The sequence below is a fragment of the Hetaerina americana genome, unplaced genomic scaffold (genome assembly GCF_022747635.1).
Source record: "Hetaerina americana unplaced genomic scaffold, ioHetAmer1.1.p SCAF_15, whole genome shotgun sequence".
Lineage (NCBI taxonomy): Eukaryota > Metazoa > Arthropoda > Insecta > Odonata > Calopterygidae > Hetaerina > Hetaerina americana.
Genome location: NW_027286625.1, coordinates 4,934,941 through 5,007,029, shown reverse-complemented (window position 1 = coordinate 5,007,029; position 72,089 = coordinate 4,934,941). Strand labels below are relative to the sequence as shown.

The 72,089-nt window shown below is 40.0% G+C and overlaps 1 protein-coding gene across 1 annotated transcript; it reads right to left on the bottom strand.

Annotated features, from left to right (window-relative positions):
• Positions 1–51,284: 51,284 nt before the first annotated feature.
• Positions 51,285–52,661, bottom strand: LOC139686876 (PR domain zinc finger protein 8-like). Its single transcript, XM_071583952.1, has 3 exons — positions 52,118–52,661; positions 51,963–52,052; positions 51,285–51,820 (listed from the first exon to the last, which is right to left on the bottom strand). The coding sequence occupies exons 1-3, from the start codon at positions 52,659–52,661 to the stop codon at positions 51,285–51,287; spliced, it is 1,170 nt and encodes a 389-aa protein (XP_071440053.1).
• Positions 52,662–72,089: the final 19,428 nt, after the last annotated feature.

The window sequence follows — 72,089 nt, the reverse complement described above, 5'->3', positions numbered from 1 at the left end:
AATAAAATGCCGGTACATAAAACTGGAGAAGTCACGGAAGTTCATAAACGAAAGACTGCAGCAGTCGTCGTTAAATATGTATTATAACGCTAAGTAATACCTTAGTATTCTCACGTCATGTCTAGTTATAACGTGCGCATTTGGAATATTGCATTTGGCCGAGGTTCTCCTCGGTAGATGCTAGTTTTGTTAGAACATATTTGGAGCACATTTAATGGATAAGGCTAAATGGCAGACTTACGCCAGTAGGCCCATTTCTCAAAGCAACTTTCAATTCATAAATCCTCTGCATACTGTGTGTAAATTTGGCATAAAATTTCAAATTCATATGATATGTGATTTAGACAAGGAACAAGTGCTGAAATATTTAGTATCACCAGGAAATTCAGCGTGTGTAAATTACAAAGGGTTGTAAACTGTATTGCATCTTAGAGAAACAAACTCAAATTTTCTCAAACTAGAAAGAATGGACTCCCGTATTTTCTGAAGTGGCACGTTAGTTATTTTGTAGCCATGCACTTCTCTTCATACGGCATTTAAGTCGAGATTCAGATTACTAGCACTGAATGTAATCACACTGATAGCGGTTCGAGTCACTGTTTTTACCTCTGTAGACGAGAATATCCCTGTATACCACCTTGGATTACCTCGTGTACTTCAATTAAGAGTAATAAACATTACTGAATAAGTAAACTTTATATTTGTTCACACTAAACTTTATTGCACTACAACCGGTTTCGAAGCATAGGCGACATCATCAAGTATATATTTCCCCTGTAATTACATATACATGTTGATGTCGCCTATGCCGTGAAACCGGTAGCAGTGTATTAAAGTTTGGTGTGAATATATAAAAAGTTTACTCGTTCACTGATCATGAATTTTCAATAAATAGAGTCTGAAACCATTTAGTTTAGTAATAAATATATTGATATTACGTTTTCAACTATGCAGTATTCGACAACTAACTGTGGTGGGGGTGTTAGGACACCAACCAGCCATTCATGCATAAATATGAGCTTATGCACAAATATGTATGGATATAGGTGTGCTCATATTCTGTAGAGCACGAACACTTAACACACACACGTTTACATGACTATATGATACAATAATATATGTGTATGACTAAACTTCTATTTTTAGCGAACAATATCAGTGTACTTTGGTTCGATATTGCTGCGTATCGTGCGAGAGAAGAACGAGTACTTGCACCTATCCCTAATTGTTTATTCCGATTATCCATTGCACCGATAAAATTTATATTTAGTAAATTGGAACGAATTTATTTTTGAATATTTATTCATGCAAAACTTTTGTATCTTTTCAATTATCGACAAATAATTACATTTGATTTCCAAGTGCGAACGGAAGAGACAGAGACGTGTTAGAGAGCAACTAAATCCAAATGAAAGGAACTTGAAATAGGGCAACGAAGTGGAAGGTTCACGGCTCATTTGATCCGGCGTTACGCAATGCCTGACCTTAAATATGTCTTTATCACGCGTCATTATGAATAACTAGAGCTGGTAAGTGGGTTAACTGTATGTTTACAAGGGCGTGCAGCGCTCATCATCATCACGTTTTATATTTTGGAGGAAGCCGACTTCCTCTTTCTTCCTGCCTTCTGCTAAGTTGTTTAGTCTGCGGCTTCGTGTTTTTTTCTCTTCCTCCTCCCGACTAGACGTTGACTTCATCTGGAATGGCATAATTCCATATGTGACCCGGGGACGAATCCAAAGGCTCCTCCTCCTTCTACAGATTCCGTTTTCGAGACATGCATTCCGTGACCATAAAGAAGCATCCGTGGAAGATAATACGAGGAGAAATAAAGTCGTAAAAAAATGGATGACTTTTGACGTTAAAATACGAGAAAAAGATGAAACTTTCGGTGGAGTCTTCTGGAAGAGGACTCAGAGTGGAGATGGAATGACCGAGAGACGGACCACACCACACGCAAACAAAAAACGGGTTTACTACATATGGTGCAAACGAAATATATTCCTTTGCGATAAAACTTTCATTACCTCAATCATATTTGAAAAAGCGAACGAGGAGGAAAAAAGGATGAGATTAAACGGATGGCCTCATGCTGGACTCCAAACAAAGTAACAGATATGGGAAAAGAGATATGACCAAAACCTCTGAGGAGAAGGAATCGTTTGTGAACTTTCACAAAGGCGTGTTTATTGCAGACAAGCCTGGAAATACATGGCGGATTAGAATGGAAGTTCGCGTGAATGTCAAATATGTCAATACAAATATTTGGTAGAGCTCAAAACATAAAGAAATGCATCGTTTTTCTCACGTCGCTCGTCCGCAATTGTGGTACTCCATTTCTACTTACAGATATATTCATTTAATACAAGGCGCTCTCTGCAATCTTTAAAAATAGGGATGAATTAAGTGCTGCAGTAAACGTAACAATGGGTTGGAAGTGAGTCAAACAATTTTCCTCGCCTACTCTCAGGAAAATGCATTCATATATGCTTGTATGTATGGCTTTGTAATTCTGCATTCGACATGCGTTAGTCTCCGTCTACATTAATGTAAAATTTATCTTAGATAAAGCATTTTTCGTCTGACAGCAACCGGAATGAATAATTTCATGAAGGCACCGAGGTAGAAGAAGGCTAATAGGACCTTCACGGGAGACTAGGAGGGTAGAAATTGCAATTCGGTTTGACCTGAGGGGATAAGCGAACGATGAATGAATGAGACAATGGTACTGCCTTTTCGCAGGGGAGAAAGTAAACTGAAATAGGCCGTAAGGTTGTGCAGAAAGATAGTTGATTTTATTGTGCGGCGAAACTGTGACTCATCCAAGTTATGACTCGCATATAAACTCGTATCCGTATAAAGACATAACGTACGTATGTGGCCGAGCAGCGCCCCAAATTAATGGCAGGAAACGATTACTATTTGACGGGGAAGAAATATTATACCAATTTGATTATACTTCGAAATATTGTATATCCAAAAATGTCACCCAATTGTTGACCACGCCAACACAGCGACATAGTATATAAAGATGTCTTAAAATGACGAAAAGCGTCAAGTACCTAACATTCCTGGATGAAAATAAGCAACTAAGACAAAAAATATTAAAGTAGTAGTTTTTATGGGAGGCCATCGATAGCTAAGGTCATTTACGCTATTGGCGATCAATGGGAAAGGAAAGTTGGAGGGAAACCCAACGTCGGTATTAGCCTACTCTTGTCGAAAGGCGCCAAGGGGTCCGCAGTTTAACGTCCCATCCGACGGACGTCGTACTCACTCAAAGTGCTCTCCAAAAAGCACCTCAATAAGTGATCCGGATTCCAATGAAAAATATTTGTTGTCTCATGATGATTTGAATACGGGTCCTCTCATTGGGAAACCTGTACGTTAGCCACCGCACCATTTCGATCCCCAAAAAAATACTCAAGGAAGAGATAGTCTACTTTAATATGGATAGGGGTTTAAAAAACTCTTTAATATAGAAACTCTCTGAAATAAACTACTCAAGAGGGAGAGGTCTTTGACAAAAAACACGAGAAGTCTAAAGGGACATGGCTAATGACTTAGGGTGCGAGCCATGGGATGAGATCAGAGTAGGGGTCATGTAAGGGTTACTGGTTGGATGGTGCGGCATTCCCACCCATGTCTCGCGGGCAGGGAGAGGTAAAGGGGAGAGGAATGGGCATATGTGCTCTGCGGTCGGAGGAGCAAGCCGCAGTTGATAAGTAGCAAATCTGCTCGGGATACTCCACCAAGCCCCTCCCCCCCCAAAATGTCCCTCTCCCACCCTCGTCAGCCCTGAAATCTATATGCTCCCCTCCCTCCCAACTCCCCCTGACGCCCCCCTCTCCTCTGTCGTATTTTTTGCGCCATTCCTTCTCTCTTTCTCTGGGGGTTGGATGGTAGAGAAATGCGTATCATTCCTCTTCCCTCCACGTCATCTGCGGTCTCTTGTTCACCCATTCGGCCTTCCTTTTCCATCCGACCTCTCCGGTCTACCCCTCTATTCCCTTGGGAAAAGGGTTCCCCTGACCCCTTCTGCCAGAGATTCACTCCCTTAGGCATCCGCACCCCACTTGGGGTCTCATTCTGGTATCTCACGTTTCACCTAAATAAGACAAAAAGGAATTAAAAATTGTTGGTGAATTGCATGACGTCTATCCATAGGTAAAGTTTTCAGTCTAAGGTTTTGTAAGTTGAAAGTTAATTTAATAGCCAATCAGATATAGCGTGAGGGAATGAGCTCGCGTTTATCTCCCATAGGAATACATACGAGGGTCATCCGGAAAGTAGTACCCGTTCGTGCTGCATGAAGTGCTGACGACGCGAGTAGCCGCTGGACGAGGTCAGATAGCTTCAGTGGCTTGTCTGCCTTCTCTGAGCCAAGTTGCGTGACGCTAGCATTGCCTGTGTTGTTTCTGTGATTGTTTACAATGTTTAAAAAAATTGAGAACGCCGCCAGTTGTGAAGTGAGGGCAGTGATTAAATTCCTCAATGCAAGAAACGTTCGCCCATGTGATATTCATCGCCAATTAAAGGAGGTGTATGGAGACAATGTAATGGACGAGTCGTCTGTTCGGCGGTGGTGTCGCAACTTCAACATGGGGAGGGGGAACACACACGACGATGAGCGTTCGGGGAGACCGTCTGTCATTACAGACCAACTGGTGAGCTCAGTTGACGAATTCGTGAGGAACGATCGGCGCGTCACAATTGATGACATCTGTGAGCATTTTCCCAATGTTTCTCGAACAATTGTTCATGAAATTGTTAAACACCATCTGCATTATGCAAAAATTTGTGCAAGATGGGTCCCTCGCGTATCTCAATGAGCTGGCGGCGAAGGACTATGCAGCAGGAATACAGAAACTTGTCACACGTTATGACAAATGCCTTAATTTGCTTGGAGATTATGTTGAGAAGTAGTTTAAAGTATCCTCTTTCAAATAAAATTTTTTATGTTTGTTAATATTTACTTTTGTGTCTTTATTTCACGAACGGGGACTACTTTCCGGATGACCCTCGTAGATTGTGCAGGTGTGGTGAAAAAAATAAATTGTAAAATTGTTGGAAATTTTCAAAAAATGTCTGCCCGAAATGAATATACTTGATATCAGGCACCATAATAAAAAGTGTTTAAGCTAATATTTTCTTCAGTCTCAATAATTACTTAAGGCAAAATAACATCCACTTCGATATACAAACTACTTAGTGTAAATCTTGCGAGAATTCCAATTATTTGGTAAATCATCGTGCATGAATGAACTCTTTGCGCTGAAATGATTCAGGTTAATATTTATGTTGATATATTTTTTCATTTTCCCTCGAGGAATACTGATAATTAAGCAACAAATAACTTTGCATTATAGGATTACCATTCTTTCTAATTACCGTGGATCAAATTCAAACTATTCAACTCACATAGTAATGTCTATTTGGAAAACATTTGGCTTCAAATGGAAATTGATGGCAGGGAACTCATCGCTACTACTATCGTATTAGTGCGATTAAAAAGTAATGCTCGAAACGAGCCAACTTTAAACCATGACGACGAACTCATTGCTACATAAAAATTTTGACTCTGAAGCGACCAGTATTGATTAAGTCATTAATTTTGCTTACCTTATTCTTAGTTTACATTTCCCAGAGTTGTGCATAAATAAATTCGCACTTCGATGAAATTTTCGAATTTATGCTGAAAGATGTGGCAACTGACACGGTCTGTAATTAAAACATATTTTTTCCAGGGGTGAACTAGACTTTATTAATTGTCTTACGCGACAATCGACTTCGTTTCACATGGATTTCTTTCAATAAAATTTGTGGTGTGAAGGGCAGAAAAAAAGGCGCAGTTGCGAGAAAGGCACGCAGATTCATCTTCTCTGCCACTGGTACAGGTCTCCGACCAAGATAGCTCCTCCTCCTCCTCATCGAGTTTATTTACCCCTCTCCTCTTATCTCAGTTTTTCATTCATTTGAATTGGACTTATTTCCCGAATTCCGAGATTGGTGCTGAATTTCTAACGAAACTTATGTCGGACATCTCCTCAGCGTGTACAATATCGGCGACTCTTTGGCTGTGGTCCAAAGAAAGGGCATAGGAACCAACACACCACCGCCACTTTTATAACTCCGACCTTCTTCCTCCTCTCCCCTCCCCCCCTCATTCCCCCACCCAAATATCTTACTTCTTCTTCTTCCGCTTCTTTTGTCAGGATTTTTTTTTTCGGGAATACTTCTCCGATCTTTTTACTGCCGTTTCTTCTGCTGAAACATTCCACCTCTGCATCGAATTACTCCGACACAAAAGGCTCCCTCGCTCGAATAACTTGGGAGGAAGTTATTATGTCTCTCTCCAAAGTAGAAAGATTTTCGTTTCCCCCGGTCTAGTTTAAATCCGATTACTTTGGTATCAATTCTGTCAAGTTGTTAAAGTTTTTCACAATTTATTTCACGCTCACCAAATATTTTTCATACATAAACTATAAGGTCAGTCGCAAGCTTGGATATGGTATGTCAAAATTATAAAACGGTAGGAGAGATCATGTTAATAAAATTAGTGATTGAGTTTAGGACAAATGAAATTAAGTTATCATTTTTTCCCACGAATGATAAAGGATCACATGTAACGTTATCCGACCACGCTACGGGGGAAAGTGTTTCGGTTTAAAAGTAGTCTGGTGTGTAATCACCCCCTGTCACATACCCTTTGCGGTGGCTTGCAGGGCACTTTGTAAATAAAAATAAAAACTTAGAAAAATATAGGCACTTACAGTTAATATTTTTTGAATTTTCAGTGGCACGACAACCTTTATTTACGAGGCATGTCCAAAAAGCAACGTACGTTTTAAAATAAAATGTGAAACTAGTAATAAAGCAAAGTTTTATTATATGAATATGAGGGGCATATTCTTAAACTATTTTTCTAAATAGTCGCCCTTCAAATTGAGGCATTTACATAACAATACACAATATTTACAATTCCGTCTCTGAAGAAAAGTGCCACCTTACATTATAGCCACTTGTTTGCTCCAGCATGCAATTCTGCGTCAATGTGAAATCGCTGTGCTGTAAGGCACGTCTACCGAGGGATCCACAATCGTAAATCAGCGATTTTCACGAATTTTTTCGTTGATTTTCACCGTCACTTCATTTGTATCAAGGCTAGACCGTTCACTCGATCCACGTCGTGATGCGGCCATTTATAAACTAATTGCACCACAGTCACACTCCACCTTCACTCATTATTACGTCTCTGTACAATTCAAACCATTGCCATTGAGTTTAAATTAGCTTGTGGTTTTAAGCCAATAAAAGTCTAATCACAGATCACACAACTCGGAAGATATTCTATAGCTTCACACATTTTAACAGTTCGCAGTGAGCGAATTAGAAAAATCACAGCCTGCACACTACAACAGCAGGATGCGTACTGATCTTAGGGACGTTTAGACACCAAGATGATGACCCTTGTCCTACCAAATGCCACTCTAGGCCGAAACGTAAGCTACTTTCCAGTCAACCCTCGAACCACTCCCGTGACTGACCTTATATTCACTTTTGTAAATATTTTTCGTGGATATACATATCAATGTAAATGAGAAAGGCATGTCTGGTTTTAGAATTTGATCTAGTTTTACGTTGGGGTAGTAGTAGTATTTAGGGGAGGTCGACCGACAGCTGAAGTCATTTGCGCCATAGAGGATGGACAGGAAAGGATGAAGGGTGGAGAGAAACCCGGCGTCGGCATAAGCCTTCTCTTTACGAAAGGCGCTTAGGGGTCCGCAGCTTAACGTCCCATCCAACGGACGGCGTACTCACTCAAAGTACCCTCCACAAAGCAACTCAAGTAGGGATCGAGATACCTCTGAAAAATATTCAACATCGGCGGGATTTGAACCCGGGCATTCGGGGTGGGAGGTCAGTACGATAGCTAGCGCACCATCTCGATCCCCTTTACGTTGGGGTTTTGAGTTTCAGTTATCCTCGTAATGGTTAGTTTTATACAATAATTAAATACATGCTATAGATGTCTTACATTAATTTTCTTTCAAATATAATGCCGATTATTTGCTCGAAGAAACTACACCATCGTGGCGTTATTCTTAGACAAAATGCAAACGCCAATAGATATGCGCGCAAAAGATTTAAAAAAAAATGCAACTCTGATGAAGGTACCACCTAAATATTTCGCCATAAATGACTATTTTTTTTCTTCCTCTTATATGTATCTATAATTGCGTATGCATTTTGTCCATGTATTTTAATAGTTACTGACCAAGACATCCCGAGAGAGAACCGCAATGCAAAACTAATGAAATAAATCGTTTCCCCAGGAACGTTCTCCGCGTCGCGAAGAACACTTCAGGGGATCCTTCACTCCTGATATCCCTGGATCGGATCCCCTCCTCCCTGGTCCTTCCAAAAGCTTTCGGAACACCAGCTTCCCTCCCTCCCTCCCCCAATCCGGCTCCACAAGGAATCAATCGTCATCAGTCACGCCGCCCGCCCCACGACGGCCGCCGATTCGACGCGGATCGCGAGAGCAAGTCGGGTGCCCGCTCTCGGATGGTGTTCGGGAGGGAGAGAGATACTTATCGGCTTTAAGGGTGACCCGCCCTTCCGTCCCGAGGGTGGAGAATGCTGGGTAGCAGCGGGGGTGCGCGAGTGAGTCTCTTTTTCCTCTGCTCTTCCCATCCCATTTTCTCTCCGCACACCAACCCCCTCCAGGTCTCCTCCTCTCTTTCTCTCCCCCTTCCTCACTGGGGTTCTCTCCCCCCTCTCGCGGTTCCCTCTCTCCCTTATCTCCCCCGTCGGTCGGGGGGTAGTTGGAAGGGGAGAGTGGGAACCAGGGGGGGGGGGAAGGTGGGAGATCGGACACAAATCATCGCGTATCTCCGACTCATACATACATATATGTTTTACCGCCCTGCCGGAGTGAAAAACGATTAGCCGATATTTCCCGCCGTGCCTTTCGTGGGCACCTCCCTCCCTGCTCCCACACCACCGCAGTTCCCGCATGCTCCTCTAGCCTCCTCTCTCCCCTCCGCCTCCGCTTGCCGTCGTCCCACTCTCTCTCTCTGCCGAATCCGAGTTCCTTCTGTTGCCTTCCACTCTCTTCTCCCTTCTCTACTTCTCACTACTTCCTCCTTCCGAGGCCTGAGAGCAAAGGGGATGGGAAGCTCTTTATCTCCGTTCTCCTTTGCATACAACCCATCCGCGTCGAAATAAGGCTTCATGTGATTAGCATTCGCGTTATTTTTGCTTCACGTTCCCGGAAGGCTAAGGTCATCCATATATAGTCTTTGATGATGAAAGGCAAGGTCACTCAAGATGACGCTACGCGTCAAAACCTAGGTTGTCAATAACTAATACGAGGAATTTAATCGTTTAAGTACTCGTATGTGTAACATATCGTACATGGAAACATCAAGTGTTTCACTTAGTCATTAACCGCTTGCAGGATGTACCACTGGTACCTCCCTCAAATATGTGTGGCCATCTTACCCTGCCAGTCACTACTGAGGGGTGTGGCAGAGGTTGCGAACCTTTGAAGTACACATTGATTTATTTTACATAAATAAATGGGATCCTTTGAAATTTAGGAAATTCAATGTTATAAAATGAAATCGTGATTCTACGCGAACCAAAACCTCGGCCTTGAACGGTTAGTACCACCCACAAAGTCCTATGCTTCAAAAACAAACGTTTAAAAGTACATATGAATCGGAAACGTCATTATCGCAACAATTGTGTAAACAGAAGTGAATTAAATACATTATAACTTGCCAAAAACGGAATCGCAGGGGATTACGTGATTTTTCAACAATATGGAGGTTTAACATCTTCGACAGTTTGAGACAGTGAGAAGTGGAAGTTGTTCAGAAAATTAAAAAGAAGAAAGTATGTATTTAAATTAAATAATATAACTTTACAAGCATAAGAGTCCAAAATATCGAGTAATTTAAAATAGGATTTTGACGGAAGTGTTGCTATTAAAACGTTAAACAAACACCAAGTTTGAAATTGAAAATATTTCGATGCTAAATTTTATTTCCGCCCTTATCGGTTCATTGGCAACTGATTCATATATGTTTTGAACGCTACGCTGAATGCTCCCCGCGTGCAATTTTCGATCTCCGTATTTTAGAGGGGTACATTTGAGAATAAAGTAATCAATACGTGTTTAGACTGCTATATTTTAGACTCCGTCTGAGACAGGTTTTACTGCATATAAAAAGATGATTTAACAGCCTTTATAGATATTTTATGACACTGGTAAATAGCATTATCTAGAAGTAATGCGGATCATGAAAGACTAGGGATTTGAGTCACCAATTATACGTGTATACAAATATGACTCAAATGATTAGGAGAATATGGATGAGAGTTGAATAACGAAGGAGATGCGAATGAGAGGAGACTTAAATGGTAATAGAGAGACAATAGTAGAACGAAAATGTCACGGTTGACAGTGGTCGGAGGGATTCTCAAAACGAGAAATGTTAGGAAATACAAGAACAGAGGGACAAAAGTACGTGAATATGACAGGGGCAATAGAAGAATGCGATAACATGGCAGAGCAGAGTGAGTTAGTAAAATGGAGTAATTATCTTGTGATAAAATAAATATTTTTTAACAAAGCCTATCTCAAAAGGGAGTGGGGTTAAATGCGCGAATGTGAGTACGCAGGATTGATGTAATGGCAACACAAGCGACTATGGGTTCCAAAAATGAACTGACAAATTTCAAGGTCAAACAGTCAGTGATATCTTGCATTCATAGATGATTTTACACTTCGCTTGAGTCCCTATACTGGCAAATGAGCCGTGATTTCTGAGCTTGATTTCACGTTAAATGGACTAACATAATATGAGTGCGGAATTCTTAGCGCGGTCAGAGAGAAAAAACATTACGAATACCTTTGTTACCACACTCAATTAAAATTGGACGTTTAAAAAAATGTCCGACTACAGTATTTCTCTATAAAACTCAGTTTTTTGTCTCCAGCTTAGATGCAGTTGGCTGAATAAAATTGTGCATATATTTGGTATATTTTAAAAATGAATTTATCCACTGGATATGGTGATAAGATAAGACCGGAGGACCGAAGTGTGCTCTTAAGTGACCCCTCTGGGCACAAGCTGTGCGACATTTCGGGTACTATATATTCTTGTGAAACCACTGGCGATTGCATGGAAGGATTCATCCTCTCCTTCTATCGTCATAAGAGAATTTCACACGTCATATTTGGCTTAGTACGAGATCAGCTCTACCACCTATCAAATAAAGATTCTGGTTGATTACAATGGTTTTTATATACATAAAGTTTTCTATTTGCTGACGTCAGCTTATATTCTCTAATGTCACCCTGAGAACCGTTTAGCGATGGTAAAGTGAATTTAATATTACTGCAAAAACAGTCCTAAAGAAAATATAAAACTTTGTAAATTACATAATGTAATATTTAAACTACTCGTTGATGTAGTCAAAGCTTAATTTTGACTTCAATTTTTTTAGCATCTCATTGAAAGGAGAAAGGTTTGAATCCCAAGAAAGTTGCGATGCTATTCATATTTTATACCTATGTATATATAACTATTATGCCAAATCATGCATATAATATATACATAGATGATTTCGTCGAAATAACAAGGAGTGTTGAAGCTTTATCAAAAGCTTACTTCTATTTCTTCCGATGAAGACGGAGCTGAATTCCGTCGAAATGATCAAGAAATAACGTGTGAGTGATTTTTTTATGTGTTCTTATATTGTTTGTTGCTATCCAAGTTTGTTATATATATAAACAATATACATATGATTTTTACATAATTATTTATTTATAATTTAAGCATATGCATACTATATTATTTGAGATGTCTTATACATTAAGGTAAACCTGAAAAGCATACGTAACTTGGATATCAAATCAAAATATGAAAGATAGAGGCAAACTTTTAGAAAGTATCCAAACAAATGAAACGCGTTGGTACCGTCATGAATATGTGACGTAAGTGAAGAGAAATATGGAGGAAAAATCGAAAAAATTCAATGGAAAAGAAGAATTTTTTCCCTCCGGTGGTTAAGCTTCAATGATCATCTGGGAAACACAATTTATTTGCTCTTTTATCTTCATCTATTAAAAATATCGTTTTCCACTATCTAGCGTTCGGCTTAAAAGTTTAAAACTGCCTTCCACCTAATGTAGTCCGTTCATTCACTGATGCTTTTTCGATGAATGATTTTCCATTATAATGGCCGTTAATATGACGTAATTTCTTAACGATTTTCGACGAGGAAACTTTTTATCTGTAATATATTCGAAGTGGGATCTCTCGCCTTCAGATTTTATGCCCTCCCTTTTAAAAGATTTTCGATGAAGTTGTAAGGTTCCCATATCAGTTACACTTAATTGGTTTTTCATTTTTTTTTGCTATCGAATGGAATCAGTTAATTCCAGCATTTTTACTCACACTTTAAAGTCCACTAATATCTAGAGTATTTGGACGTGTTCCGTTAACCTGAACCTCGCCTATCACTTATGTTTTAACATTTAGTTTAATGTATCATTCCCGGTTTTAAAAATTTTCTCTCCAAAATATGAGCTTCCTAGGCGAATAACATTCGAACTGAACTGCAGTACTTGGTACACATAAGTGAGACTGACGGTTTTTTTACCTACAAGTATGATTACTTGTGTATTTACTATAAGTAATGCCCCAAAATTCTCAGAAAAATGAGGTAGCCATAGTAACTCACATTAACGTATACTTTTTTAACTGTTTTTGTGACCATTTGCAAGCTTACAGGCCGGAATCAAGACAGTCCATTCATTACATTCGCATTATTTGCTCATACAAGATCTCAAATGAGATGGACAAATACTTGAAATTCCATAAAATTGCCGTTTAGGGAATGGATATTGAGAAAAATATTAATCCTTCCATTAGGTTCTTTATTTTTAATGCGAGTAATTTTTCATTGAGCTTCAACATTTTTTCGAGTATGCATTTGTTAGACCGGGGATTCAAATTTATACCATAATTGAAATATACGAGTAAGTACATAACGCAAAAACAAAGAGACCTGCGTTACGACTTCGATGACTAAATTATCCATACATTCCACAAAGTCATAACTTTTAATCCCACGCCCTTCAGAAATACATTTTTACCCTTCGACTCCCATCCCTGGTATTAATGCCTCCCGGGGAAGAAAATGAATGCCTTCCTCTTGAATGGAAAGAAACGGAAGTTCGGCGTACGATTTCGAGCCAAGGATTAGGGGAGGAGTGGTATGGGGGAAGTTTCGGGAGGGTGGGTGGGAATGAAGGAGTGAGATGGGGTCGGCCGCAAGGAGAATCCCAGCTCCATGCCACATCTTTTCGGGCGTCCGCGAAAAAAGTGCCAATTCCTATCTGGCACCCCGCACCGACTCGATCGCCTTTCCGAAATGCCTCCTTTCCATTTCTCACAACTTTCCTATCTACATCATTGCCACCAAATTACTGATAAAAATCGTTTCCGAGTCCATTACAAGTATGATCTTACTGCGGCTTTAATATTGACACCGGGGTGCGAATTCGATTCTTTCGTATTCAAACGCAGGTATTGGTGATGAGGATAAATACTGAGTAAAGATATAAAATGTCATTTATTATTTACGCACCATACCGACAGAGCTCAAAAAACAAAAAAATGGTGAAACAATCACCATATCATCCACGGTGTATTAGGAGTAGTTCCTCAATATTTTTCTCACATTTTGTGGCCGCTATCTTCTATGCCTTCCGTGAGATCTTTAAACTTTCATTAGATTTGAATACTGTTTGAAATGGTAATTATGTGAGTTTGTTTACTTAATTTTATCAAAAATAGCCTTCATTCCGTGTTTTATGCTATTTCACTTTTTTAATTAGGATAATTTAAAATTGAAAAAGTGTAAATACAGTTTTAAGTCCGTTATTACTTCTCCGACGATCGTATAATGGAATAGATTATAAACGACCATGTCAACTCTCTGGTTGGTGTCGGGTTTCTTGAATTGATTATGGTCAAATTAGATGTCGATACTACCCAAGGTTTGTATAAAAAATATCGGTAATAATTTTTTCCAGGAGTGCTTAATTTAGATCGGTTAAGTCTGCGCATGATTGCAGTTCATACGATCATGATAAGATGATAGTGCGTACCATTATCACTGAAAATTTGGCAATGCAAAAGATATGAGCTCAACTCGATCCTCGAAGGTCTTGACGGACGACTAAAAGCATAGTCGAGTGCCTGCTTGACTACCTGACGAAAAACGTCATCGCCACGATTCCACAACCCTTATAGCTCCAACTTGGTATCAGCAGACCATTTCCTATTCCCAAAAGTGAGATATTCCCTCAAACACCATGAGACTCTAAATGCCGTCAAAGAAGCTTGCATGCGTACCCATAAGGAACTTCGGGAATCCGCCTACCAGGGAGCCTTCGAATTGTGGGAAATCTGCTTGAAAAAGTATGTCAACGCTCAAAAGATGTACTTTGTAGAATTTTTAGACATTGTAGTTATGTCTTAAATGAATAATTTCCGAAACTTTCCCAGATATTTTTTGTGTCCAAGAGGATTTCACTGAAAAGATATGTCGGGAAAGCACAACATCTTTCATTGTTCGATGTACTATTCATCCGTAGAACGTAGGTGACAACGGGTAGTTTATGTCAGTAGAAGAACGCTGAAAGAATACCCTCAGATGATGTACCGAAAAAAACTCCCAGTATGGTGGCCTAGTTCTCGGAAGTGGAATTTCCAATGAAAGTTTTCAGGCAATATTTTATGATCATTCAATGAACGTTAATTCATTCGAAGAGTTTACGTTGCTTGAATATTTGTCAATCATTGCCTTCAGTCATCTCAAACGGTGCAGACGGCAGATGGAACACAGAAAAGGCACAACCGAACTACATACATAATGAGAAGACTTATTCCCATTGACATTCATTTATTTTCTCACTCAACATATTACCGTACGATTCAATTCTTTAAATCACACATTTTTATGAGAATTTTAGATGCTAAAAGTTTAGAGATTAATCAAATATTCTGAACCCCACACCCTTTTAATAATTACTCTTGATTTTGATATTCTTATATTTTTATGGAAATGAAATTTTAAATCGTAATACCTTTCAATTTGAAGGAGTGCGGAGGAACTTATTGGACTGTTTGTCTTCTCCCAGTATTTCCACGTGTCACATACCATAGGAAAAACCACTGAAAAATTTCCGGAGTAATAATAATTCAGTTTTAAGAATGTTGTTGAAATTGAAAGACCTATGCACCGAAATTAAATATTGATGTGCAATAAAGGAGTTTTAATTACTATTATTTCAATTGAAAAAACAATACGCATAAGCTTCCGAGTTTTAACTCAGCTGCGATTAGAAAAACGCGATCGTATTTCTTTCCACTTCGTGTGAATTATTGAATGGCTTGCATTGAAATATCAGGGAAAGCGTAATCTTATTGGGAATTTTTTTACGAGCTAGACGATATTTTATCGTTAAGGGACTCCAAAAATGCAGTGCGACAACCATGATAAAAAGGTGATTTGCATATGAATATGAGAAATTCATTTGGTAACTTACGGTAGTATTATTTTCGCCTTTTATTTATGTCTGCGTATCGGAAGGAATCCGGATTTACTTTGAATTCTTCCTGAGCGGAAAGATTCTTTCTTCAAGGTTCTTTATCGTTAGGATAAAATCTTGGGTCTAGCTACGTGTTTATCGGTTTTTCTTTGAAAAAAAAGTACTCATCTCCTTTAAAAGACAAGATAATTTAAATATATCACAAAAGTAATGCACCCTCAATAGATCCAGTAAAACCAAGCGACTCTAGTGAAAGTTGGTATTGGTAAACGAGTATAGAGCTCCCCTAATACTAAACACAAAGGCGTTCAAAGTTTATACATTATCAGAATAGGGAAACAGTTTCTTTTCATGCACCGCCTAAAGTTGTGGAGGAACACTTGGCACTTGAAAAATTACACAGATTGTGAAAAGTTGGTTGTGCCGAAAGGGGTTATTAGGATTCATACTCTGACTTTCTCCCGTTAGTTACCCACCGCTCCACCCGCTAGGCTGCCATGACCCTTGAGGTAGTAAAAGGAAGATTGAAAGCTTATCTCAATAAAGATATTTCCCTAGCATTCCTCAGGCTATATGACTCGCAGATAATGGTGGAAGGAAAACTGTCTTGGGAGAGCAAGACGATTGCCACGAGTATGACAAATGAGAAAAGAGATCAATGCAACAATTTCAGAGTGTAAAAATCATTCGCCTTGACTGGGATTCGAACCCAGATCCCTCAATATCCGGTCGAGTGCTTTAGCCACTTAAGCTACCGAGGTTCTCCACTTAAGCTCTTAAACTCTGAAATTTGGGGCTTTTAAAGGAACTAGATGTTGTGACGAAATACCGTACATATAATGTCACAGGTATTCGTATTCGTGCGCGACGCGCCACAGTCCACGAGGTTAAAGCCAACTTTAAACACTTATGGTGTTTATACTTTGACAAATTCCAAAGAAACTGCGGGAGATGCCGCAACAGTAACTTTCAACGGAGTCATCCGCTAATGTGCATATCAATGCAACAATTTCAGAGTGTAAAAATCATTCGCCTTGACTGGGATTCGAACCCAGATCCCTCAATATCTGGTCGAGTGCTTTAGCCACTTAAGCTACCGAGGCGTCCTCTTAAACTCTGAAATTTTGGGGCTTTTAAAGGAACTAGATGTTGTGAATCCCAGTCAAGGCGAATGATTTTTACAATCTGAAATTGTTGCATTGAAATGCACATTAGCGGATGACTCCGTTAAAAGTTACTGTTGCGGCATCTCCCGCAGTTTCTTTGAAATTTGAGAAAAGAGATGTTGAAAATGAAATTCTTCATGGGCTCTTGCCCATACACTATGTATCATCATGATATTTTACTGTATAAGAATAATTCCTCCTAATTATTAAGCACTTACGAGTATTAATATTTATATAAGATATGCTTGGTGTAACAATAGTGCCATCATATACATTGCAGAGACATGGAGAAAGAAAAGAGAAAATTAAAATGAGCTGCCATCTGCCTGAAAAGTCTCTTTCAGCGATGAATAAGAGAAAAATGAACTTATTAGAGAGCTACACCGAACAACAACAGCATGTTTGTTGTTGATGTTCAACAAATTAATGACTTAACAAACTTGCAGACTTAGGTAGTAACGGGATCAACGTTAATACGTTAATTTAAATTTTGATATAATGCTTGACACATTACTTAATTCATTAAAATTTTATCTTATTGACGTAAAACATGTATTTTTAGAAAGAAATCAAACGCAAATTTCGACACTTTTTAAATTTAACACTTCAGGCAAAAAGGGATCCTCAGCAGAATAATGATAGTTTGACACTCATATGAGCGAAGAGATGAGTGAACGAGAAGAATTCAAACAGGAATCTCTTATTCCTAATTAAAAGTAATGTAAATTGTAGTAAAGTCTTACAGCGATTTATATTTTCTTCGAGAGAGAGAGAGAGAGAGAGAGAGAGAGAAGGACAAATATTTTGACATGAGTTTTATTGAGAAGTAAAAAAAAAGAGCATTTCCGCAAATCAACATGTGACTCACCTCAAAGTTAATTCTGTTTTAATTTAAGGAATTATGAAAAAAATTAGCCGCGTTTAAAATTCTAACTGCACTCAAAACACGCCTTTGTTAACTTGAGTTAACTTTGACAGTCAAAATAATCCCACAAATTTGCCCCCCGTACCAATGGATTCGTACAGGGCGACGTCCTTCAAATCTGTGAATCCATCGCCGCACCCGGGGCGACTGAGGGAAAGCACCTCTGAGCCCTCTCCTCTCTTGCGACGAGGAGGAGGAACTACCGCCAACGCATCTATCGCTCGCTCCTCCTCTGCACCCTCGCCATCTTCCCCGTCACTAACCCCTCCCTCCCCCAACCCCCGCTTCGCCCTCACCCTCCCCACCTCCCCCTCCGTCCGCGGGGGGGAAGTAGAGGACTCAGTCTTGCGTGACGTCATCGTCTTGAAAATGGCCGCCTCCCTGTTTCTCTCCCACCCCTCTCTCTCCCTTCCCTCCTTTAAGATACGGACCCCGCCCCCCTCCCTCTCCCCCCTCCGCCCGACCTCCTTGATGGCCTCTCCGAGGAGGAATGAGAGGTCCTCCCAACCCCCCCCCTCCTCTCCTCCAGAAAAGAAGACACCCCCAACAGCCTCCCTCTCTCACCTCCTCCCCTCCGCCCCCACATAGAAACCCTCCCGCCCCCGCGACCCCCTCCCCCCCACTACCGCCTTATCTCCTCCTGAACGCACCCATATTGGGCTCCGTTTTTACAGAGCGGCTCCACATATTTCATGGCTCCGGGAATTCCTGCTGCTACTCCAGAGCAATCCGCCTCTCTTTTCTACCCCCCCTTTTTTTCCAACGCCCCCTCCCGACCTCCCCCGCTTCCTCTATTATTCTCCTCCCACTCTCCAATCTCCTCCACCTCCTCCTCCCCCATCGCATCCTCATTTATATTTCTGCCCTATGTGTCCTTTATTATCTCCTTCTATTTCTCCCCCCACTCTCCCCTCTCCCTTACCATCCACCCCCTTTCCGCCTCCTCTTACGACCCCCGAGGTCTCCCTCTGAATGAGACACTTCCTTCTTTTCCCTCCTCGCCATGATTTCTTCTCCTTCTCTAATCTCACAGCTGCTTTTCTGTTGGTTCAAACGTGAGTGGACGTAGCAGTGTTTTGTCTAGCGTCACCGTAAGACTTACCGCTACGAGTTTCCTCTTTTTTTGTTGCGAATTCGTCGAAATACTCCGACGCGTGAGGAAGGTGAGTGAAGATGGTGTCAAGGTGTAATTTGTGGGGGCTCGTGCGTCCTAATTTAATCGCACATATTCTTTGGCGTGTCCCGTCACTAGAATTTATTCCGTTCGGTGAGGGGCGGTCTTAACGTTAGCCACCGTTGAGGGCGCGGGGTCGTCGCGAAAGTCTGAATGACTGAACCGAAAGGATTCGAATCCTGTGTAAAATAGTAAGTTAAATCTTGCCCATGTGAGTCATACAAGTAAAACTTGTTCTAATAACAGCGAACGGAATATGTATAACTGTAAATACAATTGCATACACTTGTATTTAGACTATGATTATTAGATTCTTATTGACCTTATTGGATTCATCATTGGAATTAAAACAGCAAAGAAAATACAAGAGTAGTATATAGCCAGCATAGGCATTAGAATTTTAAATGAGTGTATTAACAAAAAAACAAAATGTACTTATTTTATTCTACTGCCTTTTTTCTTTTTCTAGCGACTTTTGTTTGAGTTGTATCTCTTAAAAGTATTTTGCATTTCCATTGGTCCTAAGGTTATTATTGTAGTTATACACAGGATGGAGGCATAAAAAGTTTAGATCAAAGTAAATAACCTTGACTTTCCGTTTGAGAAGAGATGAGAATAGAACGAATCGTTTCCAGAATATACTTCGGGGAACAGGAGATTTCACGTCAAGGAAATTTTATTTCTTTCTTTTTATCACCGTATCCTAGGTCTAACATTACAAAGTCTTCTCTTTCTTCGTATACTTAAACGACTTTCAATAACTGCAACCCTAGAAATACCGGTTTGACTTTCCTTTTATATTAGGTGCTTTCCGCTGTCTCATGGGACATGCATGACGATAAGCATAGTGATTCGATTTAAATTATTCCCTTTAATTGCTTTTTTTTTAATTTTCAAAAGTTCCAAAAGAACTTCATGATATTGGGCCATTAATTGAAACATGGAAGGCTCCTTAAAATTTGTCAATTTGATTAGTTCCTATAACAGACATAATAACGACAGACACCGATTTAACCTCCTATGGAATGAAAGTTCAATACGGAATAGGTGCCATTAAAGAGAGGAAAAATCTGCGCACCATGAACCATACGATTGAATTTGTGCTGTTATATTTTTTATGAATGAGTTATATTAACATATATTATGGGGTCTCAGAATAATTTCTGCTAGGTAAGTCAGGGCTTGATAGTGTTTACTTAGGAGTACAGTAGCGTTTATTCCCAGAGTTCGTCAAAAACCTACCAAAAACCGAGGCACTACTTCTGTAATTTACTTACTTATATTCATTATTTTTTTAGCATGGTTTATGCAAGTAAAAAAAACATAAAACGCTTGGAAAAGTTAATTACTAAGTTTTAAAAAGCGAATAATATCTAAGAGGCTATTATTTGGTAGAGAAATCAGTATAAGATTCTCGATTTTAATGTTTAATCTTGTATGCATTTCAAATTTGACTTTATAAAAGCTAAGCCAAACATGTTTTTCACTGTTTATGTTAATTTTTAATTCAAATTCAGCATTAAACACTTACAAACCTACACTCAATTGGGTTCCCACCGAAATTTAATTTTGTACGACCGCATTTTTTTATATTAATTTGGTCGCCCCGACGAAACTTGATCAGGTAAACAATGATGGAAAGACAATGTTTATTTGTTACAAAGGGAGTGGGGTTTTGTGATCCACCCCATACTTTACCGTCATTGGAAATTATATAAACCTCATATTTACTTGCCTACCTAATATCGTTGCGACGGAGCGAAACACGGGTCGTACAAAATTGAAACGAGTTGAGTGCAGTTTTTTTTTAACGTGAATAAGTTCTACAAATTAACGCTGGATATCATTATTTTACCTTAATTCGCTCCGAAATTGATAAAAAAAGAATGCATTTCATTTTAAGCGTTCACATTATTCTATGGTTTTATTTAAGATTCCGCCATTTTACTCAAAATATCTTCTGTTATCCATATTTCATATTTTATACTTTATTCAGACTACCTTAATCTTAAATGACATCTTTAGCTAATAAAACACTATCCTAAACGCTCTTAAAACACTAAACACTAAACGTTTTATAATGTCTACTCGTATGCAGTGGAAAGGCAGGCTATATTTATATATCAATTGCTCTACCCACTTCAACTCTTTCAGCTTCTTGTTCCTCACTTGGTAATTTTATCACCTTGGCAGACAATTCCTCCTCCTTAATTCAATTTAGCGACTCGCAAAACCCTTGCTTAAAAAGGTGACTTCGATATTTTAGGCAAAATGCACGACGTGGTGAAACAAAATTGCGCAATTCCGAAATCATAATCAGAATAGCGGCACAACGCATAACCTTCAATCCGTTGTGTCTTGGTTGCCAAGGATAATTTTTTTAAGCTTCACTTCAGTACCACTTTAAACAAGGCAAAAATTTCAGACCGGGTATTTTGCTATCTTCTTTTTTTGTTCTTTCTTACTTCACAACTTCGGACTCACAGCTTTTTCCATACCTCTCCTTTTCTACACTCGATACTCGTAAGGTTACCAGTGCAAGAATTAGCGAGGGAAAAGTCAAAGGAAAACAAAATTAACGCGAATGAATTTTTCGTATTGATAACTTATATTATTGAAGAATTAAATTTGCATGTGCCCCTAAATGTTCACCTTTTGGTCTGTTGATGATTTTAATCGAATCTTATTAAAATATTCCAATACTTTTCCTTAAAAAATATTTTTTCTAACCCTCCCTGATAATACGTTAAGAAAAAACTAGGGAAGCATCACCGTTGCAAATTTTATCTACGGCCCTAGTTAAAGGTTTTGTATTTTAAAAAAATAAGAACTAATGATTTCAACGAACAGAAAAAAATGAATGCCATACTCTGAATCTCTCTGGACAATGATATCCTTTTTAAATTAACGAAAGAGTTACGTCTGATCGTAAGAACATCCCAAACATTTCTTTGAATTTACAAAATGTATCCTCGACGGTTGCTACCAAGTAAATTGTACCGAACGAGACTGTATGAATTGATCGTATTCGTGTTTGAGCCTTCGAAACGTAATGTTTCCTCAGATCTGACGCAATAGTGACACAAAATAGACAAAGAGGAGGACGTCCTCCAATGCTGAGCCTAACCGGAAGTGCAGCATGGAGGAGAAAGAGGGCGTCGGATGATCGTGGTACTCTGCACACGCGCGAGTGAGCTCGGCTAAGAGACGAGACGGCGGTGCTCAATAAGAAAGAACAAGCCCGCACGGAAAGGAGGGGATGGCGCACGGGGTGCTCGCAGGCAGGAAGGAACTCCGTGGTCTGGAGATAGGGTGGGCGGGGGTAGATTTTCTCAGGAAGTGAGAAGGCAGACGATCTCTCCAGAGCTAGCGGAAAGAAGTCGTAAAAAATAAGGGGGAGAGGAGATCCTTCCACCCCCTTACCATCCTTTCCAGCTCACCCCACCACACACACACACACACCCCCGAGGCAGGATTTTTCCTGTGTACACTGTTGGTATTTGGCTCTGGGAACGGAGAAAGGGCGTGGGTGGCTGGTAAGGGGAGGGGGGGGGCGATAAAAGGGACGGCGAAGGGGAGGGAGGGCTGAGGAGGGTAAAGTGAGGTCGCTCGGAGTGCGGACGGAAAGAATCGGATGAGACGGTTTGCGGTTTGGGTCAGGGTATGGCGGTCGGCATTATATGGGATTGGGGGCGGGTTGTGTGGGGATGAAGTGGAAGGGAGGTCGGGGTGGGGGGAGAGGAATGGAGAAAACAGATAGGAATTTGTGGAGTAGGAGGAGGAGGAAGATTTTTTTGTGCAGTCTTGTTCTCGTGAGAATGTCCATCATTTGAGTCCCTATAGTTTTCCCCCTCTCTCCATTTCCCCACATTTTTTTCTCTCGTTCCCTCTCCCTTCCCCTCACCTCCCCCCGCCCCCTCGCCCGTGGCACGAAACAGAAAATGGAGGGTGGGTCCGGACCCCTGCTCCTCTATCTCCTCACCACATCCTCTCTCTCCCCCCCTCCCTTCACCCACCCTCTTCCCGCCCGGTTCTTTTTTTTTAAGGGCTTTCCTCTCTTCTTCGGGAGAGAGGAGAGCCTTTTCCCCAATAGCGCGTGCGTTCCTTACCCTCTCCCCCCTTCCAATCCCATCTTGTGGACCCCCACCACCACCACCACCTCCTCCCCCGCCCACTCCCCCTCCTCGCACCCGCTCCTCTCCCCCTCCATCTAATATCGATCTGCAGCACACTCCCTCTCAATTTTCTTCTCCCTCCCCCGACCCCTTTCGCCTCCGAGCCTCCCATTCCTCGCCCCTCCCACTCCGCATCGCTTAGACCCACTCGTTCCGATCTCAGTTTTGATGCACCGTGCTCCGGAACAAAGACACCTGGCTCGAAATTGAACACTTTGAATGAGCAAAAGTATGATTTCCAATGCTGGCAGTGATTTTTGTACGAGTGTGCTGGAGCTGTGTTGGTAATTATCTACAGTTCGGGTTGATTTTGGATGGAGACATTTAAAAGGCACTTCCCAACAGTCACACTTAACGGTTTCGTCCGCCTTAGTGGTGGCGGGCCAATCTATGGTACGCGGGTTCTATTTCTTTCAAGGTATTTTCCCCATAGGGTTTTGCCTCTTGGCAACTATCTTTCTTGTTCGTAATGATTGTAATGCAGTTAAATGTAAGCGATGCTCATATGACCATAATTTTCACGTTAAAAGTAAAAATATTTTTGTATTTATCAGTATTATTAACATGGTACTACATGACAACGTACTCTGCAAATTACTCTTCTTCAATTCTATAGGCATTTTACCTCACATCATTCCTGCCTCACTTCACTCTCTCCCTTTGGATTTCTCCCAACAACCTTTCCTCTTTCACCACAATGTTTAGTACTCCGTTTAATTAGTTATCATCTCCGCATATTCTCTTTACCTCTTGGTCCGGCATATCCTATAAACTCTTCAAAAATCCCATCTGGCCACTTTTTTCGAATCGACGAGGGAGAGAAAAGGGAAGAAAAAAAATGAATTGAGGGACAGCGTTTCTGGAATAGAAACTGGAAAATATGGGAAGACTGAGAAGTTTGGAAAATTGTGAGTCGGCCCTGGAATGTCCAGAGAGTCGTGCAGAATCATTGAAGTGCAGGTAAATTCTCCGATTTACGGAGAATATTTGCGAATCGTTTACTTGAAAAACATAGCGCTAGACAAAAAAGGTATGTCATTCCATGCTGTTTATTTGTCGTTATTTTGGCAGCCATTCAAACATGGTGCGACAAATTGGGATCCATCATAGAGAGAATCGATTTTTCATGTCATAAAATGAAAGAGTTAAATACTGATCAAAACCTTTTGGTTGCTAAAAAAACCGTAGCGAGAGATATCAGAGTGTCTTATGATTGGAGCTAAATCGTGGATGATAGGCGAGAGAAAATCGAACCTTATGTTGAAAAGGTATCAGTTGATCCAATGCCCGAATTGCATCATGAAGACAGAACAATGGCAAACATAGAAGTAATGACTGCAAAATAGATTGTATTATATCACTCCATGCTTGTGCACTTAGTGGAAAAGAGAGAAGGGTGTAGAAACGAAAACGCCTACATTTTGTGACGTATCCTCCATTTTCAAAACCCTGTCAATCCAATTTCATGGGCCATATTAAAAGTCCTTTTAATACTCGTCTGGATATGAAATACTTCCACGAAGTGAAGCCAGAAACAGCAGAACAATTTAATGGATACTATTTTCCCCGCCACAGATTATATACTAATGCGTAGATGTAGACAGAATCACTTCCCTAAAGTTTTTCCATATTTAGAAATTAAATGGATTATTTAACCCCATATCAATGTTGAAATATCCCAAAAATATTAAATTTACCGTACTTTCGCCATCTTAAGGATTAAATCCAGTTTTACCATTCTGTTTTTTGTGATTTGACAAGGTGAAGTGGACTTAATTTATTTATCTGAAATGGTTACAAGTTGGCTATGTTACAGGAGGGAAATTCAATTCACAGTAATGAAAAAAATTCAGATTATATTTACATTAAAAAAAAATGTATTTTCAATTATCGTATACATTTTTTGGACCTTTTTTCGGATAAATCTACAATGCTTTGGATGAGCTCGAAGAGTTCTGTAGAGAGACTCTTCCGGTCAGTAATCGTTTTGTAGAGAAATGCATTTTTGTTTATTAGTTCTTTGCGTCTTGCATTTCACCTTGTATTTATGGTCATTTCTCCCAATAAGTTAGGATTTCCGACGTTATTCCTTAATTCTTCCCAATATTTTTTCTCCCTTAATCAAATGGGACATTCTACAGAGTCTGCTTCTTTTTCTCTTAATATGTAAAGATTCCCAGCCAAGTGTTTTTAACATTTCCGCCATACTCCCGTTATCCTGTGCCTTCTCAATACGTGCATATCTGGTAGCACTTTTTCTAGTTTTGCGGTAAGAATTTGAGTAGATCAGAGCGTTGTGTATTTAGGAAGAAAACTGCAAATTTACTAGTGTAATTTTTACTTATTATTATTTATTTCCAACCGATACTGTACACTAACAATATGGATTGTTTCTCCATGAGGGATTATATTTTATTAATTCATGTAATAATTTAATCAAATTAAAGGGATTTCACTTTCATTTATGATAATTCGTAAGTTTCACATAGAAAACAATTTCATAAACTGATACCCCAGGGAGGCGCGGGAAATTTTTTTATGAGTGATGATATTACGTCAATTAAACAATATTGAAAGCATTCAACAGATTCAGGCGAGATGTAGTGGAAGTTTGTCATTATGAGAAAAACAAAATTTGCACTTTTCTACAGTTTTAAATCTGTAGAATTTTTGTTGCTCTCATAATATTGCAAAGTGCTCTCATAAAAGTGCAAAGTTTGTTGTTCTCATAATATTGAAAGTCCTTGTCTTAGTCAGTTTTACGTATGATGAACAAAAATGGGATCGGAATGGTGCGGTGGCTATCGTACTTGCTTCCCACCCAGGGGGCTCGGGTTCAAATCCCAGCTGTGTTGAATAAGTTTCGGTAGTATCTCGATCCCTACTTGAGGTGCTTTGTGGAGGGCCCGTTGAGTGAGTACGTCGTCCGTCGGATGGGACGTAAAGCTGTGGACCCCTTGGCGCCTTTCGTAAAGAGCAGGCTAATACCGACGCCGGGTTTCTCTGCACCCATCATCCTTTTCTGTCCATCCCCAACGGCGCAAATGACCTCAGCTGTCCTAAATACCACCACTACTACTACTATGAAGAAAAAGATAAAACGTTTTCGAAATATTCCTCATCCCTTTCGGGACTGGTAGAAAAGTGAAGAGTTTCCCGTTTGGTTTAGTCACTATAAGTAGAATTCTAGATTTGCATCTCAATACATATAAATGTATAATATAAGTCGATTGTGAGAAGTTATTATCGTTTGTATCGTAGATTTATAACATGAAATTTTGTGAAAAGATAAACGAGTGATGAAAGTTTAGCTTTCAATACTCGTAACGCAATGGCAAATCGAAAAGGGTAGCCTGAAAAATAAAACCTGTCAGATGTTCTATTATCATACAGCATATCTGTTCCTCAAAGATTATTTTATCCGTTTCATAACAAAGTTGTTCACCCCATCACTTCCACTCCTCATCCCTATTGTACTAATTTTCCCGTGTTTGCCAGGCAATCGACTTCTCTCTCTTTCTCTCTCGTTCTCCTGCAATCTTCCCCTTGACCTGGGCGTGTATTTCGAGCTGACGCCCCTCGAGGGTGATCAGGGTCTCTGGGGAGAAGGCGAGTGAATCGCATAAGGGGGAGAGAGGGACCTGGGAGGGTGGGACGAGAATGATGAGCGAGGAACAAGAGGGACAAGAGGGCGACGCCTATCTGGTGGAAGGGGCGGAAAGGACGGAAGATGTACAGGGCACCGGAGAGGAGGAGAGTTACATGAGTTTATGAGTAAATAAAGTCCTATGCTTAATAAAGCGGTATTCATTTTCTAATCTCGTAGCTGGTAAAAGTGATCAGGGTAAGTTTCTAAGCCAGATACGTGGGTATGTTTTAAAATTTTAATTATTACTAACATATAATCGAGATAGACTCTTAATTTTTAATGGCTAATCTTAAGTATTTTTTGCATATTCATAATCCAGAGTTTTACATTTCTCCCAGCGTCGTTATCGTAGAACTCAGTCGATTACGTCAAAATCATTATTCTACCTCTTGAATTACGTCATTTATGTTGTCAAATCTTTGACCCCGAAATGGCTTTTGTGTATTTTTGGAATAAAAAAAAATTGTTTCAGGCTAGATCGGGAGAATGGGGCGGATGAGGCAAAGTTTCAAAGCCACATCGCTTTAATTGTTGGTCACGCCTTGGCCGCGATTGCAGGTCGTGTCTTGTTTGCTTTTGAAAAGGAACCAGCATTCATGGAACTCAGCGCAATGACACCTTTCACATGTGCAGTTCTTTGTGAATAATTTTTCACACTCAGCCTTAGCTAAGATCAGTCTATTTTTTGATCATTTGGATGGTTGCTCTTCGGTTTACAAGGATAAAGACATCCACTTTCTTCGTCGTTCATCAGTGATGGTCTTCCACTTCTTGAATCGTCTGTGAAGGACATTTTGCCAAATTGAAAATTTCTTTTCACCCTCACCACTGTGTCTTATGAGAAAATTATTTCCTTAAAGAGTCATCATTTCGTCGTGGATATACTAAGGGATAACTTCAATCTACGGCTTTTTGAAACAAAAATCAACATTAATAGCTATAGTTTACATCGTTATGCACATAAAGATCAATTACCCTGCAGAATAAATTGAATTGACCTTGAGACTTAACCTCCAAAAAACCTAGCTAATTCTAATCCATAAACCTAAAAATAGATATGCCTAAAACATAACTATATACCTATTATACTCAAATACTTGTATTATTTATAACATAAAACGTTATTACGTATAACATAAAATATTCGAGTAATCTCAGTTTGATAAATATCATATTTTAAAATGTGATGTTACAATTAACATCACCCTACAGAACTATGTTTTCTTTTGGCTTCATGTGTTTATTGTTATTTTGTGATTTCTTTATTTATACTGTCGGTAAATTTTGTTCATCGTTTTAAAGAAAGATAATAATATTGGAAAGTACTGCCTATTTGTTATAATATATACGCATGTGTTTGTGATATCGTACTGTGATGGGCAAGCATTCTGATAAGCTGATAATTTTTTTCTTTAGCCGAACATTTAATCTAAATTCTATTTGTTTCTTAATGTAAAATTTAAATATATCTACTATTTGAAAAATCGACTTAAACGTCCACTCTTGGCTGATTTCCTTTTTTTAATGTTAAAAGTACAGCGTGTCTTAATGAAAAATAGCCAGGTTTTCCATAAGGTCTTACTGTATTTAATCGTTATTCTCATATGGCTGTATTTTCTGAATTGTACTATTTATGAAAGGAAAAGCGCACATGCATTCCTCGAGACATGCATACACATAAATGATTAATAATGAATATCGTTGGGAGTAGGTATTAGGAGAGGTGGGCTGAGGAATGGATCGGAAATAATTTAAACAAAAGTTGTTCTCGGTTTTCAAATGCATAAGTTTTAGCCTTTAGTTTTAGAATTCAAAATTGAAAAATAACTTTTGGGATTCAGCATTAGTCATCAGCCTTATACATAAAAATACATCAGATTTATGCGAACGTAGTTCAAAGAAAGTCATAATAACTAACATAGTGGTCATATTATCTGTATTTTGAAAATTCAAGGGTACATACACATTCATTTCTGCATTTGGCTTGAGAAAATGGTCATTATATTCCGCGCTTAGATTCGTAAAATGCTATGGATAATAACCTCAAAAACCTGCCCGTTTCGATTTTTTAAATTTCCTTAATTTTCTTTGAGTTTGTTCTTCTTCATAAAAATTTGCAATCATAATATTTTCTATAAAAATATCGTTTTCTTTATTATTTACCATTTAGAAAGGAATTATTTAGCTGATCAAACAGGGTAAAGGGTGATGAAAACGTAATTTTTAAAAAACCAAGAAATAGTGCTTACCATATAGCTGATTACTTTTACAAATTTGAGGATAGGTAACCATAAGAAAGTTATAATCTTAAAAAAACACAAGTTACAAAAGCAGTGGACAAAAGTTTCCTTCCGATCGGCGTAGATGATGGGAAGAAATTTTTATATTCTTAGCGTTCTTGGTCACGCATTTTAAAACTAGATACCTAAAATATTTTTCCACGATTTCTAGAGTCTTGAGAAAAAATATACACTGAACTCCGAATGAAACTAGACATCTCGAGATGTTATTGACTAGCTTCTGTAGATCTCCGATTATCGGAAACTTTATTAAATAAATTGAACCCTGCGAAAAACAGTCAGACCAACCGAGTGTACAGGTACGAAGTGACGTCCCTCCATCTTCCGAGGCACTTCGAGAGGCTTCGGAGGAAATAAAAATGGATAATGACCCTCCCTGACCTCGATTTAGACTCGAAGTTGTGACCCCTGGGTCTCAAGACGAGAACCACCGGGTGCGGTGAGGAAGGAAAAGGCGGAGGGTGTAGCTGCTGGGGTAGCCTACTACCACCCTCCATCCACACACGTTACCCACTAAAAACATCGCTCCTTCATATGCACGAGCCTTCCGTTCCTCGGGGCAGATCTAGAGAATAGCTTCCAGGGGCGAGAGAGAATAACGGGAGGGGAATAAGGTGGGCGTGGTAAGGAGTCCGTGTAGGAGGGGGAGGGAGGGAGCGCTGCCCTTACACTTCTTTATCCTTGTCGGTCGGGGGAGGGAGGAGGCGGGGGGGAAGGGAGACTGTTCCGCCCCAGTGGTCCCACGTGCCCGATTTCCGTTGCTTTTTTGTTTTCCTCCATCGTCTTCATTTGCGTTGTCCGAGGAGGCGGTATCGCTCGCCCTCTTTCAATTTTTTTTTGGATTGAAACGCACGGCGGGGAAATTCCGTCTGTACTTTTCTATTGTGCCTTCGAGCGGAAGGCTCCTTGCTTCGAATGGAGGTGGAAGGTGAAAGCTTTAACTTGCATACTCGCAATGTTTATGGGAATCCAGCAAACATGGTCAGTGTACCTTATTATGGTAGGGTCAGCCTTATTGCCTCTGCACATCATTTACGTCTTCGTATTTCATAAAAATATAAAATTTATGAAAAATTCTTCTAGTTGAATTTACAAGCCCAAAAGATACTGTTAATGGCGACTGTGCTTAGTAATAATATTCCATTAAAAATTTATTAGGAAATTACTGAAATATAAACTAAATACTTTGAAAACATATCAGGTGGTGGTCACTGGAGGCTGTGGGGAATAAATTTAGGAAGACAGTTACGAGTATTACCGTCAAATATCTCTTGTTCGTAGATAGATTTTCACTATCTGACGAGTAATTTTTCGGAAGACCAAATTGAAGCATTATATATTATTCTGGCTAATCGAAGGTAATTGGCCCTCAGTTCTCCAGAAAAATGTAATCTTTATGTCATTGACATCATTTCCTGAGCTTTTGTTTCTGACAACATGAGGTGGGATATTGGTCCCTTATTCATTATACGCATTAACATGAAAGTTTCTGCTAGCGCTTCGGTTCTATTATACCTTAAACTGAAGCCTTAATAGTGAATTTAAGGCATAATTTTTCTCCAATATAACTCACAAAAACATTGATTGACTTTCATATAGAACAGAATTATAAAAAAATGAAAAATTCTTTTACTAATTGGTCCTCTTCTTTTGGATATTGTGTGCTAACCTGTGTCCAAAATTATCCATGAAACATTTATTTCACCCAAGACTTCCCGAGTATAATTCTCACCGAAGAGTTGAGAGTAGTTTACGATACATTTCAATATGATTGTTTGTAATGTGAAGGGATCGCGAAAAATATTTGGGTTATTTTTCATTAAGAAAGAATTAACACTTAATATTTTCAAGAGTGAATATAAATTGTCACAAAAATATAACAACACCCCGCAATAATTACGGATATATCTTTTGATCTCATAAAATATACATATGTAAAATATGCAAATATTTCCGCAAAAATATATAAATTAACCAAATATATATTATTAGTTTGAGCCACCATGGCATTGTGTGAAGTGCGATAAATACTATAGATGATCCCATGGTATATTTTTAACTTCCAGAAGTGTTACCTTAGCCTTTATATTAGTATTCACACGGAATTTGTTGGGTCCTGACGCTGTCTCACAACCTCTGCTTAGCAACATATTTTCATGTTAGAAAAGCTTTGATTTCCTTCCGGTTTCAAGGCCACGCTGGGCATTTCTTTTGATGAATAATATTGTTGGAAGGAATACACGTCTATTATTTTATTTCGGTTTCGAATCAACTCTATACGTATGGATGAGAGTGTCACCCTTCATGTCTTATTTTTTAGGGTCTCCGAACACATGAGTGAATCAAATATCTTGTGGGAGCATCATGCATGCTAAATGCCGGAACATTAACCCAACCCCTATTTCGCGATCTGTAATGTTTTTCCTGAGGGTGGTTTAATTACATTACACGGTCAGCGAACTGGCTGGAACGCTTAATGTAAGACGGAAACTAATATAAAATATCTGTAGACGATGATAATGCTATGAAATTTTATAAATATTGCCATTACTTTCTTTTTTGTTACCTCAGAAAATCACATGAAAAACGCCTAAACTTCATTTGTATTCCCAAAATTAGCCCCTAAATTTTGAAATTCATTTATTATTTTTTCCGCTAAAAACTGTGTAATCAACTGAGCTATATTCATCACTATACTTACTTAATTGAGGCGGCCGAAACACTTCTTCTAGTTCCGTTAATAGGTTCTGTTTGAATAATTCAGCAGCTTGATCATTAGTGATGCATAATTAGGGTTCCGAAAGTATTTTTATTTAAATGATAACAGTATAATGGAAGTACATTAACTAGTAAATGGTAAAGTACATAAATGGTGGTAAAGTACATAAATGGTGGTAAAGTACAATTATTAGTAAAGTACATTTATGGTAGTAAATTTAAGTACAATGGAACGAGTAATTTTGTATCATCATCAAAATGATATCAATTTATTTTTTCCTGAAAAGAGTTGATTTGACCCTTCGAGGCGTGCTGCAAAGGATTGGCGCAAATTTAAGTTACGAATAAACAAAACCAATATTACTAACCACTAATTAAGTTTCGACACGCGTTTCAACTAGTTCGCAAGATCTCCAGAAGTATCTCTGAAGTTATACCGAAGGCAATTTGAAAATGGCATATTATTCGTTTTGAATATTTAAACGATGCCTTTAACATGTAGAATTATTGTTGCTTGTTGTTTGTGTCCAGGTGTAGACACGCAAATTTCGTTTAAATAATTAATTGGCGAGTTTGATTCATTACTTCATACATTTGAGAGTGAGCTGTTTCTGATTTTATATCCCAGCGCCTTTATCTCATTATGCAACATTTATGATTTTGGTATGCTTCACTTCAAAATCTTGGGTAAGTCTCCACAACCGATCGCTATATCCCTGTGTGGGATGTCCTTTCCCCTCCCTGATTGCATCGTCTCGGTTTTAAGTAAAGGAGATAACTTCAGGCGTCACTTTGTGGAAACGATACATATTGCAAAAGAAACACTTGGTTTTTCCACATAAAATATTTATTCACGACCTAGGTTTCGACGCTCAGCGTCATCTTCCTTTCTTCTTTTCTTTAAATATTTTGTGGAAAAACCAAGTGTTTCTTTTGCAATCGGTTTTAAGTGTTCTCTAAGGCAAAAACCTTCAAATAGGTCCTAGTATCTTGCATCCAGTGTTAGTTGCAGAAAATACGAAATAGCACACAAGGAGCAGAACTAAAAATTAATTTACCATCTTTTGCATATTTTAATTAATTCAAATGACGAAAAATCATGAATGCCTTATCCTGGATGTTATGCTATTTTAGCTGTATTTCAATACTGCGGGTTACATAAAGCGTAAGGATTCAGGGGAAAATGATTCGATGAGGCCTGTGTGACAGCGGCACTCTGGTGTCGAGACACATCGGTGCAATGTTGACGCCGCCTCGATTTGTCGATATCGATGACATTGGAGACTATAAAGATTTCGTTTTCGCAAATTTCGACAGGTCGAGGTCGATGTCGACAACGAAATCCAATGTCACGTCGACAATGATGAATCTCAATCGGTTGCTTCGTATGTTAAATCAGTTTGCCAAACCCATCCCGGAAGAATTTAACTTTAAATTGTGCACGCTTCGGTAATTCTCCCATAAATTATTCCAAAAGTGTGAACTTCGACGGTGATGCTTTCATATTTTTTCAAGATTTTCTTTGTCGTGGTTGGCAGATATTAGGAGTGATTATGACGCACGTGGAACCTTTCGATCCTAAGATATAATGAGTAAACACTGTAGCAAAAGTGTCGTATACCTTTGAAAATATTTTTTTTTCTCGCATTTATGGGATATTTAATATTAGAAGATCTGCCTATGTCCTTGTTGATGACGACATCAATTTCAACCCCGACAATATCGTCCTCAACGTTAATGTGTAGCTCGAAATCAATATCAACGTCGAAGTCAATGGCAGTCTCGATGTAAATATCTATCGACGTTGACATAACTATCACACGATATATTGACGGTAACTTAAGTCAGTGTTGACAGGCCGGAATCAAAGTTAATATCGACGCCCACTCGAGATACCGAAGTGTCGCACAAAACTATTTGCGACGCGTTGCTATGATAATGACGTGCAATAAAATATTTGAACATCAAATGGTTGAACTCCTTTCAGCGATAATTTTTTATGCGTATGCTATTTTCGATTATACATACTTTCGATAATCATTATATCATACATATATTTCATTTAATTCATATACTCTGAGTTTTCATAGCTTTTTCCTAAAATTTCTATTTTATGCGTAAGAAAATAAAGAAACTGTCGAGACCCGTTTAACTCGCAGGGTTGCTAAATTTCCTGCAGATATTGTAAAAATGGAAAAGTCAAAGAAATCAATTAATGAAAATCTAGAAATTTAAGGAAATTTATTAAAATACTTTAAATTAATGAAATATACATTTAAGGTGACTTATTGAACACGATATTCATCAGATTTATTTGTGCCACTGTAAAATAAACTATTCATCCTCGGGTTTACAGAATAATTGTCGTAACAAAAATAATCTCTATTTAATTTATTTAACATTTTTTTCTGTGTTTGCTCAGATATTTCATAGATATACGTTGCATCTCTGGAGTGGGTGTTATTACCATGGAAGTAATTTAATTTGAAGAAGTTTATTTATAGAGAGTACCACCCTCAAATTGCTTTACTAAGCAGCGATAAAAAAATAACCAAAGACGGAATGTTAAAGCATGGCTTATCAGCTGAGTATCGGGTATTCCGGAAACCTTAGATTTATTGTATTATCTTCCGAGAAATTGATTTATAGAGATTACGCTGCCTAATAGGAGAGTTTATCGAAGGTGACTCAAGATTAAATCTATATCTGGCTCTGTAGCGTTTCCCTATAGATCTGATCCTGTCTGAGCGCGCATCGCAGTCTCCACGACGCTAACTGAGGTTCCCAAATGCAAATTCATTTCCGCTTCCTATTTCAATTTACAGCCGAAACACGCATATTATTTGCACACGTGGTAATATGAGTGAAAATCAGTTGAAGGACATCACCGAAAGTTTTTGAACGCAGTTAATATTTAATGGGTGCAAGAAAAATGGTATTAATATATATGTGATATTTTTTATCATGTAATATGAAGGCATATTTTTTTGGCCTTCGGTATTGGTCTACTCATAAGCTTTGATTGGTGGCTTTTTATTGCTTTTGAATGCCATAGGTCACGTAAAAAGATTTTACACTTTCTGCTGAACGATACGTTTAATTTTACGCCATTCTGCAACAGAGGAAAAATACACGGTTACCATATTTATTTAAGAATTTATTTATTTCTTTAAGGATTACGTAGCAATTAGGCGACTTCCCTGGTGGCAACGGTCAAGTTTGGTCAATGCACACCCTTCAACGAAAAATACATACATACACTCACTAGAAAAACAGATAGGAGACAAAATATTCTTACATACAATGACACTTCCACATCACATACAAACAAACTTTCACATCACATACAAAATGCCGTCCACATCGCATACAAACAATATTTCAATAACTAAAATGAAGTTTATCACCCAGTGGCTGCTTTACATTGATACTTAAAACTTTTAAAATTGGATGGAAAAAGACTCAAACAAACCTCCAGGTAGCTGGTTCCAATCAATAATAGTTCTATTTAAAAAAGAGTATTTTTTATTATTTGTTTTGTTTTACTTATTTGTTTTGTATGTTCTCTTAACTCTGGGTTTAACAATAGTGTGCTCTCCTGTCCAGTCAAATGGCTTAAATAGGGCCGCCGCATCAATTTAGAGTGACGCATATAATACTGGGTACAAATATGGGTTATCCATGTTACTTTTCTGAACTTTCGGAAATGTAGACTGATTCCGACTTTCAGCCGTTGACAATGGAAGATGGATAATATTAAGTTTCAAAAGCAAAGCGTTGAGCAAAGGTCCCTTAAAATTTGCGTGAGGGAGAAGTTCTATGACTATCTGTCCAAGACTTACTATAGGTTTAAGATCTTAAATTAGATAATGTATAGGAGGGCAAATAATTACTTAGGGGATGATGAGTTAAAGTTCAAAAAAGGAGAGGTATGCGCGGTGCAAGAGAAGTAATCATTGAAAGGAACACATGAGGTATAGGAGGTATTTATTTTTGTTTTTTAGATTTTGAGGAGGCGTTCGATTAAGTGAATTGGGTAAAATTATGAAAGCATTACAAAAGGTAGGAGTAGATTAGAGCGATAGGTGACCTATCCGAAACATGTGCACTTCTCTAATGACTCAGATTGTAGTAATTGATAGATATTCGAGATGTGTAGTGCCGTGGAGGGGAGTGTGACAGTGATGGTCCCTATCTTGCGCTCTTTTCAAATGCATATGTTGAGGTCAGATTAAGGGTGGCGTCGGGAGGTATGGACGCAGCAGCGGTGATTGTAGTGGGGGAATCCATGACATCTGCACAGTCGGGAACACGTCATTATGTCTCTCTACAAAGAAGAAGGATTTTCGTTTGCCCCGATCTGGTTTACATCCGATTACTTTGATATTACTTTTTAATAATTGATAATAATTATCAACTATGCCTCGTTCCGAAATACCATTATTGTATTTTTTTCTAAGCTGAAAATATTTGTCACGGGAATCGATCCAGCGACCTTCGGCCCCACAGGCAAACTGATACCTCTGATCTACCCATATATATATATATATATATATATATATATATATATATATATATATATATACTCATATATACAGAAACATATATAAGGAAAAGGGATAGGAACACGTATAAAGGACGAACACAATAGAGGTGGGGAAGGCGGAATCGAACGGATCACAAGAGTAAAAACATTTCCTCAACCGGGACTCGAACACCGGATCTTTCCACTTGCCGGGCGGATGCTCTTAACCACTTGAGCTATCGAGGATATGTAATTTACCCTGAGATCCGTGGGTCTTATATGTCACCAAGAGCCCCGATTCTGTAGCCAAGAGATGGCGTCAGGGGGCTGTTTCACCCACCAAAGGAGAAATAGACAATACACAAGAGGAAAGGCCAGTGGTTAGAATTCATACAACATCATACAGGAAAAGAACAGTGCGTTTCGTGGCACGCATAGCCAGAAGAAAGAGATGAGCCACATTGGCCAAATACACATTCAAACACGAAATCCCGCCAAACGGCGAATAAATACTCATATATACAGAAACATATATAAGGAAAAGGGATAGGAACACGTATAAAGGACGAACACAATAGAGGTGGGGAAGGCGGAATCGAACGGATCACAAGAGTAAAAACATTTCCTCAACCGGGACTCGAACACCGGATCTTTCCACTTGCCGGGCGGATGCTCTTAACCACTTGAGCTATCGAGGATATGTAATTTACCCTGAGATCCGTGGGTCTTATATGTCGCCAAGCGACAGTCGCTACAGAATCGGGGCGCTTGGCGACATATAAGACCCACGGATCTCAGGGTAAATTACATATCCTCGATAGCTCAAGTGGTTAAGAGCATCCGCCCGGCAAGTGGAAAGATCCGGTGTTCGAGTCCCGGTTGAGGAAATGTTTTTACTCTTGTGATCCGTTCGATTCCGCCTTCCCCACCTCTATTGTGTTCTTCCTTTATACGTGTTCCTATCCCTTTTCCTTATATATGTTTCTGTATATATGAGTATTTATTCGCCGTTTGGCGGGATTTCGTGTTTGAATGTGTATATATATATATATATATACATATATATATACACATACATATGTGTGTGTATGTATATACATACACAAAAAATGCATGTGTATGTGTGTATATTTCCTAACATTTGCACTGTGTGAAGACAAACAACAAACGCGCAAGTAGGTCATTCACGTAAGAAGAACACACATTCGACGCCTTCCGGTACATTGCTGTTCCGAAACTTCTTGCGACGGTCACACTCCGCAACTGTCCAGCGGCTCCAGATTCACCAGAACCCATTCTTCTCCCTGCAAAATCCCTATTGTTCTGCCTGGAGCGGGACCCTTAACTTCTTCCCTCACGCCACTCAACGAAGTCCCCTCCCCCTCTCGCCATACCCTCCTTTTGTCCCCCGCTCCCCCTTATTCGCGCGGTTTTGCGACGAGCAGCGCGGACCCGGAACTAGAGGTCGGCTTTCGGTGATTTCCTCATTACCGCTCCCGGAGAGCTCGGCTTCCGCCCGACCTCCCCACTCCCCCGCCCCGCCAACGGCCCCCATACCCGACCCTCCCACCCTTCTCCTTCCAGATGATTCGTGCGGCGTGTTTCCCTATTGTGTGCTCTGGCGGCCGCACAAGGGTGGGTCGGTGGTGGGGAATTCATCCCCAGCGGTCCCTCGCTTAAATATCCGGATGTCTTCCAGGAGACGATTATTCAGTGATAAAAATAAATAATCCTGCGCTGAGGAGGAAAATGCGGGCACAAGAAGGGAGGGTGGGAATGAGAGAGAGAGAGAGAGAGAGAAAAAAAAGGAAATCATTCCTTATTCTTCCGTTTCTGCTGCTTTTAATTCATTTTTTTCTCTCTCTCCATTCCGAATGTCGTAATTCACGTCGCGTAATTTTAGAAGAAGAATTTTATGTCCCTCCACCATAAAAGCATTGAATATCCTTTGGAATTAGTTTGGAATTTTTATCCGGGGTTTCTAAACGACCCAATAGAGGCATTTGTCGTTTAGTTTCTATTTATAGGATCTGCTGACAATGGTCCTTAGGAAATATTCTTTTGGATGAATATGAGTATTTTATTCATTTCATCATACTTGTGTTTGTTGCAACCTTAACATAGTCATAATCATATACTAATCTCGGAAAATATTTCTTCAGCGTTCTACAATTTAAATCAATATAATCGTGACTATGAATGATGATATACTGGGAAAAATTACTCCGTCAATAGTTGAGCATCGTGAAAATGTATTATAAATTTGTTTTAGTGAAGGAATGAATGAGGAATTAACTTGTCAATTATATTTTTTTCTCTACCTGTCTTAAAATTTACTTTTCTGCGCTCATAACATATATTTTGGTTTATACCAGCTTATTATGTGTAAATTAAATTTACTATTGAAAACACAGCTTTTTCTTACTTTTCAATTACGAGGTATATTTCATGATGAGAGACATTTCATGAAGAGAGACAAAAGTCCTAGAGTTATGTTTTGGCTGTTTCTATACCTGAAGTAGGTATACTGTGTGGATAAATAATACGTTTTATTTTTATTGGAACATTTATTTAGTATCTTTTAAAAGCTTTCCTTTTTGAAAATTGGAAAATAACTTAATTTACCTCACCTTTTTTTATATATTTTGAAATTCAGAACCAAATTGTGCCATTCAGATTTTATGGTACAAGAGTATCGCGACATAGAATCCTACATAAAATTTGAATTTAACCCTTAGCAGTTCTTGTGAGCAAAGACTGATAAATTGGAAAATAGTTACCGATAAATATATATTGTAATAGGGGAGTTATAACAGAGTAATTGAGAATTGGACATTAATGCGCGAATAAAAAGCGGTTACTTCTTTATGCGGCGAAATGATCGTCGGAAATACGGGATTTATGTAAACACAGGTCGAAACTCGAGGGAAACTGTAGGTGGACTGACGTAGGATATAGGATCTCAGCAGCAGTTGACATTAATTTTTAATTTTTTAAATGAGTAGTCACAGAACCACTCCGGCGTCTGGGCCTTCAATTCTTTATTTAACTAAAACTAACTATACTTAAATAAGACTCCTTTGGATATACCTTAAATAAGAGCCTAGGTTTGATGAAACACTTGAATATATTTTATTTTCTCTCATCATTATCAGAAGTACGCCCTTATCAAAGATCATTCTAGGGGGTACTTTAAAAAAAACGTAAAAGCATTGAAACCGGTATATGCTTTGATCAAGTGGGGAACATTGCCCAGTATTGGTTCCATTATGAGTTAATTACACAAAGTAATGACTGTGTACAGTTGACTTGACAGTCTAGGTATGTAAACTATGACTAATATGATAACAGAAAGTGTTTGTTAATTAATTTTATTTCACAAATTTTCCCAATCGATGATATCTGTTTGGAAAGACATAGGGCAAAATGATGACCAATGCCTACCGCCGTGCTTTTGTTTTGAAGATGATGACTATGCGTGGAGGACTTCTCCTCAGTTTGTTATTCAAGGTCTGTTCAAAATAAAATTAGACTGTTTGAATAAATACCAGATTTTATTATTTATCCTTTAATCGTGCTTATCGCCTCAAAACAAAGCCCTTGGTTGCCAATACAACACTCCCAACGTAAAAATAAAATTCTATGCGCTCGCAATGCTTCTTTAACACCAAGGATTCTCACCGAAACAAGAATTTGTACAGCAAGCATGTGTGAGCTCAGACAATAATCGCTGTTATGTGGAGACCAGTCCAGATAGGACCACGATCAAGGTGATGTTTTACTTCTCACGGACACCGATAGAAGGAAATATTTCACTGATTGTGATCCGTTAAGTAGTTTGTTCTTAGAAAGACCAATCTCATCTTTTTTTGTGCAGACCTTATAAAGGGAAGTCTTCAAATGAATCACGCCTTCCGTGAGCTGGGATTTTTTAGCCGCGAACCACGTGATGAACCTTTCTTCGAGCGCGCACCGTGTTTCTTTTATCCTCTCGCTGATTCCACCTTTTGTCATCCCTCACACGATACGCCGATTTTTATTTGAGATAATGAGCACGGCCGTCAAATGCCTCCCACCTCTCCTCCCGCGCTCATTTCGTCCACATCTTGCCTCCTTCTCCGTCGTTCCGTCACCGTCCTTCTCCCTTTGCTTATTTCAACCCTCCCTCCTTCGTCCCTTCCGCCCTGTTCCTCCCGCGTATTCATCCCCCTACCCCCGGACACCGTTCCACGACTCCTCCCCTCTCCTCCTCCTCCCCCATTACGCTAGCCTCCTTCCCGCCCGCCCACCAAGTGACGGTGACAAATGATTTCCTTTATTCCGCAGAAATAATAACTCCCTTGCGCGCCAACGGATTTTATTGTGTTCTCGTGCTTCCGTTCCACCGCCCTCCTATTCCTCCTATCCCTCCTTCAACTTCCTCCTCTCTCTCTCTCTCTCCCCCCGTTTTCCCTCCCCTCTACTTGCTCCCTTTTCCGCCTTCCTCCAAGAGCTATCTCTCTACCGCACCCTCACACTCCCATCCACACATCCCACCCTCTTTTCCTCGGTCCACATCCCCCACTCCGCTCCGCCTCACGTTCTCTCCTTCCAGATTCTAATGTCCAGATCCAGGGATCCATATTGTCACCGGAGAGAGAGAGAGTTAGAGAGAGAGAGAGAGAGAGAGAGAAGGAGATGGAAACAAAGAGGAACAGAGTATGTTTGTGTATGTGTGCGTGTGTATGTGTGTGGGCGTGTGTCGGTGTTGGTGTGTTTTAATGCGAGACCGGCCGAAATTCCCGGGAAAACGGAGTCCCATGGAGTTTTGCTCTGAAATGATAACGCCAAGACCACTCGACTATTTCGACCTTTGTAGCTGCCCTCTATCTCAGCGGAGGGGACTGAAAGGTTTGTCGAGAAATTATAGTGGGGAAGTTTTGCAAGATGGAAGTTGAAATACTCAAGTCTTTTGCGAGGATTCAACGTTAAAATTGATAAGTTACTTCCGTGAAAAATCATTTGTCTCTTTACTATTTGGTCACAGTTCAATTAAATGAAATGTCGGATATCAGGCCTAATTCTACCGACGGTTCATAGTTATAATCGAAACTTTCGGTTGAAATGCAATGTGCAATTTCGGAATGATATGGGAATTTCCAGCGTTAATGTTATCGCAATATTTATCTCTCATTTAATTCTTTGTAAACCTTTTCTGTAGAATTTAATTATTCAAACTGAATATTGATATTCCATGCAGTTCAACTGAACATCTGTTTGAGAAGTGAACTTTGTCTTTGAAAACCACTTTACATATTCTTCGGTAGACGCTACATTATACGGCAATGCATTAAATATCTACAGATTAATTCATGTGGCTGTATGCGTATAAATAGGCTTCTTAGAATTACCGAGAAAGGTAATTGCTAACTTGTTAGTTCGTTCATCAGTTTTTTATTAGAAAAACCATAGCAGTATTAAAAGAACAAATTATTTCGGATCACCGAAACATATATTTTGATTTAGAGTTTCTTATACATTTCTTATTACATTGATTAATTAATTTATTTCAATTTAATATTAAGAACAATCATAGCAGTATTAAAAGAACAAATTATTTCGGATCACCGAAACATATATTTTGATTTAGAGTTTCTTATACATTTCTTATTACATTGATTAATTAATTTATTTCAATTTAATATTAAGAGCAACTCAAAGGTTTAGGTTTTAGATTTTCATTCAATCAGTGACTGAGTATTTCTACACCTCTAAGCCCTATCTAAAACCGCAGTAAATACCCTAACACCTAGCACCGCAATTAAATTGATTACGATCAGGCCGTGGTGGAAGGTCCTACGTTCTCTGATGACCCCTAGTGTTGCACTGGCGGGAGCAATGATAATTGTTCCTGGTAGGGTCACCTACGCCAGATAGATCGAAGCGCAGGAGCCAGACCTAAGGAGTTACACGAAGTGTGCGTTCCTCAGTGCGGCTTAATAGAAGAAGGCAGTGTAAAACGATCTCAATAATTTCTCCCGCGAAATTTTAATGGGAACAATACCATATCGAGGATGAGCATTTCGCTCCTTGAAATTATTTTAGAAAAATTTTGGAATTTGATAGAGTTATCTAAAAACGTTGAAATGGATCAGCTTACCCATGAGATATTACAACTGCGATTAAATTAAATTATAATTTATCACGTAATCATAATTTTAGTTTTCTGCAAAGTATGACATGTATACTCCTTGACATAATCATATAAATTGAATTGTGAATTATTGGAAGTTCTATTTTGAAGGAATTTTTTTTTATTTTGGCTTGAAAAACCCTTATAAACCTCTTCAGAAATATTTTTGCAGAGCTTTTGGAGAATTATTAATATTCAATCTTTAAACTGACTGCATTATGCATATAAAGTTGAAACATATTCCTCCTAGGATAGTACCTAGAATTGCTAAGAGTATTCATTTTTTCCGTTGCACTATCTGGTTAGTACTCTATTGTACTTAAAAAAATAGAACGATATTAAACATTTTGCCAGAATTTAGAACTAATTCCATTCTTTCAATCCTTTTAGTTTTTAAGAAAAATCTTATAAATCTTTTTATGATGGAGAAATTTGATTTGAAGATCTTAAAGACATTGAAGATGTTATTAAACATTGTGTAAAGAAGGAGCTTTTCAGTAAAAAATAATGGTTTTCGCTTCCGTTTCATACAATATTTACAAATGGGAGACGATACATTAGCGGTACCTGGATATTTTCTGGTTTATTCATAAAATTTTGTCGCAATTCCTCTGCAAAATCGACAAAACGGCATGTTTTAATGAGAAATATACATGCACAGAATCAAATGGAAACAAATTTGAAAGTGTAATTTGCGCATGAGATTTTGAAAACAAAGCATCCCTATCAAACTTGGATTTTATGCCAAAGAGCCAATTATTTCAAACTGACATCTCGTACTTCGTTAATATCCCTGTGCCCGTTGGCTGCATTTTCGTAGATGGGCGGAGGCAATGCTTTTAAAGTACTTCAAAATCGTAATTTCATCTGCAACCCAGCCATGAACATAAATCTTCGAGCATCATGACATTTTCTGTATCTGCCTAGTCTCAGAAAGCTTTGACGTTTCGAGTTGCCCATGAATTTCAGCCACGTTCCGCTGATATACGACCAATTCCTCGCATATTGTGTCCGTGATCTCGGCAATGTTGGGAAACGTCGGTTTTGCGCCCCATGACACGGGGCAATCCACGGTTGGCCTTCCTCTCCTCCCCCTCCACGCCATCGTAACCATCTCCCCATCCCGTGCCCGATCCTAGTTTAGTCGCGCACTTTGTCACCGCGAATATGCAAAACCCGTAAGTCGAGGGTCCCAACCACACTATATTGATTGCTTCCCCGGTCAGGAAGACAGTTTTGGCACTCTCTCTAACACATGTACGCACATTCGCGCACTCATTCACGTTTGACGCACGTACGGTCAGTCGGGTGTCGTAATGGCCACGGGCACATATTGGCGGCAGTTAACGCCGCCACTTCTCCGCATGGCAGTACACACACACACATATGATCGTCACTTAAGGGTTTTCATAGTGGGCGGGAAGTGGTGTGGGGTCATGGGAGCGACGGAGGGACGAGAGGGGGGAGGGTAGGATCCGGTGGATGACGGGGTCAAAGCGACGCCCCTTCACTCCCCCACGAGATTGTCGCCGACGACTAAACCGTCCACTTCGGCCGTTCCGCGCGTCACCCCGCCCTCCCTCGTCTACACCCTCTCCTCCTCCGGTCTCCCTTCCCAATCCGGAATACCCCTTCCTCGAACCCCTACTAACCCTAGTTCAGTCCGTCCGGCGCTCATCTTTCCCCCTTACCCCTCCCCGGCACTTTGCACCAATTTGATGGAACAGAAGGAGGGAAGTAAGGCGATGGAGGCTTAACCCTGCGTTATGACGCCGTTAATAAAGCTCGGCGGTGCCAACTTGGCGGATTGCCCCCTTCCTTCATCTCAATGCCCACCCTCACCCCCGCAATACCATATACAATACCCCAGTGGGGACCGTCCACCGCCACCCATTCGCACCCTCTCTCTCTATTCTTCCCCTTGTGAACCCACTCCACTAACCCTCCCCTATGACTTCGCCCAAGTCTCCGGCCTGATAGGATATCTCGTTTCAGAATTTTTATTATTATTATTATTTTCGCTTGCTTGTATGACTTTGAATATGAAAGAGGATGTCTTTGCGTGAATTCAGTTTTTTTTTCATTCACTCCGCTCTGCCATCGGTCACAGAGTCGTCCAAATATAACTGGCTTGGCATCTGCTTTATATCAGATTCTACGCCATATGCCATAGTTTTATGACATGTAATCATAGGTTATTTTCTAGCAAAGGGACTTCATTGTTTGTCCTGGCACCAATATATGCGGCAGTGCAATGCCTGCAGTGGTGATGTTATGGCCGTGGAAGAGACAGAGGGGGGAAGGCATTTATGAAATAAAAGTAAAGGGAGTTGAAGGAGAAACGGATGCTTGATTTGGAATAAACTTCGACTTCGCGTGTAGTCACCAGGTCATAATTTTATCTCGGGACGGTCGATGAGTAATACTTTCGTGGACGAGGCCAAAGGTTTTGGAGTCGAGCCTTCCGCCTCTGGCAAGGATGATACTATTCTTGCACATAATGGCTTTTATCCCCAGAATATTGATCACTCTTTTTAATAATGAATGAATCTTCCCGGAGATGATTACTGCATGGAAAGGTTTGGAGCTATTAAGTGAAGTATCGTGTTTTCGGGATGACTTACTCATGTAACCTGAATCGATGAAATTTTTGTCTTTGTGGAAGCGTAAATAACTTTATAGATGAATGTGATTACGTGTTAGTGTTTTCGTGGGCTGCATATTTCGATTAAGTTTTCAGTGGAAGTTACTCTCTTCACTGTAATATCCCATTGAATAAATTGAAAAACAATGCTATGTTACAATATTGGCCAAAGATATGTAAATAATGCGTAAATTTCGGGATAAAGTTAAATTTTTATTGCGTTAACAGCCATCTCATCCCTTAAGCAACAGAAATTTGAAAAAAACGGTCTGAATAAGATAAAAAAATTTTGCATGCCATTTTCTATGATATAATGCGAATATATTTAGATTATTTGACAACTTTGAATACCTTTTCAGAAAATAAGATTAGAACAAAAAATCAGTCTGAGCGTCTACAATTTTTCAAAGAATCAACGTCAATATATCATATTTCAGTCATAAAGTAGGATTATTGGAGTATTAACTCAAACCTTGTATTTTATCTTCTTTTATTCAATTTGCTCTAAATGTTATTTTAATTTGTTGCTATTCGTCCCAGGAAGATATACTTGCTTCAATTGTATTTATGAGAAATCGATATTAAGGACAGTATATTACAAAAATAATTATTGAGAACATTTTGAAAGAGCTCTGATGTTATTTTGAAAAGTAGGCATCAATTGATAAGAAAAATGAAAATTTTACGCATATGACCTACTATCATAAACCATTCAATATTTAAAATCTAAGAATGCCGGGATTTACTCAACAGTTTCGCCGGGGTTGCAGTCGGCGTCTTCAGGTCAGAAGTTTTCTTCGGTGAAATTGCTGTCCTAGAAATATATACCAATGCGGAGTAAACCCCGGAAGTCTTAGATCGTCAATACCTGCACACCACGGAACCCTTTATTTAGCATTCAATATTTAGTCGGAGTTTCGCAACTCAAGTCATTGTAGGCTTGTATCGCTACGGAAGTTTTATGGGTCAATGCCAAATAATTGATCGGGTGGTCAAGAGCAAAATTGAGTTTTTTCCGCCAAATATGATTACTATTCAAACATAAGTACAGAGTTTGCCTTGTATTACTTACAATTTGTTTTCATATTTCATACATTTTGGCTATTGTGTAAAATAGAGTTATTCGCTCATTAATAAATAACTATTTTGGAGAGGTTTACCCCATAACTATATATACTTATGTTTATATGTATATATATATGTATATATATATATATATATATATATATATATATATATATATATATTTATATATATAAATGTGTAAGCTTGTTAATCTAAGTTCTTTATCATATAGTTCTTCTTTATATTCCTTCCATCTCTCTTGGATCTTTTATGTTTCAACTATTATCTTACCCGAATTATCTGTAACTCTTAGCACAGATCTGCCCTTCTTACTTCCCGTTTATGTGTTAACCGTGCTGTATATCGCAACAATTTCACCCTTCCTCTGCAAACTTTCCATATCCTCGCACTACGTGTACCACCATGCTTCTTTTGCTATATGTGTTGTCCGTCTCAATTTATTATTTACCTCTTTGTTCTTCCTTCTGCCTGACTTTGTGTTTATACTCTTCCATTTTCTACTATTATCTATCTTTGCAATTACCTTATGCGTGATCTATCGTTTCCTTGCCCTTTTTCCCATTAACAGCTCTTATAGTTTTTTTTGCGGATTTCGATATCCCTTTTTCGCTATATATCCATTTTTCTTCGATAGCACTCAGCACTTTTCCCACACTCATGATTTACTCAATAGCCTACTGATACTCCTACCATGCCACTCCAGTCAATGCTTCTAAAGTCCATATCCTAACCCGCTGCCCCCGCCTTACTGTTTTGAATCGGACACTCTACTTCATGAGAGCTAAATTTTGATCAGGGACTGCATCTGCACCTGGGAAACTGTATGAATTGATTACGCTGTTCCTAAATCTTTGCCTAACCATATTACAGCCTAAGTGATATCTTCCCATGTCACATGGCATGTTCCATGTGTTTCCTACAGAATTCTATTGCATTCTCTCCGCGGTCATTCCTTGTACCTAAACCGTACACTCATCGCCATTTTTCCTTCACTTACCATCGCATACCAATCCCCCATCACTATCAACTTTTTCCTTTGCAGGAACACACGCAATTATTTCTTCTTATTGTATACCCTATCGACTTCTTTCTCCTCATAATTTCTTGGTGGCATGTATACCTGAAAAATGGCCAAGTTCGTCGGTTCTTCCTTTTATCTCTACTAGTAATATTCTATCCGATGCTTACTCTATTTTGGCCACGCTTTACTCTTTTTATTCAATATTATGGCAACCCTTTGTTGGCTCTCGTTCCCTCCTCTGTATATTACTGTATAACTATCACTTTGGTAATCCCCGCTATCCTTCAATCTCACCTCGCATAGACTTATAATGTCTACATTTCCTCTTTCCATCTCTCACATATAAACCATAAACACAGTAATCTACCCGAGGGTCGGTTTAGCAGGTGATGATAGAGTTCACCCAGAACTAAGCCCTATATGGCGTGGGAAATTCACACATCAGGGTAGGGGGGCCAGTTCCTTTCCTTGTGCCGGTTATGGTTTCCCAGGAAGATCTGACACCAGAAAAATCAAATAGCTTGGGTGGAGCTGCAGATGTCCAGAGAAGCTTGTCCGGGAATCGAACCCGGGCCCTCCGGTTAGTAGTCCAACGCTCTACTCCTCGACTATCGCAACTCACTTGTAACTTTTATAATCAATATTAATTATGATTTGATAATTTCATATGAACTGTGAAAGTAAATGTAACGGACTCTATGTTGGAAATTCAGTTACAAAACCTCGAACGTAGGTTACGCTTGCTTGAAGTAGCTTTAATGAGAAGATGGAAGAACGGACATAAGTTTTAGGATTAAAATTAATGCCCATCAATACCAAAAATCTTAAATCTTTTGATTAATATGTAAATATTTTAGTCACAAATCGTCTATGTTGACGAGCCGTGTTTTTATTCTAATGCTAATATTATTGAGTGTTATTACAAAAGTTTGAAAAAATTCATTTTAATGTTTTTTTACTCAGCGTGTTATAAGGTTACTACCATTGAAAATAAAACTACTTTGTCAAAGTTTGTAGAACTACTCTGGTAAAAACATAGATGTTTGCCCTAGAGGAAAATGGTTAATTTAAACATTATAATAATTGTTCTTCCGGGTTCCGTTGGATCAGTTCAACACTCCCAGGAATTTTTCATAATATTATAAGATAGTTTGAAAGATATTTCTGATTATCTGTCCTACTAAATAAAGATGTCGAATATACCTGTATTTTCTGATCATATTGCATGTTGGATGGGTAATGTTTACATAAGTTATAATCGTCGGTGGTGAGGTAAAGAAAAAAATATTTGGTTAAAATTCTTTTATTCATATTTCCAATGATATATCAACAAACAATCACATTCTATTCGTACATCATTAGTACCATTTAGTATTTCATTTATACAATATTCAAATGAGATATAAAGTGAATTGAAGTTCCTCGGAAAGTGTATGGTCTTCGAAGTCGTGGTCTCGGTGAAAATTTATTCACCATGCATTACATCGCTCTAATCTCTATGCCATTATTGGAACAATGATAATGTTTCCGATGATATAACCGCTTGGCATAGAATTTCTTATTCGGGGATCAACATATTTGTCAATCCGACGATGCCCCATCGCGTAGTCCTATTGCTGATTATTGCGGTATCTGGATTGTCCAGTTTCAAGACGACACACTCAACTGAATTCGTAGTTTTCAGGTAGCAGTTCCTACATCCATTCATTCATAACAATTTCACATTTTTTTTACACTCATCTCCTACAATTATTTATGATGCAAATTTTGGGAAATTCTTTGGCAGACATTTTATATTATTTTCTATAGTTAATATTCTCTTCATATATATGATTTAATGTTTGCATTTAGCACAGGGTGATGTCACTTCACAGTTTATTTACCTCATACGGGAAAATCGCTACGATGATTAAAAAGATTGTGCTCGGGTTGACTAGAAATATCTTCGGTAAGGATTTTTAAATAACATATTTAACAAATAACATCACATTATTCAAAATCCTGTTTCTATAAATTGAAACATAACTAAACCAAATTTAATTTAAAAATACTTAATTCCTTTGGTTCACCTGTGAGATGATCTCAGCAATTAAAAACAAATATTAACTTCATTATATTCATCACAAAATATCAAAAGATCTACATGTTCGCGAGGAAGTATTGAGAACGGGTAAACACCCTTCAGAAGAAAATATTATGCATCAAGGTTCAATAAGATAGGAATAGAAGATAGTTAAGCCGTAAACAATAAGGTAACGAAGGGCAGGAAGGCTCGTGACAAATATCTAAGCTTCGATGAGGACATATATAAAACGATTCGGGAAAAATCTTCACCACGCATTCATTCGGCATCGACAGGGCGACCAAACTTCCGAAAGGAAATGAGGAAGGCCGCTGCCAAATAGATTCATTCCACCCCATCGTACGCGGGAGAAGGGGGAAAGATGGAGGTGTAGAGGGAAAAATTACTCACTCTCGTCTTCGAAAAGGAAAAGGTCACTGGTGGGGTGTTGGGATCGGGGGAGTGAGGTGTGTACCCCGGGAGTGTAAGACTTCGTCCGGGGGAGGGGTCGAGAGGGTGGAGAGTGGGGGGGAGTGAGGCGGCTTTAAGGAGCGTCAGGAGGGAGTGCCTTTATCTTTGAGTTTTCGGTACATTAATTTACAAGGAGTTGTTGATGAGCTCTTATAGAGGCGTGGAGGTGGGCTTTGGTTGGTGGAGGATGGGGATTTGCTGAGTTGATGGGGGAAGGAAGGAAAAGGTGGGGCAGGCGCTCAGGGAATACGTTGTCACTGGCTGTTTCGGAATTGAGCGTTTAGCGAGTTGGAAACAGAAGGGTGTTGCATGGAGGAAGGTGTTTAGCCCCTCTCTTCCTCTCCATCCCCCTTCCAGCAACGCCCTCTTTAACCCTACCGCCTCCAACCCACAGGTCCAAGGGCATCCCAAAATCACCACTCCCCCCTCGGCTCGCGAGGGACCTCCTCCGATAATGCCAATTTGTATCGGGTTAAACACTCAACCCGCTGGAGGAGCCCTTACTGTCTTTTCCCGCGTCCCGACCTTCCATCCTCCCCATCACCTCCCCATCCACCTGCCCATCCCGTTTCTCCATCGAAGCCACACTCCCCTTCCTCTCTTTCTCAATTAACTCTCCGTGCGATAAAGATAGAAGTAAAAAAGGGTGCACGTCTCTCAAAGGGGCGAGGATATTTCTCAGCGGAATGTGAGTAATGAGTCCTAAAAGACCGTCTCTCCTCCTAAGGATTAAAAGGGGTGCGTAGACTGTTCGGCTATGAGTAATCACGAGAGTTACTATAAAAAAATCTTATCGACACGTATGTACAACGGGTGAGCTGACATCAACTTCGCTCATTATAATCAGTCAACAAATCCATTGGAGCAACAGCTTTCGATTCGATTCTGAACGAGTCCCGAAAGAGTCGGGGAAGCTCAAAGCCTCCCCCCTCCCTCTCCGTTCGGAACTCGTTTAACTAATTTTTCACATTTAAGACTGATCTCTGTCCTTGGGACTGTTATCAGTCGTCTTTCGTGTTCGGAATGCATTGTGGCGTATGGCACCACTGTCGTTTTGACAGCACGGTTTGCTCACTATCACTTCCCAGTTCATATGCCCGCGGGACTTCATTGAGTCCAAGGGTGTTACACTTCGTCAGTGCAAGACCTTGAAACGAGACAGCTGCAATGAGGTCGTAAATGCTGGTGAAGATTCCGCAAGATATTCCAAAATTATGGCTACTTTAATTTTTATATTTGTTGCCCGTCATTGGGGATTAATAATCCACACATGAAGACAGCCGACAACTAAAGAATACATTAGTTGCTGGCGTATAAGGTCTCTTGCAGCGTTCCCTAAGCGTTGGAATACGTAGAGCAGTGGTCCTTGGCCGATTTCGGCACAGCAGTGAAACCAGAGAGTGGTGGCCTCGGAAGTCCCACGAGCTGTCTCACTGTAGCAGTTGTGGCCCGAAGAGAAAGATCCCTCCCACGTGCTAAAGACTGGGGTTCGAGGTGCGTGGTGCTGGCCCAGGGCCGCGGCACTGTGGGTCCCGCCTTCCCGCACCCGCGGCGCTCCTTCATTTCCTCCCCTTGCCGCACCCAGACCTCCGCACCTTAGCCGCCCTCATAGGGCCCTCTTCCCCCGCTTCATCCGCCCCCCCGCCCTCAGCCCCCGCACCCCGCTCCCCCACCTCCTCCTCCCCGTCGTCCCCCTCCTTGTCCTGGTGCGCCGTCATATGCCGCGTCAGGTGATGCCTCTCCCGGAAGGTCTCCGAGCACACGGGGCACCTGAGCATCTTGCTCTCTTCCCTCCGCCTCCGTGCCGCCGCGGTCGCGTCCGCCCCCGCAACCACGCTGCCGCCCCCGAGTCCGACGGCCGCTGCAGCCGCAGCCGCCGCCGCTGCCTCCCCCTTGTGCTGCGACCTCATGTGGTAGACGAGGTCCGAGGTCATCCGGAAGGAGACGTTGCACTTGGCGCAGACGTTCTGTGCGGAGGGGAGTCCCAGTGCGGCGAGGGATGCGGGGAGGACCGAGGAGGCGACGGCCGCGAGGTTGGCGGCGGCGGCGAGGTTGGCGGCGGCCGCGTATGGGTAGCTGACGAGTCCGCTCGGCTCTGGGTGGTAGCCGGGGACGAGCCCGGCGGTGGCCCTCACCTTCGGGGGCGAGGGCAGCATGACGGGGAGGCCGTGGTGGGGGATGGGGGAGTGGTGGTGGTGCGCGAGGACGGTCGGGGGGGTCGTGTATGCCGCCCTCACCTCCTTCTCCCCCGGAGACCTCTGCTGGTGGTGGTGGTGATGATGGTGGTTCTGTTGCTGCGGTAGGTGGGGGCTGTGGTGGTGATGGTGGTGCAGGTGGGAGGCGGATTGGGGTGCGTGGTGCTGGACGTAGATTTGCGGGGGCTTCAGGTACGTGTCGAGGAAGTTGCCGTGAGGGAACGCGGAGCCGTTGGTGTGTGGCCGGGCGTCGGCCATGGCCTTCTCGGCGGCCTCTAGTGGTGACGGCGCGGCGGCGGCGAAGGCCGAGGGGTGGAACTGTTTCTGCACGGGGGAGAGGTAGGAGACGGGGGAAGGTAGAAAGTGGGGCGATTGTCTTGCAGCGGGAGACGGGGGTGAGTCGACCCCCTCGGCCCTTCGCCCCTCCAAGCCCCCCTCCTGACGGCCCACCTTGGTGAAGGCGCTCCGGGCGTGCGTTAGATCCTGCGGCTTGGATGAGAAGAGGCCGTCGCCCAGGGAGAAAGCGGGGGCCCTAGGAGGTTCGGTGAAGGCCATGGGGGCGGGGCGGACCCTCTTCCCTTCGTCGGGGGCCATGAGGAAGGCCACGTCGAAGGGCCGCTTGGTGGGTTGCGTGGTGGCGCTCGCCGTGGTGGTGCTCCCGATCGGGTGCTGGGCACTGGCGCTCCTACCGCCCTCTGGCACCTCACCCGGGTTGCGCTGCACGTGCGCGTCCATTGTCATCCTCGGGCTATTTAAGAAAGAGTAAGAGAATGGAATAGATTACATTTCTATTACTCGGAGGGTTTAGTGGACATTCCATGACGTAAGGCCTCCGCTGAATATCCATAGGTATTATATAATGAAAGCGTATAAGTTTCTTATTACATTACAGGACAGTTTTACGGGAATACGTGTATATAAGTATAATATATGTTCAAACGCTCTTCAGCTACGACACAAATATATGATACGTGATAATATTCCAGTGCTTCATAACGCTGATTGGCGTCTAAGGTATGAGCATAATCACGAAACCAAAAAGGTAATACGTACACGCACTTGTCAGTATTTCTTTCTAATTATAAGACACTCAGAGTTATTGGGTAGGCTTTATTCGAAAATGGGCTAAAATACCTTTCAAAATTTCTGCTCCTCATAAAAATGTTTCTCATTTCATAAAATAATTCTAATTCGAAAACTAATAGAGTGAACTGTAAAAATACTCTTTGTTTATTCCTGTGTGATTTACCCTGGTGAAGTTCAAACCGATTGGAATGAGTAGTTTAATAGAATTCTAAGGTTGATGATAACAGCTAATACTTTTTGGTAATTCATGGTGGGATATGAATAAATAAAGCTTGAGTTTTCATTGGAAGGATAGAAGTAGTTCGGCCTTATTCGCTATACAAGTATGATGATGCTGCATTGTATGGAAAGGTTAAAATAATTTTGTCTTTTCTTTGTAAACGCAAATTTAATTTATTTTTGTGCAGGCAAAGGATTTTTTTAGATTTCTCCGAAGCTATACCTAAAGCAGATGGGATAATAATGAAGACACTAACTTCATTATAATGCTATTAACTCAGGATATTGCCTCCAATAACTTATGCCAATAGCCTACACTTACAATTCCAGGTTTTTTAGAATCCATCTGTTGGATGAAAATAAGTTGAATCGATTAATGAACTGAAGGTCTCTAAGTTACAATTAGTCAACTGAAATTAGCTCCTTCATTTACTTAAATATAATTTTTACGACATATTTTCGAAAGAAAGTCGCATTTTATTGAAAGGAGGCTTGCTGAGATGAAGTCCCTAATTAATATAATTATTTTCTTCCAATGAGGAGAAATTACCCTTATAAAAGTGGTGTGACTAGTATCTTTTCTTTTCTTGCTGACACGATCTTTTAAGTAAAACTATTCGTCAAGGTTTATCCGTTAATATCTTATCTACTTTTCAACAAAATATGATCAAAAGTAAATCACATAATCGGTGCTGAGTAATTCATTACTAAAAGGACTATTAAATAATTGGGTTTATCGATTCTGTTCTCATCTTGTTAATACTATTCTAACGTTTGGAATAAAGTCGATAAAGTGTTTGTGACATTGACATTTGGCCTAAGCTTGGAATGCATGGAAGACATTTCAAATTATTTTTTGTTGATACTCTGCAACATGTAAATAATACCCGGTGTTTGCCAAATTCAAGCATTTTTAAGCTCCTACGCCATTAGGTATTGGTGTCATTCTTTTTTTTAAGCTGTATATACAAGAGCAATAAATGACGTGTACACTTATTGTTCGCAAAAGCCATTAAATGTTTCCTAGGCCAATACATATGTATTAATTTAAGTTTGCTTATAGCGTATTTAATTTTATTAGATCAGAGTGTTTACGAATTGATATGTTTATACTTAACAAAGGTGGATTAGTTATGGATTGAAAAATTTAAAATTTTTTCAATTTAATGTCAATATCCTCTGAGAAATTTCGGGTGCCTAAATTTGCGTCGTTTACAAAAAATCATACCGCATAAGAGGGTGTACATTATCGTCTTGGAACATTACCCTTAGTGGAAGTGAATACAACATTCCCAGCGATAACGGAAGTCAAGTCGTCATTATTAAATTCATATTAGGTCATTACTTTGGGGAATATCATGAATGCGATCATTCAAATTTTACCACGCGTTAATATGGTAATCCCCGAACGGATTGTACGCCGGAAATTCATGAATTGGGACGGATGGGTTTGGACCGGGGAGGAGTTTATCTCCAACATTATTTCGCCTTCACGTGTAAAGAATACTTCACCTTTCTCTTTGGAGAAAACATCCGCGATTAATTCTTCTTTAGCGAAATCAGATATCTGCGTCTTATTTTTGTGTTGTTGCTGGGAAACAGTCAATACAATCATTCAGTATTGATCGATTAAATGATTAACGTTTTACTAAATATTAAGACATGCAATATCACAATCGCATTATTCATTCAAGAATAAATGGTTAAAATTTCTTGAGGTAGTATCGTTTTCGATATTCTCTTAGCTGTGTATTTTAAATCGGGTATGAATTCAATTAATAGATTCAATTTATATTCACTGAATTAATTTTTGTATGATTTTTTGGAAGTCCCTAGGAGCAATTGAACCTTCAAGAGTCCAATCAATAAGCTATCGAAGGAACCTGTATTATTTTGAGATAATCAAAACTTCGCCTGAAATTCACAATTCCATTTATGAACCCTACATCTAGAGTTACATTAATCTGTTTATGTCTCACTATTTTCCGTGATTTTAGTATTTGCAATAATTACATTACTTAAAATGTAATATATTATTATTATCATTTAATTATTTAGAGTAATCTATATTTTAACATACCATTATAATATTTTAACATAGTAAAAATAACTGTAATTCAAAACAAATCATATCAAATCACGTACAATGTAGCCAAATGCTTACAGTCATTAAAATGAAATATTGTGCTAGGCAAGTTAAAAAAATTGATTGCAATTAATGTGCCATAAATAACTATATAAATAACTTTATAAATTTAATTTAAAATTTTTTGCATCAATTTGACGTTGACGACAAGAAAATTTTTTCTACTGTAAAAATAGAAATTTTACCCTATTATTATACCAAATTTTTGCGTAAGAATTACGCACATAATATAAGAAATGTGTAAAAAATGATTGATGCTTTCATTATTGTAATATAAATTATCAATTAAGTAATGAGGATAGGGAAGGATAATGAAGATAGTGGGTGAAATTCAGTGCCAATTAAGGTGCCAGTGAAAATGAGCTACCTTAATTGAATTTGATTTTTTTGCCGGCGCCATTAATATTTTTTCGGTATGGAACTGCATAACAATTAATTTGAAAATTTGAAAATTGAAAAAAAAAACAAAATTTGAATTTTGTTTCGAAATCTTTGAAAAATATCTTCAAAACACTTGTTATGTTTCACAGAGTGATGATTATTTATAGCGACGGATTTCCTATCTATCATCAGATCAGGTGACAAAAAATATTTTTCATCACCTCACAACTTCGACCATGATAAATCACACATACATATATAACTGATGAAGGTGAGTATGGCAGGCAAATGAGAAATTACTTCAAAGATTTTTCTATTAATCTAAATCGGTAATCAGCAATATTGTTTGAATACGTATCAATTCATCAGGAAAAACTTGATATGCACTTGTAGTGGGAATTTGGGAAATCATATTCATTCAACAATGATGGTACTAGGCATTCATGAATGAGAAATATATCACTGACCCTTCTTTCATTGTTATTATTCCCATAAAACCTTAAGCACATTTTGTAATTACATACAAAATTCATACAAAACATTCTTTCCCGACTAACATGAATTATTAAAAAAAATCTTTTCCAGATTAATTAACTCGCGATCATCAATTAGAAATAAGACGAAAAATTCTCTATAAAATGTTGACATCACACACACTAGATCACAATTACTTCATGAATTCGGGGATAATCTTCTGTTAACATTGGAATGCTCGGACGCATTGAGAAAAAAGCGCGATGTCTACCGTTGGATTTCCATGGCATTTCTCAAAAATTGATTTAAATTAATGACAGCGTATTCAAAGAGAAGGCGCTCCGAAAAATTCTCCGGTTAGTTAGTCAATCGGGAAGACATAAACGAAACTGAGAATCCGTAGTCCCCAAAATTGTCAGCGTTCGATGACGGATATGGTAAAATTACATTGCATTTAATACGAAAATTTCAATTAATATTTTATTGGTACGTAGTAAAACCTATTCCGACGGGATGCTGAAACACTGATCTTTTGCCTGAAATCCGCGGGTGTGATTCGTTGACCTTTATGATGGATTTACGCGCGTTTAGATTGTAAATTTTGGCTCGAGATCTGGAGAACTATCCCCGATCTCCATGACCCGGCACGAAGCGGGACTCGAACCCAAAACCGCTGGGTGTGAACCCAGTAAGCATCTACGGGGAGCGCGGGCCGAGATGCGTGCGGGCAAGTGATCGAATGGCAAACCGAACATTTACGCGTACTCACCTGTGTCTGTTCGACGTGTCCGATGCCCACGTGACTGCTAGGCCTCCGCCTCTCGCTCCCTCTCCCCGCGGCAACCGGGCGCCCGGCGTCGTATCCGCCTCCCTCCCTGCACTCGGGAGCGCCTCGTCTGCTTCTCTGGTCGCGCCCCCAAACACTGTCCTTCAGTCTCCCACCGCCCCTTCACTGAACACGCGCGAGCACTGTTAAGTGGAGGATTAGGAACTGGCGATCGAGGGTGAGAGAGCGTCCGACGGTCGACACCCTCGCCGGCGATCGCTGCCCCGTCGGCCGGCAACCACTTTCCAGCAACCCCCGCCCCTTCTTCAGCCCCGTCGGTCACCCTCCTCAACCCGCGTATCCCGTGTCTGCTTCCGTGCGGCGTGCTTCCCTCGGTGGCCACACCACGCGCCACCTGTTCGTCTCGAAGCCTCCGACCCGAGTGTGCCTATCGCCGAGCGAACGGCTTGCATATAACAGATGTGGCGAGGGGAGAGAAAGAAGTGGTCGGGGGAGGGAGGGGGTTGGTGGAGTGTTGGGGAGGACTTTTCCACAAGGGGGGGGGTGTACGTTTCGTTCGAGGGTGGAGGGGGTGGGTGGGCAAGAACGGATTGTGGGGAGGAGGGTGGGGGTACTGTGTTTGCGTGTGCGGTGGGTGGATGGGGGTGAACGTGTGGGGTGTGTTAGCGGTGATGGGGGATTGGTGGGTTCGGTGTTTTTGTTGAGGGTGCCTTGCGGCCGTGCCGGTGTACATTTGTGGGCGTGTGCTTTTCTTTTTTGGCGGCGGCGTGCCCTCCTTGCGCGTGGTGGACCCTTGTCCTGCTTTTTCTGAATCTCCAAGGCAGGGGTCTCTTGGTCGGTGCCGCTGGGATCAAATCATTGCCCATGAAAAAAAAACTGTGGTGAGTTCAAACGATTTCCCAACCTTCTCTCCAATTTGATGATAGTATAGTAAGATGGAAAAAACCAAGAGAAAATGGTAAAACCAATGGCTTATTCGCCCTTGAGACACTGAATTTGCTGTTGTTTAATTCATGACTCAATGGAAAACTATTCCCGAACTAGGTTCGTCAAAGTGTTTCCTATTAGAACAAATATGAAGAAAGAATTCTAATCGTCCCATTATACCGGTAGTAGTGTACAATCGAACAATGTTGGGATTAAACATGCCACATTTTTCTAGAAAAATAGTGGGGTTGGTCGCATTTTACTTAAAATATCGGTTGCATTAAATCATTTGGTGTACGATAATGACATGTCAGATTTTCGGACCATTTTTACACGGAAATAGCATTGTATTGGAAGTAATTATTCATAATAATAGGGGAAATTCATCACACCAATATCATACCCGTGGTTTTTGAATAAATATTATTATATCTTTAATCGCCAAAAACATTTCCGTGCGGCATTTGAAATCTTGGGTCATATCTTGGCCTACGTAGGCTACATATTAATTTTGGTTCAATAGACTCGTTTTAATCATAACGTTCCACGGCTAATATTCGAGCAAACGACTTACATAGGGGATTTTCTTTACAGCTCTAAAATTATGCCATCCATTTTTTTTCTCAGCCTTTACGAGTTCATTATGACTTCTGAACAAAAATGTTCTCAGTAAACCTTAGGTAACTGTATAATCATGTACTACTTTAAAAATTAAAAGTATTCTCAAAACTGAGAGGGTTACCTCCTCACAACTATTGACTCGCTCTATCTATTATCAAATAAAATAAAATATAAACTCTCAAGGAAATAAGATTTTGGTCAACTTTATTCTTATGTGGTTCATTAAGGTAATGTTCAACATCAGGTCACACCATATCAAAGGCTTGAAGACACTTGTCTGTGCCTCGTTCAGTCTATAATTAAGATTAGTTTAATTTAGCCGAGGAGAATATGGGAACAGAAACCCAGAAAATCCAAAATAAAAAATCTAGTTCCAATATTTAATCCGATTCGACTTGTTTTAGGTCACAGAGAAATTTTGGAGTTTTAGCTTTAATCAAATCGAATTTGGAATGCCCAGCAAGTATTTGTGATCCATGGGAGATAACGTCAATTAAGGAATTGGGAATGACTCGGAGAAAATTCGCTTGATTTTTTAAAATTGCTCTGAGAAGATAGATGCGTGAGAGTATGCTTGAGGAATTAGGTTGAGATTCCCTTAAGTCCCAAAGAGAGCAGGCAAGGAAGACTTTCAGAAAGGTATCAGACACCTAAGTTTACCAGTGACACCGAGGGAATTATAATACTCCCCAAATTATAGTGATATATTTGACTGTCCGGATGGAGTGGCAATATCTCCGACAGACTCAGGATTACTATCCTTCCTCGTACGATGCGCATTTATAAAATCTATTCTCAATATTTTGGTTTGAAAACCATTATTTAATCATTCCATCAAACACAACTATTGTTGCACGATGCATATAGCCATGTAACTGTGAATCTCTTGTTTTTCTGTGTGTATAAGCATTGTTTGTTCACGTGTATGTGTCAACCTTTATTTGTGAATACGTAAATAGCTGCTACCCTAACACCCCCGCCAATACACCCTTGCGGGGTATTTTGTAGATGTACATGCGAATATCATATTTCCCCTAGCCAACTCATTACGAATATAACCTGCGTAGATCTCGACGTGGCATCGTGTCCATGTCGTCTCATCGTAATCGGCATAAATCCTTAGCGAGGGAAAAAACTGTTAAAAATAATCACCGAATCGTAAAGATCAAGGTCTTTTCACTTTACTTTTGTCTTTCACAAAGGTCCCAAGTTCACATCCGAATTCTCTGGCTCATTTATCGTCATATTTGCCATATGTCATCTCTTTACATGTTATCGGAGACTCCAGCCACGTCGAACTTTCACAGTGAAATAATTATCATTTGCAGTAGCAAAATTTGAAAACAGCCTTGAGAGTGTGTTCTTACAATAGGTGAATGCAATGCGATATGTCCTGCAATTTTCTCTATCTAACGTAAACTCTTCACGCCCGGATTCAATAATAATCCTTCCGTTGTATCCCAGATGTATTCACTGTTGTAATTAATACGGAAGCTCCACTATTCTCGGCCCAGTTGCCAAAATCAACCCGCCCTCACCATCCCCCCCCCATCACCAAAGGGGGAACCCTTCCCTGCGAGCCTCATCCCTTCCTTCCCCGTCTGTGGAATATCGCGGCCTCGCCTCCGTGACAGACTGCCTTTAGCACTTGTTTCCCTCTGGTCACTGTGGCAGATTTGGAGCGGAGCCAAGATTTTTTCATCCCGGCTTACTTTTTCGAGAAGCTTAACGTCTACATTATGGTATTCCGGGTCGTATATAAAAAGACGTTCGCGTTAAGGGGTGTGGTGAGATCTCTGGGAGCTGGGAGGGGCGCTTCCTATTTTTTTTGCGAATAAAAATGAAGAGATGTCTTTTGTCAAAAGGAGGTAGTTTTGCGGGAGAGGTTGGAGAGGGGGGGGGCGGGAATTGGATTTGTGAGACGCTTATGAGCGATCAGTTCGGAGGAATCGTGTGTCTCGACGGTACATAGTTGCCTTTGGTGCCTGGATTATTAGTTGAACTTACGCCCCCGGATATTTGAATGGTTTTCAAGATGGGAGGAGAAATTAAAAGCATCGCCTTTGTTGATTCTATGAAAGGAGAAGGAATTCACCACCAAAATGCATTTGATAGTTTCAGGTATCACTTCCGCGAATTGGATCAAAAAGAAATGTTCACAAAATAATATTAAATTTGTGAACAATTCTAATATTCATGACAATAGAATGAATAAATCTATAATTTTTCAGACTATTTCCAACTTGACCTACCATGTTTCGAATACTTGTGTCATTATCAAGGTACCTTGGGCACCTTGGTGATGCCAAAAATTATTGCAAATATAGTCCGTTATGTCTTCTAAAAATTGACAGATTTTTTTGTTCATTTACCTCGAAAAGTCATCAATATTTTCTAAAGCATGCTAATGCCGATGACAATAATCAGATAAAGGGTTATGTTATTTCGTTCTTTGATTAGCTACATTTGGGATTAAACCACTCAACCTGACCTCGTTGACTAAATTGACAAAGTATTCTCGCCTGCCAATTGAGGGGTCATTGGTGCGGATACTGCCTATTGAATTTAAGGTTTCGTGCCATGTAATGGACACTGTTGATTCGAGTTTACGTCTCAATGTTTCTAGTAACGTAGTATAACCTTAAAGATCCAATTGCGCTTTCTTTTCTTGCATTCAGCACTTGGTCATAACTCCATGAAGGTTCAATCCCTCGGACGAGAGGTCAACCCACGGAAAAGTGGTCGTCTTCCAAGTGAATGACCGTCATACATGGCAGGAGCGTCATTCCAATTTTCGTTCCGATGTCCATTTTCATAGGGCGGGGGAAATGGGGGTATACCCATTGGCATACGTTTAAATGGAAAGTAATTGTACACACTACTTCCGCTAAATTTCCAAATCTGAATCCGACCGCGCCACCTTCCAAGGTTACAATCGCCCGCACACATATGTGGGAGGCATAAACTGCGGCTTCGGACGTTCAATTCACCGGGTCATGCATTTATTTTGACGATTTGCGGCCACCCTGTAATCCTTACCATCCTATCCCTTCCCTCCACTGCTGTGGTAGAACGAATTGAATCGCCAAATCCATTCGACGACGCAGAAACTTTCGAGATAGTCTCTTCGGGGGAAGAGGGCCGACGAAGCCTTGGGAATCTTCCCGTCGTTAACCGTATCAGAGTCCTTTCTAGGCACGACCACCTTGCTTCGCGATGACCTTATTCGGCCATTCAACAGATAGGCGTCACTGGCGCGGGAAAAGGGCACCTCAGCAAAAGATCGATCGATTGAATAGGGCTGGTAGTAAGAAACCTCCTCTGAGGAGTTCTCCTCATCTTAAATGGTATAAAAGGTGGATGTAACAAGAAATACATACATATCTATATACGTAGCACTTTTGCGTGAAGGAATTTCAAGATTATTCTTTTCCTCTTCGAGTCGTTTCGGTCGTGAAAGATAGTTGTATTTAAGTACCACAGGCGTCTTTGGCAATAAAAGGTATGATTTGATCACACATAGCACAGGGCACTCTAATCTCCGTTTTTATATGGGCTCCCTCGACCTATTGCCGTAGCATTCATTCCCTTCTTGTTCCTCAAGTGGGAGGTTTTATCTAGAGGATGTTTTGCTTTTATGGAATATTGGCACCATTAACAAAGGTGAAACTAATCCCATCCCTGATATTAGTGTATAGCTAATGTTAGCGTGCTACCTCTTCTCAGATTTTATTTGTGATTACTTCCATCTCCATTTTTTCAAGTTGACATTCGCTACAACTAACTAGTTTAGCCGTTTAGAGCGCCACCTAGCAACTAATGGCCTCTATTCTACATACTATGTTCCATTAGTTTACGCAATTTAAGTGCTAGGAGATAAATCATTTACTTTTTCCCTATATCCAGATCTTGATTTTTGCGGGCATTTTAACTGATTGATATTCCAGCATTACATATTTTAGTAAAGGACAGAATTGTTGATAAAGGTAACAGAAAAAAATATGCTCGTATTCACCAACTAAATTGCAATCGTTTATTGCATTGAATTTTTTTGATTCAGGAGAGTATTATTATTAAAAGGTAATCTACCGGTTAAGGTAGGTTTTTGGATGGACGTAATTACTAATTAAATATTTTTGTGACCCCTAGCAAAACACAACATCCTACTCTACATCAGGTCCCTCTTCAGCTCTGAGTACTTTCTTCCTCCCTTCATCCCGTCCAACGTCCCTATCCTGTTCCTTCGCTTTCCTCGTTTGCCTAAAATTCTCCCCTCTATTACATTCTTCAACATCCCATTGCCAATCAATACGCCCTTCATCCGTTTTTCCTGCCTCCATAGGATTACTCCTAACAAACCCCTCTCTTCGCCCACCATAATAAGTACTTCCTCATTTGTTTTCTTCTCTGTCCATTTCACCTTCTCCATTCTTCTCCACACCCACATTTCAAAAGGAGAGTATATAGAGTGGAGAAAAATCTAGTTCGAACCATACGGAGCATATTTACACGTTTCTGTAACTAAGAGGTAATATAAGTTTCTCTAGAGTCTGCCTAATCCACAAATAAATGCTCTGTCCGTTAAATGGCACTTAATACTGACTTTTTGGTCGGGTAAAATAAGCATTTCCTGTTATTTTGTTATTTCTTTGCTATTAATGATCTTCAGTACTTCAATCCAGAGACCGGTTTACTTCAGTTCTCCATTCTACTCTCTTCAGTGTTGATTCCCTCTCATTTCCAATTGGATTCTGGTTTTGCGTACTCATGAGATACTTAATTAAAATATAACACTCTGGTTTATCGGTGAAAAAATAATGAAAAGTTATTGGACCGTTGATGTGGATTTATTAAGGCTCCTGACTTTTTACCTCATCCATGTGAATGCGGTCGAGTAAATATTATATTTTTGGGACACTAATACAAATAATGAAAAGTTATTGGACCGTTGATGTGGATTTATTAAGGCTCCTGACTTTTTACCTCATCCATGTGAATGCGGTCGAGTAAATATTATATTTTTGGGACACTAATACAAATAATGAAAACTGGGTGACCACATCTAATTTCACGGATAAAATTAATAATTCAAATAAAATTAATTTATTCAAATTACAAAAATATAATTTACAGACCATGACCATGGCCTTCATTAGCTAGACTCGGAAGCCTTTCTTATGCCAAAATAAATAATTAAGGATACGGGAGCATCCAAAAACTCGTGGGAATCATCCGCAGTTGAATATAAATCACAGATACGAGAAACGCATTCTTCGGGACCAAACTCCCCGCTTAGTCTTGTCACAAATCGGGAAGATTGTCTGCTCGATACACTGTTTATGTGTTTGTGTCGTTTCGTAAGCCCGCCACGATATTGACTCGAGATCCTGACGTAAGCATAAACGGCACAAAAAAGAGGATATAAACAATCCTGTACATTTTTCCAAGCGGCAAGCGTTTATCGGCACTAAATCGTTCAGCTAAGCAAAAATCCATTCGCCACCCTCCCCACGCGATGTCTCGGGAGGAGGTGGCGGTCGGGGAGGTACTATTCCGGGTGTGTTTTCCGTCTCATCCGACCCCCCCTCGACCCCCTTCCGTTCTCATCTCCATCCCCCTCTCGCGACGAGAGCCGCACCCTCAAGCCTTCACGTGCAAACCCTTCTTCCCTCGTGCTCCTAGCCTTACGTCCCTCCCTACCAAGACGTCTTCTCCGGGCCCCCTCCATCCAGACGTCGGTTTGTCCCCCCCGCCCTCTTCGCCCCGTGCCGAGAAGATTGCCCCGACCCCCTGGCTTGCGCAGACGCTCGCCTCCGTATAACACCACCACACCCCCACCCCACCCACCAACCGCTTCTACATCCCTCCCCCGTCCTCCCGAGCCGACGAAAAGAACCCCCCACCCAAATATTCCTCCCCCGCCCCTCCCCCTTCAAGCTGGTTTCCCCTCGCAGGGCGGAAATCTGGGCGTGGCCACGTGATCGTCTGGACCAATGGAGAGGCCATATGGGAGGCACGCCCACTTTTTGCCGGGCGGGCGGCGGCCACGAGGGTTTGACGTGGGAGTATAGGGGGGGAGATGTTTGGGAGGGAGGGGGAGGGAGTTTCGTTTGGGAAGGGGGTGGGGATTCGGCGCGTGGAAGGGGGGGCGGGCTGCTCCGCGCGGGTGGAGGGGGGTTGCGGTGGAGGGAGAGAGGGGTGGGCGGATGGTCCCGATGGGGGAGGTCGGGGTTCGAGAGGTTGGGGTGACCGGAGGAACTGAGGGAGGTGAGAAAGGGGCCGGGCAAGGGTTAAGACGTCATGGGGGTGGCGGGAGTTGGGATAGGGGAAGGTGGATCCGGGGGTGGGAGGCGAGGAGTGGAGGTTAAGCGGGTGGCAGACTGAAGAGAGGAGAAAAAGGTTGGGATGAGCGAAATGATAAAGATGGATTGAAGATGGGTCTTCTAGGTAAAATTGTTTGTTTTCCAATTTGGTCTAAATGGAGTCCAACCGTAGCTTGCGAAAATGGAGACCAATGAGGGTCTACTTAAGTTAATTTTTCCCAAATTAGCGTAATTAAAAATAATGAAACATGATTAAAGCACGATATTAAAAGTGAAATATAGCCAATATGGATGCTCATATAATGAGGAAAATGTCACGAAAAATAGTTTAAATGGTGGTATGAAAAATTTGATTTTTGGAAAATATTGGAAAATAAAAAAGTGACTCTAATCTGGGAAACTTATGAAAACGCTCGGAAAAATGGAGCTTGACCAACTTGCATTCACCTCGTGGGTAATGAAATATGAAGGCATGCAGTGCAAGTAGTCGATTGATAAAATACGTAGTTTATTATAAATTGTATTTTAATGCAAATATATTTGAGCAATTTCACTAAGCAACAGCACTGGAGGGATTCGTTAATTCTTTAAAAGTGAGGAAGATACGCAGTATGAATAATATCGGGATTCTTTAATCAGTACTTTATCCTATTCTGATTACGGTTTGACGAACAGGAGCCTTTTTTATCATCCACCCAAGTTATTACACCGTTATGTATGATCCTGGAGATTCCAACTCTCTTCAGGTCTCTTATTAAAAAAAAATAAATAGCAGGTCATACGAGTCAATTTTACAAATATAGACAAATTGCAGAAATACGAACATGTGGTAATTTATATAAAACTTGTGATCTATGATATTGTTTTTTTTACTAATACGAATTTCAGTGATTTTATTAATAGATTAATTCATTAACAGTTGCATCATGAGGTATTATTATTATTTTTCATTAAACTTTTTCCGAAATATTGAAATCGTTGGTCTTGAAACTCGTAAAACGTTGGAAGTGTTCGAGCTTTACACATTTATTAGACGATGTATATGTAACCATTATAAAATATTTTTATTAATAAATCAAATGATTTCAAAATTGAATATCCAATGAAACCTAAATTTATCATAATGCAACAATATAATATGTAAAAATATAATCGTAAAAGTTTGAAATGGGAAAGGTCTAAGATCGAAGATAGAGAAGCTGTTGGATAAAAACATATGTATTCATATACATGTCTGTCATCTTCTTCATACGATGCAACGATACAATTTTTCCCGAGATATCTCTTCATACGTGCATATTTCTTTTCTTGGATGTATGCCAACCTTTCTCCATGCATCACATCTGGGTTCTTCCTCTCCAATTACCATTCAAATTTCCCTCGATGAACATCTTCATCAGACTATTTGAACAGGTTTCATGAAAATACGTAATAATAATGTGAAATGTGACCGTAATAGGAACAGAAGAATGAAAGATTAATATCCTAAGTGAATCCAAATTCATGGATAGGGCATTCAGATTTACGCCGATTCTTGGAGAATACACTCCTCCATATGCAATTAACTGAGGAAAATGATTTTGAACATTTATTTCGGTCATAATTAACCCATTTTAAACCATTTAAAAATCCCTGTAATTACTCGACTCCATTTCACGAGACAAACATATTCACTTAACGGCATCGGAGGAATTAACTCCCCTAATTAATTCACAAGAGTATGTAGCATTGAGAATAGTTTATTGCCATCACACAGTAATTCCATAGAGAAAACGATATCAGCGGAAGGGAACGTAATTTGTACAACTTGGCTGTCATCAAGTGATATCTTGAGGAACTGTTTAACTTTGAAGGAATATCCCATATCCTTAACTCGATAGACCTTTATATATAGAGTCAACGAGGAAAAATCTGGAACAGGTATACAATTTCTCACTGAAAGAATTTTGATAGCTAGCAGAAACATAATTTAAATAATAGTTATTGCAATCCACCTAACAGGTCATATTATAAAAAAATCCAATACTCATTACGTCAGAGGCCCATGCAACTTCGTAATCGCAGTTTATTTGATCTTGGAGCCTGACATTAATTTTGTTTTAATGCCTATCAGCCACATGAGCTAAAATAAAGCAGGAAGGAACCTCTCTTCTCCTACAACATTGGAGCATTTCTCAGTACTAAAGGGGAACTTGTGATTTTGGAGCATGAATAACTCAAAAGGAACTATATAGTATTTTTTTATGAGTCATCCTCTAGGGAATCTGAACCTGGATAAACCGTCAGTCGATTAAAGCGAAACCAGGAAGGAAGAACCGACTCTATATCGATATGGGGCGTGTAAAATCGTCCATATAGGGGAGATAAAATGCATCGGTTATCGATATTTTTTCTGTTAATTCAATTATTCGTATCGGCATTTCCGATTTGAGCTATGAAGCGGCGATTTCACGGAGAAATTGACTTGTTCAGGAGGTCACTGGGAAAATCGACTTTAACGCGTGTCATATCAATTTCCATAAGACCTCATCATCGATCATGGCTAGATGAGTTCCTTCTAATCCACCCTTCGCCTTAGTGGTCATCCACGTAGGTTGACTATTTTCACCAAATCTTTCGGAAATGACTCCCAAATAGGTTTCTATAAGCCTATTCAAATATTGCACACAGGTTTAAATAAATTATTGATTTCCATTATTCACAAAATCAAGTTATTCAATTCTGGAAAATATATACCCAGGTGCTGTTTTCAGCTTCGGTTAACTATATATTGAGGATAATTTTCAACTTATGCACATTATTCGACTTTCCTGTTGAGTCGAATCAGTATTATATTCGATTATAATCGATAATTGACGAAATAATCGGAAGATATCAATCGTTGATTTCGTTGACTTGAGTTTGAAGAGCGAGAGAACCAGCGTGTACCGTTAGGGTTGGTTTAGGCAACATCTATATCCCACACCGACGATATCATTTATATAGCGAGATAGGATATATGATGATTCCGTCAAGTCGTGTCCGATTCGACCACCTCGGAATTGACCAGGAAGTGGCGTGATGCCGATACGCGGTAACATCCGACAATCATGGGTTGAGTGGGTAAGAGCATCGAAGGGGCCCCGAGCAAGACGAGGTGGTTTGCGAGAGGGAAGAGGGGATAGTGTGGGGGAGCTGAGGATGTTACGGCGGGGGTGAAGTGCCGGGAGGGAGGGAGGGGGGGGGCAGGGCAGCGGAGGGGGTGGAGCGAGTATGTGCAGGGGAGAGGGGACGGCGATCCGGCCACGTGATCGAATCCCCAATAAGGTCGGCGCCTTAAGGAGCGGTGTCGGTGCGGAGGGGAAGGGAGTGGAACGGGGGCGTATGTCGCGCGGAGTGGGGGGTCCGGACGGAGGCGTCGGTGGGGTGGGGGGAGGGAGTGGAAGGGAAGGGTGAGATTAAGGGGTGGGGGTATTCGAGAGATGGAGCGCGGCCGCCCCCGGATACCGCCCGCCTCCGCCCTCGGCCTTCTTTTCCACTTCGCGTGCTGCGTCCGTATATTATCTGCCTCCGCGGCGTAGATTCCGCCTCGGAATACGTTCCTTCGTCCCCGTGCGAGCGGCTTTCCACTATCTCGTCCCCGCCTCTCTCACTCTTCCCCCCCCCCCCCCCTGTCCCAATTCACCTCTACCGAATCTTCTCCCTTCGAGATTCTCATTGCCGCAAAACACCACACACCACTTCCCCTCACCCCCTCAATCCTGCCCTCTTATATTTTTTTCTGTTCCCTGATACCCTGAAAGGGTTGTCTCCGAGGGTGGTTAAAGTACGCAGTGCATGGGGGAATTTATGGTCGGAATCTAAGCGAATTTTACATTTTTTTTGCAAACGCGATGCGTGCGAGGACTCCTAACATTTATTTGATAAACCTTTTCACAGGGTGGAAAAAAATATTTGTATGGCGTAAACAACAAGTGTATTTTTGTTTCAGGGTGGCTTATTTGAAACCCTGTTGGGAGGGAGATGGGTATGTACCCACCGACTTGTAGGGAGTGGAGGGCAAGGGTGGTTTTATTTTATTAATCAGATATATACATATATTAAGAATGTAAAATTTATCATGAATGTTAATTTATATTTTTAATGAAAACGAAACTCGTTTTACTAATTCAAAAATAAGAACACGTTGTAAGGAATAAATAGGAGAGGATAAATGATGTTTTAATGATAAAGGTGCGAACAAAACTTACAAAAATAATTTTCTGTATCTAATTGAAATAATGTGGCATCATTTGTTGTACACGATAACAAGACAACTACACAAAAGTGTCGAAATGGAACAATGGAACCAAAAATAAAAGGAAGAGAACTAATTCGTACCATTTTCATAATGTTATCATTTGGTAGCTATGAAAATGGTGACATTGACATTTTTAGGCAGCCTACTAATGTTATGCGTGGGTTATTTATCATACTTATGTCTCAGAATGAACAGGATTCCCAGAAATGCTTTGATTTGATTCCCTGCATCAACCCTAGTTAGAATTACATATAACAATCAATGAAAAATCTAAATAAAACTTTTTTAAGAGAAGGTTATATTTCGTATTGATAAATAAGAAATGTCACCATAATAGAAGAATAGTGAAACTTCTCGCATGAAAAAACTTAAAATAATCGAACTGAACGCTAAAAATCAACTCAAGTTTAAAAAGTTTGCTGATACATTAATATAGAAGTTATCGTGAGATTGAGACAATAATTTTTAAACGGTGATTATTATGCATTTCATATCGCTGCTTTGATAATATTTTTAATTGCAAATTTATATTAAGTACCAAAAGTGTAAAACGTTAAGCGGATTGCGATAACATTACTACGTTTTACTACCTTTGTGGAAATCAGGATTTACGATAATCTACAACTCGTGAACAATTTTTGCTACTAAAGGGTAAAAATCATATTACTTGTACAGATTTAGTAATTCGTGTCCTAAAACTTACCCCAACAGTTTGTACGTATTTTCAGAATAGTTTTTTGTAAGCTAATATTGTAAATACCCTTTTAAGAAATATGGTTAATATCAACGCATTCATGCGAAGTCATTTTCTAATACGGCCATGAAAGACTACGATGTGAATAACTGCAGAGCTGCAAGGAAAAAAAACAAATTTCTTGACGAGATTTGAATATTTTTTTAACCGAATATTCGGTTCCATAAAGTCATAGTTCGGTATCCTATCTAAATGAGTTTTGAAATATGAATTCATACCAATTTATTGAAGCTTGATGTTAAAAATACCATGGTAGAGTAATATTTATAGTGTGCCATTGTAAAAAACTATGGGCCACTAAAGCTTTCAAAAGACAATTTTTAGGCATGGTCATAGGTGATTCGAATGAAAGTTCTTAATAATTAAATCCTGGAACCTTAAGCATAGCTTAAACTTCATAGTATTTACTTTTATGTAGCAAATGGAAACGATATTACTAAGTGTATGTATAGTGTGGTTGTTTCAATAATTGATGCGTAGGATAGGCATGCATTTTTGCCTCTCATTGGCTGTGTAATTCCTTCTCTCTCTGATATATTTTGTGAAAAATAATCATACCAATAGAAACTCCTTTTATTCTTAAAGAATGTGTTTGTTATTAAAATGAAACAACGGATCCAATGTAATTCTGAAGACTGAATTGAGTAACGTTTGTAGCACAAAAAAATAAAAAATCGACTGTTTTTAAAAAATACAACACAGGAATGACACTTGAGTGACCATTGAAAATGTCGTAGTTTTTTGTCATATTAATTATTCTAACATCCATATGACTTTGAGAGCTCACGAGGAAAAATGACGTTGCAAATACTATATTAATGAGCTTGGTGAACAAGGTGTTCAGATATTTCCCTGAGAGACCAGGTTTGATTCCCGGTGAATTTAAGTACCCCAAGTTTGCCCATGATGATATATTTTTCGCGCATCAGAACTTCCTTGTAAACTGTCGACGACGGAGGGTTAGAGTTACCCCGTGTATCATAAATGAGTATATTTCGCACGCTTTAGAGCTGAGTAATCACGGGGTACCGTCTATCTTATCCTATTAAAAAAACATTCGTGTTGATTATTGGCTAAGATTAATTTAACAATTTAATGCAAAGTAACACATTAACCAATATTCTAATTAAAATTCCGTCATGGAATTAAAGGATAATTTGTAGGCTTAAACAATTTTGGTGCCTAAATTTCAAACCGTATCATAAAATATTTCAGTGGATTCTACAGCAAAATTTGTGAACTTTATACTAAAATATAAAAGAAATTGCATGTAATGGTAGCGAAGTCGTTACTGTCGACTCACAATGAGTGTGCGAGAGATTAATAGAAAAATACTGCGACATAATTGTTGCTATAATACTAGAAATATTTATAACAATTTTACTGGAATAAATTCTGTGTGACGTTTTTTATTGTCTCAATTCGAACGATTATTAACCAATGGTTAAACTTAATGCAATTTTTTAAATCCCTATGCCTGTAATACTCCATCTTATTATGTTGGGGTCAGTGTTGTTAGAACACTGACCGTTATGATGTAAACAATGAACGACCTCCGAGAATGACGCCGACGTCACTTGTTGCACTCCCACCCCTTCTCATAATCATCGCCATCATTATCAATGTGTGCGCGGGGGGAATGAGAGCGATTTAAATCCCTTCGCCTCCGCTCCGAATTGAAGACACTTTTAATTCACCCGAAAACGAAGAAAACCCAAAGCCGCGACATAAATATCCGCTGAAAGGATGAGACGAGGGCGCCGCTGCGGTTCCTTGCGAGGGAGAGCGACAAAAAAAACCGTACCCCATGGGATTAATAGGGTGAGGGGGTGGCGTAATTAATAGAGGATCCTAAACACACCCCCGTCACCCTCTTTTCCCTGTGCATCGGTGTCTTGATTTTGGGCCGCGGGGCTCGAAGGTATGGGGGGACAAGGCGGAATGACATCGTGGGGGCTCGGGCGGTTCCGGACGGGGGCGATACCCGTAAGCGGCAGAAAATGCCCCGCATCGCCCCGCGACGACTCGCGGTATCATCACGCAAAGTGTCTGGAACCCCACAACCTACTCCCTCCCCTTCTCTCTTTCATCCCTGCAACTCCATGCCCACGAAAAACCACTCCTCCCCCACACCCTAGGGTTCGCCCCACAAGCTTTTTTTTATTTTAGGGT

What these genes read in the sequence shown, in the direction of transcription:
- LOC139686876 (XM_071583952.1), bottom strand. Translation starts at nt 52,661, where the DNA reads ATGACAATGGACGCGCACGTGCAGCGCAACCCGGGTGAGGTGCCAGAG. An exon ending in TCACGGCAACTTCCTCGACA is followed by an intron (nt 52,053 to 52,117) that starts CGTACCTGAAGC and finishes TCCCACCTGCAC; the next exon opens with CACCATCACCACCACAGCCC. An exon ending in GGTCTCCGGGGGAGAAGGAG is followed by an intron (nt 51,821 to 51,962) that starts GTGAGGGCGGCA and finishes GCTACCACCCAG; the next exon opens with AGCCGAGCGGACTCGTCAGC.